Genomic DNA, 72,089 nt, shown 5'->3' on the forward strand with positions numbered 1-72,089 from the left:
GTAACGGGTATCAAAGCACAAGACATAGATTATAACTGGAGTCTCTGGTGACCCTCATTGACATCTTTGCTTTACCTAATACATCAGTACACTCTTCACTGCCAAGCGTATCATAATAACCTGTCTCTGTAGTGTTTCATTTCTCATTTCTACCAGTACAATTATTAACATCTTCTACTGTGGCCTAAATAACAGTACTCAATGTGACGGCCTGCAAAGGACGTATACCTGGCGTGGCCATGTCAGGATTGAAATTTGCGATGGGCAGATCACAGAACAGCAAGCACTAAACTCACTGGCCATTGTAGAACAATGAAGTCCCTCGTGCGGAACAGACCAATCACTCGTTTGGCATGTAACAGCCCACGTAAAGAAAAATGATTTCAGTTAATCCCTAACAACTTCAACATGAGTTTGAGACTCCAGTACTACTAGGGACTATCTGCTCATACTGTATTTACTACACTAGCAGGGCATGATTCAACACATGGAAGTCTAAATCTATTGCGATTATCGGCCTACCACTTCTACTGGTCAAATAAATCAAATGTGGCACACAACAAATTGCCAGTGCTACAGAATGTGAATGTTACACATTCAAGGCTCTAAATTAGGAGCTTCTCTTCCATAATAACTATTGTTTGGACCAATGCATATGTATGGAAGACCACATGTTTAACTCAGCATAGTGCATTTATCTAATGAAAAAAGGGTTTCATTCCAGACCCGTTCATGGATGTCGTCACCCAATGCCCACAGTAGTGGTGTTGTGTAGCGATTTTAGTTATAGCTCCATGCACTTTATTTTAGCAAACTAGGCCTGCCGCTGTGCACTTTAACCTAGATATATTTTCTTCAGCTTTGTTTATCATTTTAACAATGGCCACTTTAGTGGTCTTGTTTTATTTCTCTCTATCCAGATGTTCCTGCTTAGGCCGGCACTATGTTCTTGAACAAGACATTCTTGTTCACTCTGTGCTTCTTTCAAGGCTGCAGTAAGATAGGTTGCAGGTGAACGTGGTAAAAGTTTTGCCTCTGGTATTCATAGAAAAACGCACATACTTACGCAGGGACATTTTCTCAGAACACCAGCTGTTTTATTATATAAACACTTCCCTGTCCCCTACACGTTATAGGGAGATTCCAGCCAGAGGACCACAACTGCATGCTGATTTCTGAATGCTTTTCTACACCCGCTTATGCAGATTTCAGGTCTTTGCTCAGGTATGGGGGATGATGTCTTCCCAGGGGAACCTGAAGGGCAGAACTAGAGCTTAACATGCTGTGCTCTATTATAGCCTAGGTAGGAATTAGTTTATGGACTCTTGTGACAATATGGCAGTGTTATTTCTATGCTTCACTCTCCTTGTCACAATTCTAATTCTGGTTATTGCAGTACATGCTTTGTTATCTAGGACACAGTTGCTTTATTAAAACCTTATTGAAACATATACTGCCTCTGTTTGTCATTCTGAATGTGATACTAATGTAACTGAGAGAAAACGGATGAGACTTGAGTCCCCACAATTTCCTTGAGAAGTCAATTGTGTCATACACTCGGCTGCCCAATCATCCCTGCTCTTTGGTAGAGATGAGGCACTGCTAGTTAGCCGGAGCAAAACCTGGATTGGGGTGATAGGTGTCTGTAGTGGGTTAAGACCCAGGCCCTCATTGTGACATTGGCGGTAAATCCCGCTTACCGCCATGCTGACTGCCACCAACATAACGCCGCCGCAGAGGAAAACTGCCAAGCATATTATGACACACACATACCAATCCGTCACTATACAGCCACACACACAAGTCCGCCAGCCCAAAGGTCAGTGATGAACTGGCGGTAGCAAAACCCACACTGTTACACACACATAACTACGCCCACAGCATTATGAGCCACGAATCACTGCAGTGGACGTTCAATGGTGGTAAACCATTGGCGGTACATACCGCTGTGCTCCAAATACACACACTCAAATAAAACTGCACGACATTGGACAATTCAAACTATACACACCTGCCATCCATACACACACCACACCCACACCACTATAAAACACACACCCACAGTACCCACAACCCTTTACGACTACAAACCATTGCCAACAGAGAGAGATACAGCAAGAACACCCACACAACCAGAGCCACATAACATCATCACCTATATACCATCCAGGCACCTTACATCACACACCACAACACATCACCCCACACACCCTCACCCACATCACTCACACTACACCATGGCACCACAACAACACCCCAGATTCTCGGAGGAGGAGCTAAGGGTCATGGTACAGGAAATCATCCAGGTAGAGCCACAGCTATTTGGATCACAGGTGCAGCAGACATCCATTGCTAGGAAGATGGAGCTATGTGGAGAATCGTGGACAGGTTCAACGCCGTGGGACAGCACCCAAGAACAAGGGATGACATCAGGAAGAGGTGGAACGACCTATGGGAGAAGGTGTGTTCCACAGCAGCAAGACACCAACTAGCTGTACAGAGGACTGCCGGTGGACCCCCACCTCCTCCCCCACAACTAACAACATGGGAGGAGCAAGTCTTGGCAATCATGCATCCTGAGGGCCTGGCAGGAGAACTGGTCTCTGGTAAGTCAACTCTATACTACTACTACTACCCTCCTATACATGCATGCCATCACATACCCCCACCCCACCCTCACTCCCATCAATCCACAACCTCCCACACACCCCACCATCACAACCCTCTCATCCCAGTTCCAAGCTCAGCATGCACCGCCAATGCATGAACATCACCCACAGACCTGCATGGACACTTATCACTAAAGTATGCACACCTAGCCCACCACATACCAACTCACACAAGGAAAAGATGCCAGGGCAGTAACAACCGTAGAGAGAAACCCACCCATGCACAATATGTCACACACAGAAATGATAACACTGCATATACATCCCCATAGGCATCTCAGCGAATGTCACCAGAGAAGAGGTGCCAGCAACATCTAGTCCCCCCACAGAAGAGGCCCACAGTGATGACAGTGACTCTGCTCGCCTGGATCTGGATGACCAACCTGGCCCATCAGGGACCTCGGGAAAGTCGGTTACCCAGGCACAGTCACACACCACCACAGAGCCTCCCCCCTCAGGAAGCACCACCACAGCCCCCACCCAGCGTGCCCATACCTCTGTCCCAAGTACACGCCAATCAGCAGTGTGTCCACCACTACAGGGACCCCAGGGCAGCCCCCATACCCAAGACAATCAGGGACCTGAGGTCAGTGGCAGTGGGCACGCGGTTCAGAGGACAGAAGCACAGGACAAGGAAGCTGGGAGGACTGCTGTGCGCCAGGGGTAGGACAGGCCCAGGGAACCGACTCTCCAGAAGGCACTCACTGCGATCCTGGGAGCATACCAACATTCCCAGGATATGCTGGGCCAAATCATGGACACACTGCAGGAGAACATGCGGCTGCAGGAGGAACAGTACCAGGGGATCAGGGAGGACTTGAAGGCCATTAACACCACCCTGGTCTCCATTGAAGGGGTGCTGGCAGACATGGCCGCCATTATGAGGGAGGCAGTGTCACACCAGCGGACCCCTGCCACTAGCCAAACATCTGAACAGCCCTCCACCTTCGCTGCCGCTAGTAGACAGGAGGCCCTGCCACAGGAGCAAAAGGCCACCAACACCCCTCCCCCTGCTGAAGGAGAACCTCCATGCAAGCGTTGCTTGCGATCCAGGCATAAGCCAGATACTATTGCCAAGAACCCCGCTAGGAAATAAGACTCTCCTGAATGTCATCCTGGTGTCCCACTCTGTCACCCTGTCCACCTTGAACTGCCATTGCTCCCTTTCCTATGCCACCTTGGACAATGCACCTGTGCTACAAATAGATTGGACTCTACCCTGGACTTTCCTCCATCATCACCCCAACCTCTTTTCTTCATAGCATTTAAATAAACACCATTTGAAAAAAAACAAGTATGGAGTATGTCAAATGATTTAGGTATGTATCCGTTTACCAAGGTTTAAACATTTCATTTCAACTGTACAGTAATGTATACATAGGAAAGACCTGTAGTTGGCTGCAGTGAACACAGCAAGAGCGATAGTGGGGCACCAACATCTGCAAAAAGAGTTGCCGAAGGGTACAGTGAGTGGGCATAGAAGTGGGAATTCACAGCCTGCCAGTGACAATGTCAAACACAAAACAATCAATGAAATATGAAGTTACACTGTCTTTCTTACCTGTGTGTCATTGGAAGTATTGACGTATTATTGCAGTTCTGTTGTCCTCATCCTCATCATCTGCCTCCTCATTTCCATTGTCCACAGGGTCCACTGCTGTCACTCAGCCATCTCCAACCTCCTCCTCCTGCAGAAAAGCACATGGCGTCTCAAGGCAAGGTTGTGCAACATGCAGCATGCCATGATTATCTGGCAGACCTTCTTGGGTGAGTAGCACAGGGATCCACCTGTTCGATGGAGGCACCGAAACCTGGAGTTCAGGAGGCTAAAAGTCCATTTTATTATCCTTTTTGTTCACCCATATGCCTCATTGTAAAGTTCCTCTGCCCTTGACCTGGGATTCCTCACAGTGGCAGTAGCCATAAGAGGTTAGGGTAACCAGAGTCACCTGAAAAGTTTGAGGGACAACTGTTAGCCACACACTATGCCATATGGCCCACTCCATACCCATACACCAATAGCCACTGGGTGGGAACCAGGGCTCACCTATTACCCACACCCTGAGCCTCTGGAGTTGGGCCATCATGTTTGGGATGCTGCTATTCCTCAGGATAAAAGCATCATGCACAGAGCCTGGATACTTAGCATTGACATGGAAGATGTACTGGCCCGCCAAACATACCATCTGCACATTCATTCAGTAAAAACATTTAAGATTTCAGAAAAACTGTTCATTCTGGCAGGGGGGGACAAATGCAATATGTGTTCCATCATTCGCCCAAATTATGTTGGGGATATGTCCCATTGCATAGAAATCAGCCTTAAATGTGGGCAAATCCTCCACTTGGGGGAAAAAAATGTAGCTGCACATGTGTTTAATCAGGTCAGACAACACTCTGGTCAGCATTATTGAGAACATTGGCTGGGACATTCCTGCTGCCAAGCCCACTGTCCCTTGGATAGAACCAGTTGCCAAGAAATGGAGCACTGATAGCACTGACGGATAGCAGATATCAGGTCAGGCTCCAATTGGGCACACAGCTCTGTGATTGTGGCCCTGTCAAGTCTGTAGGTGAGTATAATGTGCCTGTCCTCTATTGTTGCCAAGTCCACCAGGGGTTTGTACTCGGGGGATGTCTCCATCTCCTATTAACCTGCAGCTGTTGCAATCTATGAGGCAAAAGAGTGAGGAGCCAGTCATGATCTGTACATTGTAGCCACTACAGTTCAATGCATGATGTGATTTATTAATGTATTAGTGGCATATGTCTTGAATGTACAAGTGTGATCTGTGATGCAGTTAGAATCCGTTGTCTACTCCCCCCTTGAAATGGCACCTGACTGTTCTGTATGGAGGGACAGGTGGAAGTGAGATATTTCCGCTGACATTGTGCGCCGTTGCAGGAGGCAGCAGGAACCGACGTGCAACTCCTCATTGGTTGTAATTGGGTCCTATGGGTTACAGTGGCCAGTGGTGATGTACGCCGGCGGTGACAGTATGCACCGCCACGGACGTGACCAACATTTTCTATCTGTTCACTCACTTGCTACCTGACCTTCAACAGGAGAGGACCTACACTGCTGTGACCTGTGTCTGGAACCTACCATGTCCTGTGTGACTGGGGAAAGGGCCCCTGCCTTCACCTCAGTGGAGCTGGAGTGACTGGGGGTTGGTGCCCAACTGTTGAGTACACTGTGAGCACGATGCGTGGGGCAGGAATGCATGGAGTGGTGTGTGTGAAGGCCTTGTGTAGGGGGTTTGGTGGATGTGTCCTGGCAAGCGTGCAGCATGTATGCTGGGCCATGTCTGTGCGTAAGGGGATGGGAGGGCTATGGTGGGCCATGAGTGTTACAGGCAGGATGGTCTGACTAATACCTTTCCCTATGTATATTTCCTCTGTAGGTCAGCGCCCATCAAAAGAAGGGTATATGGTGTGCCATCGCCAAGGACGTCTGGACCCTGGGTGTCTACGGCAGGCAGAGCACCCACTGTCAGAAATGGTGGGAGGACCTGAGACGCTGAGCACTGAAGATGGTGGAGGCCCAGCTGGGGGTAGCCTCCCAACGAGGAAGGGGTGCCCGTCGAACCCTGACTCCCCTTATTGCACACATACTGGCAGTGGCATATCCTGAGCTGGATGGGTGCTTGGGGGCATCACATGAATAAAAAGGGGGTGAGTTCAGTGACCATCATTACTACTTACGTCTGGTGGGGTGGTATCTGATGTGATATTCCTCCAACCTAGCTAGTAGGCATCCACCACTGGGCAGGGGTGTGTGGGTTCCACGTATGCTGCAGTGGGCGGTATGTGTCCCTCCCCATGCCCTGGTGACTAGCATTGTTGCTGGTAGTGCCATGCATGGTGTGTAGGGGTGTTCCCTGTGTGTGAGGGTGCTGTGCATGCCAACGGTAGTGTTGGTGCAGCTATTGACCAAGTGTATCCTTTGTCTCTGTCCCCCCTTTCTTGTTTTGTCATCCTGTCCTTATGTGCATTAGCATCATCTGGCGGAGGAGGAGCAGAGGCACCGGCGATGGAGGGAGCTGCATCCCAAAGGACCCAGGAGGCAGAGTCCAACGATGGTGAGGGTACCAGTGGGAAAGAGGGCAAGGGGAGCACCAGGCCAGAGACTGGAGGGGACAGTTCGGACACGGATACCTCCTCCAATCGAAGTTCCCTGGTGGTGGCGGGCACCTCTGTGCCCCCCCATCAACAGATACAGCCACCAACCCCCGTACCAGCACCGCCCTCCCAGCAGCCCCTCAGCGAGTAGCCCGTGCCCGCTCACCCAGGAGGGTGGGCATCTCCTTTGCCCCAGGCACTTCAGGCCCTGCCCCAGTTAGCCCTGCTACCCTGATGGCAGCCATTGTCCCTGTTTCCACCCTCCAACTTCCTCTACCCAATCCCAATCCCATTCCCCTCAAACCCAACCTATCCCAAGCACCCAGGCAGAAAAGCATGCACACAAGACAACACACAAGAGTGGCACAGGCAAACACAAGCACCACACTTCATCCCACAGGCACTCACACAAACACCATCCAGATGCAGACAAACCAACATTCATTGCCTCCATTGTGTCACCCTCCTCCTCATCCTCCACCTCCCTCCCAGTTGCATCTACACTCACACCTGCATGCACTACATCCTCATCCCTTACCCCCAACACCAGCACACATCAGAACACAAACCTCACTGTCAGTCACCACCCCAAACATCCATGCACACGTCACCTGGGTCCTCTCCCACTGTGTCTGTGCTCCCTCCTCCCAAAGTACACAAATGCAAGCACTCAGTCACCCAATAGCCATCCACCTCACAACAGCATCCAGCCCATGCACCTGCATCCAAACACAGCAGATAGCCACCTCCTACAACCACTCCCTCTTTCTCCACTCATAGACCTTCTCCCTCTTCGCACCCCAATGTCCCTAAGAAGCTTTTCCTCTCCACCATTGACCTCTTCCCTCCCCCTCCACCCGTCCTTCACATCTGGCCAGGGTATGTAAAACCCAGGCAGGCACCTCAGCCACCCAGTCCACAGGCCCAGTAGTGTCCACAGCAACTCGTGGTGGGAAGGGATCTCGGGCACCAGGCAGCCACACGGAAAGAGTGTCTGGCCAAAGTGCTGCCAGGAAGGTAAAGGTACCACCCCCAGCTGCTACCATGAAGGTAAAGGTGCGACCCCCAGCTGCTGCCAAGAGCAGCAAGGAGACATCCCCAGCTGCTGCCAAGAGGAGGAAGGAGCCATCCCCAGCTGCTGCCAAGAGGAGCAAGGAGCCATCCCCAGCTGCTGCCAAGAAGGGCAAGAGGCCTGCACCCGCAGCCAGATAGGACAAGGGGTCTGGTGCTGGGACTCAGTCAGAGCCCCCACCACCAACCATGGTGGTGCAGCCGTCCAAGGCTGTAGCGGATGGGCAGGAGTTTCCCCCCACAACCACCAGCAGCAGCAGCACTGCCACCAGCAGTGGGCAGCCGTCTGAGGCTGCAGGGGATGGGCAGGAGCGTCCTGATAAAGCATCTGCAACATCACCATCACCACCACTGAGCAGCCGTCGCCGCCAGCGGACAGTGTGTAGTCCTGCGCACATGGGCTGTTGTGAGGGCTGCACCCTACAAATCCTGTGGTATTGACACCCACCTAAGAGACTGTGACCTTGCACTCCCCAAGACCTGCATCACTGGGCACAATGCTCCCTCCATAACCAGTGGATAAGCCATCCACTCACCCCATTATCCCCAGGATCAGATGCACAGGGCACGATGCCCCCTCCAGGACCAGTGGAGAAGCCATCCACTCACCCCATCTCCCCCGGGATGAAGAGCACAGGGCACAATGTCCCCTCCAGAACCAATGGGTAAGACACCCACCTACCCCTGCCTCCCCAGGACCAAGCACATGGCATGTTGCCCACTCCAGAGCCAGTGGGCAAGTCACCCACTTGAGATACAGTGGCCTTGCACACCCCAGAACAGCGCACAGGGCATGTTGCCCCCTCCAGATCCAGTGGGCAAATCACCCACTTGAGAGACTGTGGCCTTGCACTCCCCAGGACAGCACACAGGGCATGTTGCCCCCTCTGGATCGAGTGGGCAAATCACCCACTTGAGAGACTGTGGCCCTGCACTGCCCAGGACAGCGCACGGGGCATGTTGCCCCCTCGGGATCCAGTGGGCAAATCACCCACTTGAGAGACTGTGGCCTTGCACTCCACAGGACAGCGCACAGGGAATGTTGCCCCTCCACATCCAGTGGGCAAATTACCCACTTGAGAGACTGTGGCCTTGCACTACCCAGGACAGCACATAGGGCATGCTGCCCCCTCCAGAGACAGTGGGAAAGTCACCCACTTGAGAGACTGTGGCCTTGCACTCCCCAGGACAGCGCACAGGGCATGTTGCCCCCTCCAGATCGTGTGGGCAAATCACCCACTTGAGAGACAGTGGCCTTGCACTCCCCAGAACAGCACACAGGGCATGTTGCCCCCTCCAGATCCAGTGGGGAGATCACCCACTTGAGAGACTGTGGCCTTGCACTCCCAGGACAGCTCACAGGGCATGTTGCCCCCTCCAGGACCAGTAGTGTTGTTATATCTGCTGGCTGAGGTGCCCCCCGTTCCCCATCCCCCTAAGGTGCCTTACTATTTTTGAACTGATGCCCCTGCAGTGTTCTCTCCATGTTGGTGCAGGAGACAAGTGGGTCCTTGGACTTTGTGATATGGCCCTGTGGCCCATGAACATTGAGGACTGGGCATTGTCCCTTGTTTTGTAAATATGTATTTAATTTTAGATTGGATGCACGTATAACTACTTTATTTATCTTATTACACTCATTTTTATCTATTTGTGTTGTCCTTGATTTATTCCTGAGGGATACAGGGTGTATATGTTATGTTACTGCATCTGCTTGTGTGCATGGTGTTGGGGATGGGGTGGGGGTGTTGCGTGTGTGTGTCCCTCTCTTTTCCTCCCCCCGTGTGCTAGGTGGCTGAACTCACCATGGTATTCTTCGTCGTTGTTGGTGTTTGTGGTGGAGCAGGACGTAGAACAGCATTGGGAATATATGCCATTCAGGCTCCATGGTGGCGTGGTTCTTCCCTGAGTCTCCAAAGGTGAGTCGTTTCCCTTCTGTGCAGTGTTTCCGCCATGCTTTTGATGGCCTTGGTACCACCCCGGAAAAAGTGGCAGATTGGGTTGTGTTAATACGGTGGGCAGAACATTGACTTCCGCCTGGCTGCAGGCGGCTACCGCTGTGGTGCCTGTCGATTCCACCTGGCGGTCGGTGTGTTAAAGTGGCTGTCTGTCTGAGCTCTTTCCGCCATGGTCATAATTTGGCAGTATTTACCACAAGCCTGTTGGCAGTATTATCACCACTGTATCACCGACCGTCAGGGTTGTAATGAGGGCCATAGTTTATTCAAATTAAAGTGTACTTTCCATATCCGTAAGTGTACTTGGAAAATATACTGAAAGGCATCAACAATTAAATTATAGCTGTACTATTTGAAACCAAAGAGTGTACTGATAATATTAATTGGAAAAGTACAATGCAAAAATCTCTCTCTGATGTACTCGATCACATGCCTTCCACCCTATGATCCACACATGAAAATGCTGTAGGCTGTGCCTTAACTGCTGACCTTGTGAAGACTAAGGTGGATCCAATGATCGCCCTTCTTTATATCCCCCATTACCTTTTCAACCCTGAGGCAGGGATTTGTCCTGTTCTTAGGACACTGATGAAACAAAGGTAGCTAATACCTACTATGAGTGCATGTAACACCCCACCTTACCATTCAAAATACCTATTAATGGGTACATACTGTTAAAAGTTATACATTGATTTGTTCAAGACCAGTGTGCTAGAAATGCATTTGTAATTCCTACTTTACCTGTTGTTCTGAATCCTGCTACCATTCTAGCACACCAAATGGTTCATGGTGCTGGAAGTTTGTTCAGTTTTTTCAGTCACTATACATCTTGACAGCCTCTTTATCTTTATATTCACATTTTTTAGAAATCAGCTGATGTGGATCTACATGCCCAAGGGTTAACTGAATCGACTTCCATATTTTCCCAAGCATAGAAGAAAGATCTGGATACTCTCAGCTTCCTAGGGGGGCCCATTTAAGCTGAATTTGTAGGTGATCTGTTAATTGCCTGTAACGTCTTAAACAAATAAAAGGCTGACTCCTTTTACCTTGTCACTGATTCATAAGCAATGCGTATTGGGCTTCCAAAGAGGATTACAATTCATTCTTCCCTTTGTTCGCCACATATATCAAGGCATCTGAGCAAGGAAGGTGCACATGTCCGGAGACCGAATCAAAGTACATAAGTTGCATCGAATTCACCTCCTCTCGGGTATGTACTTTATTGGATATGTCAGGTTGCTGCACACAGTGGATGGTGAGATATGGGAGCACTGTCAAAACTCTGCAAGTTTATGTAAAGAAGCACACTCTTGAACCGGTGCATTGGTCCAAAGAGAGAATAAGCCTTTGTGGCTCTATAACAGGAATTATCACCCGCCCCAGTCTGGGACTGTCAAAGTATCTCCAATAATTCATGCTATACTGTCATAAAAAGGAGATTTTGATTCAGTGGAACAGATGCAGGATAAAAAAGAAGCCCATAGCCTACAAGTCCCTTGCCGCTGATGCTATCACAAGACTTGCTTGTGTACTGTGGCAATGGGAGTCCACCTTGTGAAGGCTGCCCAGAATTAGTCTTCTTCTCCTCCCATACTGTTGCTGTACCCATGTTTTACATGCCTTGCTACTAACCACTAAAATTCAACACCTAACCATGGCTAGGCAGTTATAGTACAAAATACTTTTATTGCCTGCCTTCTATATCACCCCAACCTCGCACTGAGCCCCGTCTCTCTGCTTCCCACTGTCTAGGATAACTTCCTCCCCCTGACTTTTCACTTGTCTGAGCCCCATATTCATCTCATTGATGTGCCAATACCCAATTATTATATTGAATATTACATAGATAGTTGTTGGCTAAACAATGACCACAACTCTTTTGTGATGGGCTAATCCATCTGTACTCTGTATAAATAGTATGTTCTTTTGAAATTGCTAAATGATTGCTCTTGCATGTGCCGGTAGCCTTGCTGATGGAAAAATATTGTATGCAGAGAGTCAAAGAAGAATGCTTTCGGAGTATCCCACCATTTCGGGTTCATCTGCATGCAATGGGGTTTCTTACTTCTGAGAAAACATAAATTAGAACTGGATTGATACATATGTTAAATGATTATTTGATATGATCATTACCTCTCAAAATTGCTATTATTAAGTGTGCTGTACACCAACCCTCCTATCACAAATTACCGGTCAGAAAATCCTGAGCTGATCAAACTACTGAAAAGGATGTGTTGTCTCTAAGACCTGAAGCGACTTTATACATCTTTCAAACTGTTGATTCCCTTTTGCCTATTTGGGAAATTGTGACTGAATTGTAGGAATGTGTCTCATAAGACAAATGGTAGGTTTGGATAGACGAGAACTGTAAAAAGGATCCCAATGGTGTATGGAGGGACAGCATATGGAGGGTAGTTGACCGGAAATTTCTTCTTCCTAATCTCCCTCGGCTGTATTAAGGTAATGTGCCACATATACCCACTGGTTTACCCAATTTTTCTTTTCTGTTGCTCAACAGAATTGTCAGTTGTGTCCCACTTTCCAAGCCCACAAGACTGGCAATGGAAATAAACCCAGTCCTGTTGCAAATCAGCCTCAAACAACCCCTTGGTGCTTATCCAGATGTACTTCATCCAGATGGCCAAATGTTGTACCTGCATGTATGCCAAAAGTTTGATCAGGGATTTCGTACCTAGGTTTGGTGCCCCCCTTCTAATAGAAATTGACAAAGGCACCCACTTTGTTTCTGCTGTAGTTCAGGAGCTATGCAAAGCCTTAGGGATTGATCAACACTTTTGTGTACATACCACCTTGTATTCGTATGGAAAGGAAAGCATTTTAACTCTACATTGAAAAACAGGATAGCTAAGATTTGCACAGAAAGAGATCTCAAGTAGCCAGATTCACACCCTTTAGACCTCTGGTTAATACAAGACATTCCTTGTCAGAATGCAAAGATAAGTGCTTACTAAATAGTGATAGGGCTGTCCGTGCTGCTTCCTCTCATTGTCCGTAGAGTTTCTCAGTTTACACCTCTATAATTATATGACAGTTCACTACTGCAAATAAAGTTTTGATGTCTTTACAGTTTGTTTTCTCAGGTTTGAATTGCCTGACTAGACTGTCTAATTAAAACCTGACACAATCTACAACTCAGCAACTATATCTATGTGGAAATGCAATCATGAAAGTAAGCTCTCATCATAAACATTGCTGTAATGTGCCATAGCGTGCCAGCTTTGGTTCACACCTCTCACAGCAAATAAACCAGTCAATACCTTCAAAGCTTGCTTCTGCCATTGAGCAAATAACTCCAACACATATTGTTCCTGCTTCTTCTAGAAATCCTACTCCTTCAGCTCCAGGACAGCCTTCTGTTGCCAGCGCTCACCAGTTTTACGCCTCCGACGATGCAACTCCTCCTCCTGCCCATAGGTACAATTTTACAAACTAGGAATCCTTCTAGATACTTGATTCCCAGATGAGTCTCACCATTTCCCCATTGCAGACTTTGTTGTCTGGCTCACTGCTTCGTTCTGCTGTAAGGTCAAGATGGTAAGCAACCAATAAGGAGCAATACAATGCCTGTCACCCACCCTCAGAATCAACCATCTTTATGCTGTGAAAACACCCACATTCACTGTCTGGAACAGTACTGGCCAAGTCTTACCCTCTCCTACTGATTAATTTGTGCTCACATTCTAAATTGGTCCCTTTGAAGAACACTAACAATGAATCAACTTTTAATGTGTGGTCAGTACATCAGTGAATGTGATAATGTCTCCTCCTTCCTTTTCCCTTGTTGACTGGAAATTTATGTTTCCTAAACTAGTATATTATGCTCTCTGCCAATCTCATTGCTGAGATTGTCCTTTCTAATGGCCTGTGAAACATGAAACAACAGTATGCTTGTGGGCTAGTGACTGATTCATTCCTCAATGACAAACATTATTCTGTTTTCATTCCTATTATTTTTATTTTTGTATTAAAATAATGATAATTAAACATTTTATTAACATTAAACAAATTCCCCCCGGTGGGAGTTTCTTTTTTATTTTAAATTTCAGAAATTATATATTCTTTTAATTTAACATATTTCTGTCAATTGCAGTTTTAATTCAGAATTATTTTAATTGCACTGCAGCATTTTTTTCTGTTTGGTTCTACATTTAAGGTACATAAAATTGGTTAACATCAATACATAGCTTAAAATATTTTTGATATTTGTTTTTGAGTTTAAAACATTTTTAAACATTTTCTTCTACTTTCCCACAGAGAAAATCTGTAATCTGAGATGAAATCTCTGCAACAGAAAACTAATGGCTCCCAACCCTGTTTTTTCCTGTCCTTTGCCACCATTTTTTTCCTGGTGATGATGGACAGGAAAAGAAAGGCATTGCACCTCCATCCTAAACAACAGCCTTACCGGGTTGGGCCATCAGAGTAAGTCTTCTGTTGCTCAATACAACTGTCTTTTGGGTTAACCATAGCTCATCACAAACATTGGTTTGTAAATATTGTATGTGCCAGAAAGAAGATAAATGCAACCTTCAGTAACAACGAGGAGAGAATATCCACAGTTTTTTCCCTAGAGGATATCTGGGCGTGATATACAAGGTTTCTAACATGAGCTCCTACAGTGGCAATCCCTCTATATATACAGTCACCTAGGCACGTCCTCTGTAATATATCCTGAAAATAAGTCACTTAGGCCCTGATTTAGATTTTGGAAGATGGGTTACTCGGTCACAATAGTGGTGGATAACCTGTCTGCCGAAATCTAAATCCCATTGTCTCCTATGGGATTTAGATTTTGGCAGACAGGTTATCCGTCACCGTTGTGACCAAGTAACCCACCTGCCAATATCTAAATCAGGGTCTTAATCTTTACCCCTTATGCTCTCTGAGAAAAGAAATCCTACCTCAACTGCACTCACTGGGTTTATAAACTGCAAACAGTTGCTTAAGTTGGTTGGCAGTGGGATGCTGTCCAGTTGACGTATACATGACACAACTAAAGCTGAAAACCCCATCATGTACTTAGAAGAGAAAAACCTGTGAAAACCCTATGCCAGTGCTTTCTGAACATAGAGATATGGACTGTCCATATCCTCTAGGTTAGGACTGAACTTTATGCCATGTTCATGCTTGACAGCAAACTCAGCTTTGTTGATCTTGCTTTAGTAAAAGAGCCTAGCCATGCTAATGAGTACAGAGAAACTGCCCCAAAGTGCAAAGAAGCCCTCTTACCAGAAATCTAAGGAGGGCTACCCATGTTATAAAGTGCTCAGTCTAGAAATACATTTTTGTGAGGAACAAATGTCCCCTAACTGTCTCTGGAGAGCATTTGCCCTTGGTTGGAATTCACTCTAGCAAATTTTGTGGGCTTTTCTATATTTTGCCACAGCACACACAACAATCATACGTGTGTGCTGCGGACTCTCTGTGACATGGAATGCAACAGAGTAGGGCTGTGTGTCAGGGGCTGGGCCCTGCACACTTCTTGTTTGAGCATGATTAATGTCAGATCATCAGGCTGTCAATGATTTTCAGTCATGACAACAACAGATTATAGTAGTAGGGGAAGCATTTTTACCTGGTACCTGGTACCTATTACCTGCCAGGAAGAAATGCCTACTGTAATCTGTGTTTTTTGTAATCTTGGCCTGCCAGTCACTTGCATCTGATTCCTTTGCTCAATGCATATGGGATACAGAATATGTGTGTGTGTGTATGTGTGCGTGTGTGTGTGTGCACATGCGTGCATGCACATATGGGTGTGTACCTAATATGTGAGGTGGAAACTCATTACCTTGCACCTTCATCATACACTGTTTATTACCTCATATATTATATCACTTAAGACATGTTCTGTGACATCATTGATAACATCAATGTGGCATCTTAAATGGCATCGTTGATGAAAACACTGTGCATTGTGCGGTGTGAGTTATAGCCACTTCAGGTAACTATTGTAGGAAAGTACCATTTTGCCTGGCGTGTTACCCCCATTTTCACTGTATGTATGTTTGTTTTTGCCCTTCTGTCACTGGGATCCTGCTAGGCTTATAGTGTATGCCCTGTATGTGTTCCCTGTGTGGTGCCTAACTGTATCACTGAGGCTCTGCTAACCAGAACCTCAGGGTTTATGCTCTTTCTGCTTTCTAAAATTGTCACTTCAGGCTAGTGACTAATTTTACAATTTCTCCTTGGCACACTGGTACACCCATATAATTCCCTTGTATATGGTACTTAGGTAGCCAGGGTATTGGGGTTCCAGGAGATCCCTATGGGCTGCAGAATTTCTTTTGCCACCCATATGGAGCTCAGACAATTCTTACACAGGACTGCCACTGCAGCCTGAATGAAATAACGTCCACGTTATTTCATCAGCCATGTTTCACTGCACATAAGTAACTTATAAGTCACCTATATGTCTAACCCTCACTTGGTGAAGGTTAGGTGCCAAGTTACTTAGTGTGTGAGCACCCTGACACTAGCCAAGGTGCCCCAACATCGTTCAGGGCAAATTCCCCGAACTTTGTGAGTGCGGGGACACCATTACACGCGTGCACTGCACATAGGTCATTACCTATTTGTAACATCACCATGGTAACTCTGAACATGGCCATGTAACATGTCTAAGATCATGGAATTGACATGGAAGACAATTCCATGATCCCCCGGGTCTCTAGCACAGAACCTGGGTACTGCCAAACTGCCTTCCTGGGGTTTCCAATGCCGCTGCTGCCAACACCTCAGACAGGATTCTGGGGTCTGATCAGCCCCGGCCCAGGGAGGCAGAACAAAGGATTTCCTCTGAGAGAGGGTGTTACACCCTCTCTCTTTGGAAATAGGTGTGAAGGGCTGGGGAGGAGTAGCCTCTCCCAGCCTCTGGAAATACTTTGATGGGCACAGATGGTGCTCATCTCTGCATAAGCCAGTCTACACCAGTTCAAAGATCCCCAGCCCTGCTCTGGGGTGAAACTGGACAAAGGAAAGGGGAGTGACCACTCCCGTGACCAGTATCTCCCAGGGGAGGTGCCCAGAGTTCCTCCAGTGTGTCCCAGACCTCTGCCATCTTGGATTCAGAGGTGTTGGATGCACACTGGACCGCTCTGAGTGGCCACTGCCAGCAGGTGACGTCAGAGACCCCTCCTGATAGGTTCTTACCTCTCTTGGTAGCCAAACCTCCTTTCTTGGTAGCCAAACCTCCTTTTCTGGCTATTTAGGGTCTCTCCTCTGGGCTATTCCTCAAGAGCTCACCAGAGTTCCTCTGCACTTCCCTCTTCGACTTCTGCGAAGGATCGACTATTGTCTGCTCCAGGATGCCTGCAAAACCGTAACAAAGTAGCAAGACGACTACCAGCAACATTGTAGCACCTCATCCTGCCGGCTTTCTCGACTGCTTCCTTGTGTGCATGCTCTGAGGGCTGTCTGCCTTCACCGTGCACTGGAAGAAAAGAAGAAATCTCCCGTGGGTTGACGGAATCTTCCCCCTGCTAACGCAGGCACCAAAAGACTGAATCACCAGTCCTCTGGGTCCCCTCTCATCCTGACGAGCGTGGTCCCTGGAACACAGGAGCTGGGTCCAAATGTCTCCCACAGTCCAGTGGTCCTTCTGTCCAAATTTGGTGGAGGTAAGTCCTTGCCTCCCCACGCAAGACAGCAAACCTGTGTACTGCATGATTTGCAGCTGCTCCGGCTTCTGCACACTCCTCCAAGGATTCCTTTGTGCACAGCCTAGCCTGGGTCCCCAGCACTCAGTCCTGCAGTGCTCACCCCACTGAGTTGGACTCCGATGTTGTGGTACCCTCTTTTTGTGAATCTGAGTTCACAGAACTTCCAAGTGCCTGCTCCGGTACTTCTGCGGGTATTACCTGCTTCTGCAGGGGCTCTCTGAGTTGCTGAGTGCACCCTCTGTCTCCTCCTCCAAGAGGCAACATCCTGGTCCTTCCTGGTCCCCAGCAGCATCTAAAAACCTCTACTTGCGACTCTTGCAGCTAGCAAGGCTTGTTTGCAGTATTTCTGCGTGGAAACACTTCTGCAACATCCAGCACGCTGTGGGACATCTTCCATCTAAATTAGAAGTTCCTAGCTCTTTTCGTTGTTGCAGAATCTTCAGCTTCTTCCACCAGGAGGCAGCCCTTTTGCACCTTCATCCGGGGTTTCCTGGGCTCTTGCACCCCCAGACACTATTGCGACTCTTGGACTTGGTCCCCTTCCTTTTCAGGTCCTCCGGTACAGGAATCCGTCTTCAGTGTTTTGCTGGTGCTTGTGGTTCTTGCAGAATCCCCCTATCACAACTATTGTGTCTTTCTGGGGCAGTAGGGTAAATTTATTCCTACTTTTCAGGGTCTTCGGGTGGGGTATTTTGGACACCCTTACCGTTTTCTCACAGACCCTGCAACCCTCTACAATCTCCCATAGGTCTGGGGTCCATTCGTGATTTGCATTCCACTTTTGGAGTATATGGTTTGTGTTGCCCCTAGACCTATGTTTACCTATTGCATCCTATTGTGATTCTACATTGCTTGCACTACTTTTCTTACTGTTACTTACCTGTTTTGGGTTTGTGTACATATAACTTGTGTATATTACTTACCTCCTAAGTGAGGGTATTCTCTGAGATACTTTTGGCATATTGTCACTAAAATAAAGTACCTTTATTTTTAGTAACTCTGAGTATTGTGTTTTCTTATGATATTGTGCTATATGATATAAGTGGTATAGTAGGAGCTTTGCATGTCTCCTAGTTCAGCCTAAGCTGCTTTGCCATAGCTACCTCCTATTAGCCTCAGCTGATAGAAACACCTCTATTCTACTAATAAGGGATAACTGGACCTGGCACAGGGTGTAAGTACCACAAGGTACCCACTATAAGCCAGGCCAGCCTCCTACAACTATAACTAGTGAATTTCAGTGGTTTTTTTTTTTCGTTTAAATTATAACGTTTCAAAGACAATTTCACCTAAGTATGATCTTCACTTTAGCCTTTGATTTTTTCAGTGAATTTTACAGGTTCTTTTTAATGTAAATTAAGATATTATAATCCATTCCGTAATCACTTGCTTTTATAGCACAATGGTAATAATGCAAAATTACATAGGGTGCGGCTCTGAACCCTGCAGTAGAACCTCAGAACTATAAAAAATAAAAAGCAATTACTTCAGGGTGTGTCCACAATGGCCATGGTACCTCTACCCTACACCTGCATTCATTTTTTTTGTTTGTTTTCTACATCATGGGGACAGAGTCCCTGAATCCTAAAATTGTGACGACCACTTGAATCTTAATTTCATAAACAGTACTGAACAGATTTACACTAAATCATAAAGGATACGCTGTCTATGTTAAGACCTAGCTTTCTGCCAAATTTGGTGTAATTTCATTTAGCCGTTTTGGTTAAAGCACTGTTCAGACTTCCTTTGGGAAAACATGTTTTGAGACACACCATTATTCTTAGTCCACACTTAACAGATCACCCTAAAACATTTCATAAAGGAGCTTAGTTGGCCTAAACTTTTGTGTGGAAAGTTTCATAAAGATTCATCAAATAGCTCCAAAGTTATTGCCAAATGAGAAAATCCATTTCCTATGTAAACCTGGTCCAGACTATAACTACACTTTATATATTCATCTCTCTCATATATGTATTTGTATATATATATATATATATATATATATATATATATATATATAAACCAAAGCCCTTTCAGGATTAGATTGATGCATAAATTATGCAAAAAAGAAGAGAGAACTCTGGGTAGTTCCCAAGTTTAAGTGGAGAGCAGCTCCATTAAGGAGCACCCTGCAACACCAGCGACATTCTAGATTTGCTCACCTCAAATGTCAGTTTATTTAGCACAGTTTTGAAGCATAGGATCAGCATAGTGCTATCCACGCCGAGCATGATAGTGCAAAGTATTTTACCATTTGTACAGCAAAACCTTGAAGCATAGGGTTGACACAGTCTCATCTTCACTGAGCTGTAAAATGACAAAAACAATTCACCCTTCCAGTCACAGTATTACAGCTTTGGACTGGGAAAATGCAAATTAAATCTAACTTTGAATGAGTAAAGACAACCCCTGACACCTGTTTTTCTCTCATTAGAGCCCTTTAGAGGGATTTAACTTTGTCCAGACACAAGGGAGCACCCATTATAACTAAAAACAAAGCCTTTTCAGTGTTAGAGTGATGCAGTACCACTTTTTTGGTGAATTTCTATGTTTTTTTTAGCACACACACATGTAAATATAACCAGCACCTTGTGCGTGGTGGGGTTCGCCCGCTGAGCCTGACCTATAGCCAGGCCCAGTGGCTACTCCTCCAGCATTCACTCAATCCCAAACTTGAGGTTAAATGTAGTGGGAGTTTTTTTTCAGTTTTTCTCTGGATCTGTGGATAAACCGATAGATTCGCCAAAAAACAATTGGGCAATTGTTTTGCCTACGAGTGGTCCCAAACGGACCCTTCTATGAGTCCTGTGGCTAAGTGATCCCTCTATCCTGACCCCCTATGTGTTTTTGCACTCTTCTTTTCCCACCCGAGCCTATGGGACAAACAAAATGGCAGCTGCAACTTTTGTGTCAGGTTGTGGCCAGCCAATCAGGGCCTTGCTTTTCCTCTGAATCCAAATACAGGTCTACGAATCTGAATCCGCGGCCCTATACATCTATAGTTTTTAAACTCGAAAATCTCAGAAACTATTGAAAAGATTTACACCAAGTACCAAAAAGCATGCTTTCTGGATCAAGTGCTAGCTTTCTGTCAAAAATGGGGAAAAGGTGTTTTGGGAACCTCCTTTTACTTGCTCTTGCTTGACGGATCACTTAAAAACTTTCAAAACAGCAGCTGAACTGACTAAAATTATGTTCTGAAAATTTTGTGAAGATTTATCAAACTGCACCAACTAACTAACTACAACTATTGTGTGACGACTGCCTCTAGGTTACACATATATCTGTTACATAGTGGCATTCGCCACTAGGTAGTTATAATTAGGACCTAGTTTCTATATAAAAAGCATTTTTTTTACTTGCCTATCTCTTTGGCGCTGCTTGATGAATCTTCACAAAACTTTCCCAAAAAATTTGCCAGTCATGTCAGCTGCTGTCTAGAAAGTTTTGGGGTCATTCATTTTTCATAGGGATATTAAGCAGTGATAGTGCTGAAACTACTGGATGGAATTACACCAAATTTGGCAGAAAAGTAGGTCCTGGTCTAGAAAGCAACCTTTTTTTCTGGTGTAAGTCTGTTCAGTCGCTTTTGAATAATTAAGGGGAAAAACAATTTGTATCTCTTGGGACCTAAAGGATTTGCAACCCCTCCCGATCTCATGCTAAGATCTGATTGGTTGATAACACTTCAACAACATAAGCTGTTGAAGTGTTGTCAGTCATCTTGGGACTCGGCTGAAGCACCTTGGAGGGGGGCCGTGCATCCCTCCTCGTGGAGCCATTAATGGCCATGGGGACCGCCACCTTCCAGGGCCAGCTCCTGCTATGTCTGGGTGTGCCCACTCCAAGGCATAGCTGTTTGCTGTGTGTTTTGGCTGCAGCTTTGCATATGCAGCCAAGCCACAGCAATCACTTTGGGTTTTGACAGTGGGATCTGTCAAGCAGGTCCCACTGTCAAAGCCCGAAGCTTTCATCTCTGTCCCCTGCACGCATACAGGGAACAGCGATGAAAGGCTTCTCCCATGGTGTCAGAGAGCCCTTAAAGGGTATTTTGTATCTTAAACAGAAAATTAATTAATTGATATGTAGGGAACCCTCAAGGACTTCCCCATAGTCCCTGAAAGCCTGTAATGGGCTAAAACAAATAATTTAAAAAATTAAACCTATGACTAAATGTGAAGGTCGCAGACCTTCACTCTGAGCCTTCAGGGTTTGATTCCAGCTGGGCTCGCTTCCCTCCTTTTGTTTTTCAAAGTACAAGTTATTCATCCACTCAGATACTTACGCAGCCACTCACAGACACTCACACACTCACTCACAGATCCACTCAGAGCCTCATGCACCCACTCACAGCCCCATTCAAACCCTCAAGCACTCACTCACAGACCTACTTAGACAGTTATGCACCGACTCACAAACCCACTCAGACTCTTCCACTCCCACTCCCACTCCCACTCCCACTCACAGACCCACTGACAAAGTCATGCACCCACTCACAGACCCGCACACACACTGATGTATCCAATAAAAAATATTGATGCACTCTCTCTCACACCCTGACGGGAAATCTCACAGACACTATCGCACCAAGATACACCCTCTCACACCAATTCTGACACTGTCACTGTCTGCATGTCTCTTACCACCATTGGCTGTAGAACCTGAAGGAACACCCGGTCTTCTACTGGTTCTGGACTGGCCAAGATAGGGGCACCCTTTCTAGTAGCCATGGTGCTGCTGACTGGAAAAGACGCCAAAGCAGACCGTACCGTCCAGAAAGAGTCTCAGAGATAAAACCCCAAAAGTTGGGAAAAAACCTCTATCACAGGAGCACCTGAAAAACAGGAAAAAGAAACAATGGAAAAAAGGAAAAATAGAATAAATCTTGCAGAAAACAACAGGAAGGGGGACAACACAGAAAAAACAAGAGTGAGGATCACCACCAAAGCGGAAGTGTTTGCAACGCAAGGAAGAAAAGAACTGAAGTGCTTATCTGCCAGAAAACAGGAAGTGACACAACAGGAAAAAAGTGCAACACCATCTTGGATTGGGAAAGACCATATAGAAAAGAATAGGAAAAAAGATCAAGTAGAAAAGGAAAAGCCAAAAGGCATGCTGGGAAGGTGCAAGGTTCGGTGTCTATAGGGGGTTGGCCTCAGGGCCGTGCCTGTGGCCAACCGCTGCTGTGCACGGCCAAAGGTTGGATTAACACATAGTAATAAGCATTAATATATGTTGAAAAAAACAAAGGTTACAGGGACGTTATAGTTATGAACTAGAATTTTTAAAAAAACTTTCTGACAGCAAAAAAATCAGTCCCTTAGTCTTTTAAATACCAGTCAACCACAGGAGTACACATCTAATGCCTCCCCAGGACTTCAAGGGAGGCAGTCAGAGATTCAAAGGGTATCAGGCAGATGTCAATAACAAGGTCATGTCCAAATTCTTTTGCAACTGGTCAAATGGGTACTTTCAGGAAAAGGCCTCTTTCAGTTTGCTGTCTCTCTGTAGTTACACAGGTGGTCAATCAACTGACCCTTGAAGCCCACTTCCTTAGCCTGGGTACAAGAGGGAGCAGGTACAGTCTTTCAGGGCTCCTCTCAGGTCACAGGTGGTACATCCAGTCTTCTTCTTATCTTACGCAGATCCAGAAAGTATTCAAAAGTGTGTGCCTGGAGGTGCCACATGAGGTGCCATATTTATGCCTGCCACCAGCTAATCGTTGTGGGTAACTCTTATCTCCTCCCTAACCAATGTGCTAAAAGTTCCATTGGTTTCAACCTAACCGCTTTTGCAGCAGTTCCTGATTGACTTACTGCAAACGCGGAAAAAAATGTAGTGTGTTATGGCATTTTCAAGATGGTGAACATCTTCGGCCACATTAAACTTGGGTTTTGAGGAAAGGTGTGTGAAGGTACTATGGTAATACTAGTGCTATCCCACATCTAACAATAAAATCTAGTTTGAAGCGGGCATTGTACCCAGAACAAACCCAGAGGCAGATATCGGGTAGCAGAAAAGCAGTGTCCTTCACCACGAGACATAGGATGCATATACATTGTCCTGGCATCCATCTTTTTTTTCCTTTTACGTGTGCCCCAAGATTTACATTTGGCTCATCTCACCTGTCAAGCAAACTGTGTGGTATCACAGGATGCCCGCAGCCTCCCACTCCTAATATTCTGTGAAGTTCAGAGGAGTCATTTCTGACAATTCATGTCAGCATATTGTTTGCCCCGGAAGAGATTTCTGACCTATTACACATCTGTTTAGGGGTAATCGCTAGCTGGAAGCTGGCAGAGGCTTATGTTAATTAGCCTTCTGTCAGTTTAGGTAGGTAAACGGTAGATTTCTAAACGTTACTTTCCTTAACATTTAATAAACATCAATCGCCAGTGAATTGTACTTTTGAAAACTATTAAAAATAGTTGTTTAATTATTTTTCCATCTGGTCCTATTACCTAGATACATAAGTATTAGTATTTTAATCTGTATTGTAATTTTATTTAGGTAGAAGAGCTAGATCTGCCACAGTAAAAATAGTTTTCAGAACCTTGTCCCTGTAGGGACATGGCAACATTAATATTCTACATGTCCAACTCTTAAACTCCATGGACCCAACCTTGTTTGCTACAGGGCTTAGAAAGTGTGAATTACTGAAATGTAAAAGGCTGGTTTAAAAAATGTCAAAAGGGTTATTTTAACAGGTCACATTGTAGGGTTTACACTCCAGCAGTCAGGCTACAAAGAGAACTCTTGAAGTCATGTATGCACTTCAACTATAGCGGAGGGCCCAATTGATGCTGCAGTCCCCTAAAAGCATTCAACTTCCAGGCCCCGGGTGCGCTTTCTACACCATACACTAGGGACTTACAAGCAATTTAAATGCACCAGTAAGGAATATGGCAATTCAACCATTTTTTAAATGGGAAGTAAAAGCAACCTGCTCTTGGTTAACTGGGGTAAAGAGTTCTAAAGCCATCAAAGCAGAAAGGGCAAACATCTGGGGGACATCAAGCAAAAGATGGCATTTTAATACATTAATGTTTCAGAAGCAGCAAATTAAACTGATTATTGCTGATGCACTTTAGCAGTTAAAGAGTGTGGTATCTTAGGCTGATCTGTGGTACAGCCTTGTAAGATACTAAGGGGGTTATTCCAACTTTGGAGGAGGTGGTAATCCATCCCAAATGTGACGGATTTACCACCAGCTGTATTACGAGTTCCATAGGATATAATGGACTCGTAATACGGCTGGTGGTATATCCGTCACTTTACCGTCACTTTTGGGACGGATTACCACTTCCTCCAAAGTTGGAATAACCCCCTAATTGTCTAACAATTCACAATTAGTGTCTGGGGTTCCCCTTGGTGGGATTCAGGAAATGTTTCGAGAGTGACCTTCACAGTCAAGGATCATTACTTTCAATTCATCTCTCATCATTAGGTGGGCATCATTCTCTTTACCCTTTGGGTGCCATTGGGTTGCACAGTACCTGTTGCTGTCAGTGCTATCACTGAATAGGGCATGAAGTGCATGTGTTTTGCGAACATTTTAGGGGCCCGCACTGCCAGACTTGGCGTGTGAGGCAGCTCCACAGCATACAGGGAGCAGCAAACTCTCCACTCATCAGACTGGTGTGGAAACAACATCTAGGGCTCGATTATGGTATTTTAGGTGTGCTTAAGCAGCACCAACACCAGTGAGGGAGGCTGCAGTGGTGGTCACAGTGCTCACATATCTGTAGATCTTGCTGCTTGCAATCTTTCTTGAGCCCAGACACAAAACCCAGCACCCATAATCATCTCTGCTGAATACATTTATCCTGATTGAGGCCTTTCATCCATGTGGTTGTCCTCCGGCAGTCAAGTTTATCTTTTGGAGTGACTGCAGTCTGGATTCTTTCAGCACCTAGAGGCTTTGCAGAGCTCAGTTGCCTCAATGGAACTCTGGCAGGCATGGGATTATCGGTATCCACAGGCAGAACACAGTCTCTTCAAGTTGGAAAGACACTTTGAGGACCCCTGGGGCTTCCCTTCCACAGAATAGTGCAGGCGCTGCTGTTGTGCCACAAAGACATCCGAGGTTTGTCCTTGCTGACTTCTTCACAGCCCTTACTCTTCTGGCACCAGTACCCTCCTCCACCCCCTCGCCCCAACCCCATACAGTTGGCATCTATTTCCATCACAGCAGGGTTCAGGCAGACTCTGGTCAGTCATAAAAAAACACGGGTTTCTAGTCCTGAACATGGCAAGGGGAGCTGGCAGTGAATACCCTAAAACTGGATCAAGCTCAGTTTGTTATTGCCAATAGTGTGGAAACCCAGGTTTCCTGTAGAGAAATCTAGGCCCATTTACTTTAAGTTTCTGTCCCAGTTTTGTATGAAAATTGCAGGAACCGGTTGTGTAATTTAAAAGTCGCATCTAAGATCAGTTCTGGGCAGCTCTGCCCTTATTCTTTATTCCAATCAGACAGGTTCAGTCTTTGATACATGGTGCTAGTAGAAAGGTGGGAGTCCCCGGTTATGAAAGACTGTAAACAATAGTAGAATCACAAAGGAGGATGTCCAATTAAACTACCACTTGGACTGTGACTCCTACCAACAGAAAATTGGAAGAGCCAAAAACGACCTCAAACCAAACTCTTTGTAAAGTGAATTTTTCAACTACAGTGGCTTTATCCTCATGGCATCCCTCCTTACACTGGCATTTGGAATAAGGAAAACCATCCTTTCTCACTCATGTCAGAAACACTGGAGTTATCACGGTCACGGACCTTTCTTTACCTGGCTCTGTAGATTGAGTCAGTAGGTAAATCATCACTGAGCATGCAGAAGCTCCTAAGAAGGAGTTTTCATTTCTTTGGATTATATGCAGTAAGTAGAGGCAGGCATTGTGCACAAATTATCAGTGACTATAGACCAGCTATGCAGATAGAGAAAAAAAATTCTGGAGATTGCCTTCGTCCTGAAAATTGTCTCAAATCAACAGTCCATTGGAAGACAGATAAAGGCTATGATGCCACATTCGTCGGAAATACAAGAACAGCTGAGGACAGGTGCACATGCAACTCAGGATTCCATTTAATTCCATTACATGACTCGTTTCGTCTGCAAGTTGCATCTGTCTACCACAGAATTGGATATGACGGCCACAGAACTCCCACCACCACTAACTTCTACAGAGGATCATAGCATCCTCCCAAATTCTTCTGGCAAAATATTACTGTTCCTACATAGGAACTTTGGAAAGCACCTATACTTCTGGGTCAGGATTTACACTATTTCTCTTTGCCTGATTCGCTCTGGCTCGGAATCCGTTGATCTGTCTAGTCTCACCTTTACTGTAATCAATGGGGTCCTCCTCACTATTAGAGATCACACACAGCCTTCCTTTTTGCTCAACCTGTCTTTACTATACAGAGCCTTATCCCAGACACCCGTCTGTGAGTGACATAATTTAACTCAACTAGCGAACACGAGAAACATCCTTATGTAACTCATCTGTCCTAATATGGGCACGAGTTACCTGCAGTAATGCACTGAATGAAAATATGGAGAAATGTGCGACTTCGTCTCACATTTCAGCTCGCGACAAAGACAACTAAACAATCACTGCATTTGTAAAGCGCGCTACATACCCGCGAGTGTCAGTACAATTCACTGCATCACCCCGAACCTCACACAAGCAGCCTCTTTTTCCCCCGCAAAAGATACCCTGCATTAGCTCGCTCTTTCCAAACTTCCTGCAAATCCGGACCATCAATATGGAAGACATAGTTGAGCGCTACAAAGCCACACGCGTAGTAGCAAGGCTCCATACATGTAGTTTGAAACAATAACATTTGGACAACTTCACACATAATTCTCTGCCCCAATGCTCTGACTCGTAGATAATCTTCGATTTCATTCAGACAACACTGCAGACAGCTAGCAAATAACTCGGAGAACGACATCTGTTACTGGATAAAAGTTCCCTGCCTCCTGACAAAGACCCAAATGCCGGAGGACAAAACTCCATGCCTCAAGCCGCAAACTCTTTACCCTCTATTTGAGGGCAGGATGGACCCTGGCCCCTCTGTCTAGGGAAAACCTTTGTAGCGATACAAGAAGCGCACTAACACTTTTACACTAATTTTTTCCAGAGCCTGCTCCTCGGAAGATACAGTGCGCTGGATAGCTCGCGCCAGATGAGGCCACGTCTCTCCTGTGTGTGTGTGTCGCGAAACCTACGCCTTCAGTAGACATCAAAAGCAGATTAGAGGCTTCAACCTTCAGCTAAAGAAATGGGCCAGCGTGTTCTGCCTTATTGCGCAATTCGGATGTTCCTGTGCTTTAATATCTGCGGATATTGAGTTTGTACCCCACACTTTTATTATCTGCCATTTTTCATCTCCATCACCTCTCCCCCTCCCTTCCCAATCTGTTCCAAAATGAGTCTCGCTTGAAATAATGGATCATACGGATTTATTGTCGTGTGATTACCTGGGCTATTTTCTATGTAATAAAGGGTGGATGAGTCAGCTGGGAGATGCTTCTGCCTGGATCTTTCTAGATAAAAGAATAATATTATAATTGTTAATTTTGGTGCTGGTCAGTGAGTGATAGATTGAAAGCCCTGGAAAAGAAGCTTTGCATTTAGCCTGAGAGCAGTGTTCATGACAGCAGTGGAAGGGCAATTATTAACCAGTGCCTGTTGCTGTGCAAACTATCACTTGAAATTAAAAGGTGGTCTCACACAGTTGAAGGCACCCTTCCAAATGTGATCAATGTTTCACGTGGCTGGTTGTTGTTGGGACAACATGGGTTCTATTCTGACGTTAGAGTCCTGGGACTCTTTGAAAAGAAATCCTGTAGGAGAATTTGATGATCTTTTCTAGACTGAGTTCTTTCTTTAGGAAGACTTTGAGAGATGGATGAAGCATGTGCTGGAAGGAGCTGTCGGAGGCTCAGTGACTATGCTTACTCACTTATTGGTGTATATATATATATATATATATATATATATATATATATATATATATATATATATATATATATATATATGTGGTCAGGTGTCTCTGTCAGAGAATGACCTGGTTGCCGCTGCCTGGGACATTCTTGTTCCTTCCTACCGACTGTTGCTTATGGAGGTCCACTGAAGTGTAAAAGGACACCAGGTAGCCTCTTTACCTGCAGTGGGCCAGAGTGCAGTTAAGAGCATCATGGAGCAGTGCATCCTAACATTTCAGAAGCTATCTTCTTTGGCGAGGTGCATATGCAAGACAATTGTGTCTCAGCTCTGTGCATGCTTGACATCAAATAATCATCACTGTGCATGTCCACGAAGTAGGCTTGCAACATCTGTCAACACTTACTTTCCTTCTCCATAGAACAGGAGTCAGGCCCAAAGGAAAAAATGATTCACAACCGTTTGAGTTCAAAGCTGCGTGGACCAGTGTTTCTTACTTTAACTATTCCATCTCACCTGCCTATCTCCTTGTCTCTTGACCCTCCCCTTCACTTCTTTTATCCTTCAGTTCCCTGCCTCTTGGTTGTATTTTTCTCCCTTACTCTAATTGGAGAGCATTCGGTCATATCACCTTCCAACAGTCATAGTCCCACATCCCTCTGCTGCTTGCTGTGATTCCACTGAAATACCTAGTCCTGCATATTGTCTATAGATTATTTCAACCTTATATGAATACTGGTCCGTTTAGATTCACCGACATCAAGACTTCTTCATCTGCACTTACTAATTGAAGGGCGTAATGCGAGTATGGAAAAAGGCTGTTGCTTACACTGGAGTACCTGACATTATGTATCAAACCATACATGTGGTAGAAGAGTTATAGGGGCACAATCACTCAATCCTCGGTTCATCACTTTTTTTTAAACGAGGAGTGGAGAGTAGTCGACCCAGTGTCTTCAATCTATCACCTCAAGCTGCACGGATCATCACTGATATGAAAGGCAGGAATTTATGTCCTTCACTAATATGAATATGGCCTGTGGTTGGACAGGTCACTTCTTAAATAGAAGACCGATGCACTCTGCATCTCCAGAATGGTTTTTTTTTATTTCAGGAGAAATCATTTCTACTGTTATGCGAGTGGAAAGTGGTTGCTGTTCCCCTTCAAAAGGCAACATATCCTCTTGAACCTAAGTGGAGATGGAAATCATTGCTTCGTAAGTCACATTGCAGTTGTTCCTCCGGTCATGCACTTGAATTCCAGTGTGCGTAAAGACAATATCTGAGCTCCTATTGCAGCGTGAAGCTGTGCTGGCTGTTTCAGACCGTACTGCACAGTCCAGAGGGGCTACAAATTGATATCACGCTTTTGACAGTGACATGTGGAAAGGAACTGTCCTTCTGGTGAACTCCACCTTTTTACTACCCCCTCCCAATGAGAAATGATGAATATTTTGAATATGAGGACACATTTTTATCTCCCACTTTAAGTCTTGTAAAAGAAAGACCTTAACAGATTCATGGGTTTTCTAAGAAATTGTTTAAAGCCCCCACACTAAAGGGACTACTCTTCTCTTCGAGTTCCTGGTCAGATTGCCTTTTAGAGAGAGCCCTGTTTTCGTTTTCTCATGGTCTCTCGGTTTCTTTTCCCCTCTACAGGTTTGTTTGGTACAGCCTCGAACATATGGCATAGCTGCAGCTTCCACCACGACCAGCCTCCCTCAGAACAACAGGCAAGCATTAGTAAAGACAAACATCAGAATTTTACTGGTTATTTCCCTTACCTCTCGTCCCTCATTCGCCTCTTCTTGTCTTATTTATCTTGTTTACCTGAAATCCTCTCCTCATCATAACCACCCTTGAGGTTACAGGTCCGCATGCAAGGATAGCTCAGTTTACCTGTGTTCTTTCCTGCTACCTCTTCTTCCGGGGATGCAGGGCTGGGTGGTCTTTTTGTTGAGACTCTCATCTCCTTTTTCATCCAGTTACAAGTCTCTCCATTTTATACAGAAACACAGCAAATATCAGTCTGAATGAGGCTCATGGGTCCCGTTCAGAGTGGTATTTGGAAGTTGTCCCCAAAAAGCAATCAACAGGAATGACACTGCATCAACCATCTTCCTGGTTTCCCCTCACTCTTTCACCCTCCTGCTTTTAACAAGCTGGCCCCTCTTTTTCCCACCTCCTTCCCAAAGGCTGGACAAGTAGTCCAGTAAACCAAAAAGTCACAATGGGAAACAGAAATAGAAAATAGAGAAAGGAGGAAAATAGATAATAAGAAAAACATTCCCTCAAGCTCTCTGGGTCACTCACCTGGTGAGGCACTGTTCTCTGCCTGAACGATGGCGGGAGTCAGAGCAAAGTGTGAAGAGCCAGCACCCATGATTTGGTTTCTTTTTGGTGTTATTGCAGGTGGGTCTCTTTTTTAAATATTGTTTGTCAGAAGAGAAGGTTGCCCTTTCTTGTATGGGGAGCATGTGAGGATATTTCTCTGTGTTTACTAAATTGCAAAAATAAAATCCAAATTCCCCAAGAAAGGCACAGATCTGTTTGATATCATCTACTATAGAGGATAGCCAGGCTGTGATTCACAGGAGTTCTAGTGGATCTTGCTAAATAAACATTTCCTACAGGATGAGAGCCATGAGCAAAACAAACTTTGAAAGACACATGGAGGGGGCAGAGCCAACTGCTGAAGCTGGCGGCCACATAGTTATGGAGCTCCAGTCCGGCCTGCAGCAATCCTCCTTCACAGACGCCCTAGCCAGAGGCTGGGGGCTGGGAGACCAGCCCTCCAGCTGCAAGAAAGGTGGAGGGCCTGGGGGGAGCAAGCGATGCCTCGCTGTTGCTGCCGATCGGTGCATAATCGGAGGGCAGAAACAAAACCCACACCGGCTAGAAAACAAGTTGGTGGCTGCTCAGCGGTTAAGATGCAGAGAAGACTAAAGAGGATGAGCCAGTTGGACCTGTGGTACTGGGGTCCCCCTTCTGGCAGCGGCCAAGGATGGGGGTGACCTGTGGCAGGAGGGCGGAAGAGCACAAAAAGCCAGTGCTGGCAGGAACACGAGATGGTGGCCGCTCGGCGGTGAGGACTCTGAGCAGAGACCACTCATCCCTGACAGTGAAAAGGGTGGGGGGGAGCCGTTCCTAAACCAACCTGCGCAGCCCCCTGAATGCAAGCTACTCTCCAGTAAATACTGGAAGAGATTGAGGACTTAAAAAACACCCTTAGACAAGAGATCAGGAAATTGTCGACCGAACTGGGCCACCGGTGGGCAGGCCACTGAAAGCATGTAGACAGAGTGAAGACTACGGAGGAAGAGGTGACAAGCCTTGGCACCCTGCAGCAGTCGCAGGAGACACAGATAGCTCACCTCATTGACAGAATGCAGAGACTAGAGCACCAAGCGTAGGATGCCGAGGGCCGCAGTTGCTGAAACAACGTCAGCATAGTAGGGCCACCTGAGGGGTCTGAGGGTGCCGATATGGTGGCTTTCCTGGAATCCTGGATGAAATCTATCCTTAGTGAGCAACAGTTCACCTCCTTTTTCGCACTGGAAAGAACACACAGGGTGCCCACTAGACCCACAGCGCCGGGTTGGCCTCCCAGACCAGTAGTGCCAAAACTGCTGCATTACAGGGACCGGGACATATTGTTACAGAGAGCACAGGAGGTGGACCCTTTTACTGTAGGGAACACCAAAGTCAATATGTTTCCCGACTATACAGCTGCAGTAAAGGCAAATCGAGATTCCTATTTATCGGTGAAGACATTGCAAGATGAATGGGTCCAGTGCACGTTGCTCTTCCCCTCGAAGCTGAAGATAATGGGGGATGGTAAAACACACTATTTCCAGACACCAGTAGAAGCATGGGACTGGGTTGAATCCTGCAATGGTTGCAAACTTGATTGTTCGGGGATGTGCCCAGTGGCTGTAGGAGGCTGGCCTGGCTTGTAGTGGGTACCAGAGGTACTTACACCTTGTGCCAGGTCCAGTTATCCCTTATTAGTGTAGAAGAGGTGTTTCTAGCAGCTTAGGCTGATAGAAGGTAGCTATGGCAAAGCAGCTTAGGATGAATTAGGAGACATGTAAAGCTCCTACTATACCACTGGTGTCATATGCACAATATCATAAGAAAACACAATACACAGAAGTACTAAAAATAAAGGTACTTTCTTTTTATGACAATATGCCAAAAGTATCTCAGTGAGTACCCTCAGTATGAGGATAAGTTATATACACAAGATATATGTACACAAACCAAAATTATGCAGATAATAGCAAAAGGAAGTAATGCAAGCAATGTAAAATTACAGTAGATTGCACTAGGAGCACATAGTTATAGGGGCAACACAAACCATATACTCCAAAAGTGGAATGCGAACAACGAATAGATCCCAAACCTATGTGAGCTTGTAGAGGGTCGCTGGGACTGTAAGAAAACAGTGAGGGTTAGAAAAATAGCCCACCCCAAGACCCTGAAAGGTAGGTGTAAAGTGCACCTACTACCCCCAGAGAGCCAGAAGTCGTGATAGGGGGATTCTGCAGGAAGAACAAACACCAGCAATGCAACAACAGTGGATTTCCAGACCTGAGTACCTGTAAGACAAGGGGACCAAGTCCAATAGTCGCGACAGTGTCGAGAGTGGGCAGGAGCCCAGGAAATGCCAGCTGAGGGTGCAAGGAAGCTGCCACCTGTTGGAAGAAGCTTGGAGTTCTGCAAGAACAAAGAGGACTAGGAACTTCCCCTTTGGAGGATGGATGTTCCACGTCGTAAAGAAGTTTGCAGTGATGTTCCCACGCAGAAAGACCACAAACAAGCCTTGCTAGCTGCAAGGATTGCAGTGAGGATTTTTGGATGCTGCTGTGGCCCAGGAGGGACCAGGATGTCGCCACTTGGATGAGGAGACAGAGGGGACGCCCAGAAAGTCAGGGAGCACCCACAGAAGCAGGCAGCACACGCAGAAGTACCTGAACAGGCACTTTGAAGAAGAGTGAAATGGAGTCCATGCGAAGTCACAAAAGGGAGTCCCACGACACCGGAGGACAACTCAGAAGGTTGTGCACTGCAGGTTAGAGTGTCGGGGACCCAGGCTTGTCTGTGCACAAAGGAAATCCTGGAAGAGTGCGCAGGAGCCGGAGCAGCTGCAAATCACGCGGTACCCAGAAATGCAGTCTAGTGTGGGGAGGCAAGGACTTACCTCCACCAAACTTGGACTGAAGAGTTACTGGACTGTGGGAGTCACTTGGACAGAGTTGCTGAGTTCCAGGGACCACACTCGTTGTGCTGAGAGGGGACCCAGAGGACCAGTGATGCAGTCTTTTGGTGCCTGCGGTTGCAGGGGGAAGATTCCGTCGACCCACAGGAGTTTTCTTCAGAGCTCCTGGTGCAGAAAGGAGGCAGGCTGCCCCCAGAGCATGCACCACCTGGAAAAAGTTGAGAAAGCCGGCAGGATGAAGCGATACAAGATTGCTAGTAATCGTCTTGCTACTTTGTTGCAGTTTTGCAGGCGTCCTGAGCAGTCAGCGGTCGACCCTTTGGCAGAAGGTGAAGAGGGAGATGCAGAGGAACTCTGGTGAGCTCTTGTATTTGTTATCTGGTGAGATCCCCAAAGCAGAGACCCTAAATAGCCAGAAAAGGAGGTTTGGCTACCTAGGAAGGGGGATTGGCTACCAAGAGAGATGAGAGCCTATCAGAAGGACCCTCTGACATCACCTGCTGGCACTGGCCACTCAGAGCAGTCCAGAGTGCCACAAACACCTCTGTTTCCAAGATGGCAGAGGTCCGGGACACACTGGAGGAGCTCTGGGCACCTCCCCTGGGAGGTGCAGGTCAGGGGAGTGGTCACTCCCCTTTCCTTTGTCCAGTTTTGTGCCAGAGCAGGGCTGGGGGATCCCTGAACCGGTGTAGATTGGCTTATGCAGAGATGGGCACCATCTGTGCCCATCAAAGCATTTCCAGAGGCTGGGGGAGGCTACTCCTCCCCAGCCTTCACACCTATTTCCAAAGGGAGAGGAAGTCCTTTGTTCTGCCTTCCTGGGCCATGGCTGCCTGTACCCCAGGGGGGCAGAAACCTGTCTGAGGGGTTGGCAACAGCAGCAGCTGCAGTGCAGACCCTGAAAAGGCAGTTTGGCAGTACCCAGGTTTTGTGCTAGAGACCCGGGGGATCATGGAATTGTCCCCCCCCCCCAATGCCAGAATGGCATTGGGGTGACAATTCCATGACCTTAGACATGTTACATGGCCATGTTCGGAGTTACCATTGTGACGCTGTACATAGGTAGTGACCTATGTACAGTGCACGCGTGTAATGGTGTCCCCGCACTCACAAAGTCCGGGGAATTTGCCCTGAATGATGTGGGGGCACCTTGGCTAGTGCCAGGGTGCCCACCCACTAAGTAACTCTGCACCCAACCTTCACCAGGTGAAGGTTAGACAGATAGGTGACTTACAAGTTACTTAAGTGCAGTGGTAATTGGCTGTGAAATAACGTGGATGTTATTTCACTCAGGCTGCACTGGCAGGCCTGTGTAAGAATTGTCAGAGCTCCCTATGGGTGGCAAAAGAAATGCTGCAGCCCATAGGGATCTCCTGGAACCCCAATACCCTGGGTACCTCAGTACCATATTCTAGGGAATTATATGGGTGTACCAGTATGCCAATGTGAATTAGTAAATTTAGTCACTAGCCTGTTAGTGACAAATTTGGAAAGCAGAGAGAGCATAACCACTGAGGTTCTGGTTAGCAGAGCCTCAGTGAGACAGTTAGGCATCACACAGGGAACACATACATATAGGCCACAAACTTATGAGCACTGGGCTCCTGGCTAGCAGGGTCCCAGTGACACATAACAAACATACTGACAACATAGGTTTTTCACTATGAGCACTGGGCCCTGGCTAGCAGGATCCCAGTGAGACAGTGAAAACACCCTGACATATACTCACAAACAGGCCAAAAGTGGGGGTAACAAGGCTAGAAAGAGGCTAATTTCTCACACTGGCCATCGGCGGAAGAGGTGCTGCTTTAAGGATAGACCTGTAACTGACTGCCTGAGGCGACCTACACAAGTTCAAGTAACCCAGGAACAACGCATGGCAATCCAGACTACAGCATCACTGACGAAGTCGCCTGTCTCAGATAAAATAGGATCTATTCAACCGATATCCATGAAACAGAAGACACGTCTGATCTTGAATCTGTAGTCAGTGTGAATGAGGAGCTCCCTCAATGTCTCCCCAGATGGTGGAAGACATAATCTGATGCTTCCTGGGGAGCCTACCCTCGGTCTGCTAATGGCCTTCTGCTGGAGAGGCGGCTTGCAACTAGATTATGTCGGCCAGGTCAAGCTTGATGGACCATAAAAGGCTTCCGGACATCTTACCCCTTATTCGACCTTGGACTGCCCCAGAAGTGTGACGATGAGAGAACGTAGAAGTTTGGTTCTACCGGTTTGGGTGGTTGGCCGTTGCTGGACTGCTCTTGGGTTGGGGAGTTGGGTGTTGCATTTGGTTCCTTTTTTCCTTTCTTGTTGTGGCCCAGATATGCAATAGGTGTGGGGCTTGCTGTGTGGGAGGGGTGGTACCAGGAGGGGCGGAGCAGAGGACATTGCAATTCACAAAGCAAAATGCTGAATAATAGTACTCCTATTAAATTGATGTCCTGGAACATTCGAGGGATGCGGACCACATAAAAGTGACACAATATATTGACCTACAGAGAGAGGAGGGGGTCCAGGTGACACTCTTACAGGAGTCCCACCTCACGCAGTCGGAGGCTTATAGTCTGTGCGGGTGCAGATGGGGGAGGCACTTGGGCACTACTTACTTGCCCATGCACGAGGCACTCTGATACGGGTGCGGGCAGGGGTGTCCTTTGAGCCCAACACACTAGATGTGGACAAAGAGGTGCGGTATGTCCTAGTGGAGGGACACCTTAATGGCAGACCAATAGTCCTGGGGAGCGTTTATGGCCCTAACCAGGACCAGAATCTTTTCTGTCAGACTCTATCAGCCTAACTGGCGCGATTTCCTGATGGGCCCTACTTGCTGGGCAGGGATTACAACAGTTTTGTTGATCCGGACTGGGACTGCTCTTCTTCCCCACTACCGGGAGCTGCAACACTCAGAGTAGCAAGAGCCCCGGTGCAATGGCTAGACCACTGAGATATAGCAGATTCCTCGCAGACCCAATACCCTCATAGTAAGGAATACTCACACTACTCCTCCCTCCACCAAGTCCACACGAAGACAGATCATATGTTCTGTTCCACAACACTTATGAGTGACGTTCTACATACCCGATACCAGTGTAGGACGTTCTCTGACCCTAGCCCATTGCTGCTGACACTTCACACACTGGGGGGGCACCCCCCAATTTCAACAAGGAGATTGTACCCTACGGCCCTTGAAGACGAGGTCATCCGCACTGCACTGGCCTCTAAGCTGAAGGACTATTTCTCCCTAAACAAGGGGACCGCTTCCTCTAGAGGAACGGAATAGGAAGCCCTGAAAGTGGTTATAAAGTGGCACTGCATTGGACATACAGTGGGGATCAAGAAGGATTTAGAGTTAGAATTTACCCGCTTAAAGACAGAACTGGGTAGGTGGGAGTCAAGGTTGGGGAGAGACCCAGGGGCTATTCGACATCTAGCGGAGGTGCGCAATGCCCACACTAAAGTCTTAGAGCACCTTCGTTGTCACCAACTACAAGGCATACTTGGGTAAGCTGCATGCAGAAGAAGGCAGGGCACGGAGATTACTAGCCTGGCTGATCAGACCAGAGAGCAGGGGCACGCCAGTTACCCGCTTGACATCTAGATCCAGGTCTCTGCTTTAGTCACCGACAGACATCAACAATTAGTTTAAATCTTACTATACAGGTCTGTATAGCGCGCCGGAGGGGGATGACCTGGACTCTCTACAGACCTACCTGGCGGGTCTGCAATTCATGATGGTTCCGGAGCAGGAAGGGGCAGAGTTGGGGGCACAGGTGTGCAACCAGTAAGTGGGACTTGCCATCAAAGCACAGGCGACGGAAAAAACTCTGGGAACTGACAAACTCCCCCCAGAACTCTATCAGAGGTTTACCGGAACACTGGCACCACAGCTAGTAGAGATGTACACAGAGGCTTATGAGATGGGCAAATTGCCGCAATCGACTAGAGAGGCCTTGGTGATCCCTCTTCCCAAGGTTAGACAAAATTATATGACAGTGGCTAATTACCACCCACTATCCATGCTGAACACCGACATCAAAGTGTTAAGCAAAATCCTCGTAACTAGGTTGCTCCCACACATGCAAACCCTTATACATACAGACCAGAATGGGTTTATACCCACGCATAGTACATCAAATAATCTACGGAGACTCTACTCTCTCCTTTATGATGACCCACGCCCCCCAGGGTTGGCGGTTATGATACTGTCGGTGGATCTGGAAAATGCCTTCGACACTGTGCGCAGGGAATACCTGGAGATGGTGATGCTGCGGATGGGGCAGCAATAGGTACGATGAGTTAATCTGCTTTGTACTCGGCCCATGGCGAAAGTGAAGACAGGGCATACAATTTCGAGCAGCTATGATATTTGCAGGGGAACCAGGCAGGGCTGCCTCCTCTTGCCTCTATTGTTCGCCCATGCGATTGAGCCTAGCGGCAAGCTTCTGATTGAGGGCTGGAGAATGGGGAGTGAATAAACAGGGAACATCGCACATTATCTCCCTCTCTGCTGACGACCTCCTAATTTATTCACGTGATGGGAATACGTTACTTCCGCGGGTGCGGACTTTGGCAACCTCTCGAGCCTGCGCCTTAATCGACGCAAGACATGTGTCTTCCGGGTGATGGTGGGGGTGCCACGTCCACTCAGCTGCACCAATGACGTCCAGTGGGCTCCACATACTTTTAATTATCTGGGAATTCAGATCTATCATGACTTTAAAGACCTGCGTGAAGGCAACCTGCGAGGTGCACACAGCACACTGAAATCAGCGGTAGCCTTTTGGCGATCGTTAAAAGTCCCCATTATGGCTCAGATCTCCTTGTCCAAAATGGTAATGCTCCCCAGGCTCCTTTACTACTTTGCCAACCTGCTGTTGCTCATCCCAGTGGCATGGTTTCATACCCTGGACGGGCTGCTGCGGGAGCTGGTGTGGGATGTGGGGTGCCAACGAGTGGCACTGGCGATGCTCCATTTGCTGCCGAAGGGAGGGATAGGAGTGCCTGATTTTGAACTGTACCGTGTGGTGGCTCAACTCCAATGGCTGGGGAGATGGCTCCATGAACTGGACTCCTCGATGGTCCACCTAGATGAGGGACCTGCCCAACAGGCAGGTCAACTGTCCTGCCTACTATGGGGGAGACGGACCTCCTGGATCGAACCTATTGGTGACTGCGGCACTGGCAGCCTGGCACCAGTCTACTTGTGGTTTGTGGTGGAAACAGGTGAGAAAACCCATGGGCCAAACTAGACAGCTATATATTTCTAAAAATCTGATAACATAAAAAATTTAGTGATCATACTTTCGTGTAGCTCACTCACGGTTTTCCTAAATATATGAATCGTTGTAGTAAAAAACAATGAAAATTATTATTAAAAATAGAGATAGTAACATTCCCTTCTGTAATATTTTGCCCCAATAGGCAATTTACAAAAGTGATATACCACTACGCTCCTCAGACTAGTTACACAGATATATATTGTTTGTTAGTTGATAATACTCCTTGAGCTGCAGTTTGCAATGATATTTCATTGTGTACTAACCATGAAGCAACTCAAATGCCTACAATTAATGAATGAAAAATTGTATTTCTCCAATAAAAACAGATCCCCGCTTGTATGGCTTGGCCTATAGCCAGGGAAAGGAAAGGCCCCAAATATGCAGGCGGGACACAACGTTTTTACCATTAAACCTCACACAGTTGGCTTTTTGGGTAGCTGCTGTATTTGGGCCTAGGCTCGGTAGCCACACAGGATACCTATTGACTTAGACATTTCTGAAAACTAGACCCCCAGGGGACCCAGAATCCAGTGAAAATCTTAACCATTGGCTTAAGTCTTACAGTTTCCTCATAGTACTGGGGAAAACCTTTCAAGAATCTGCAGGGATTCACAAACTTCCTACCATCTAGCCCCCCACGTTTCTCAACCTGTGTGCAGTGCCTGTCCTGGAGGGTTGCTCCTCCCTTCCTGGTGTGTAGTGGGTGGATCTCTGTTTGGAGATTGCATTCCTGCAGCACTTCACAAGCAAGAATCCATGAAAGAGAAGTATCACTGGAAAGGGTACATTGTCCCCCCACCAGGTGTAAATTTACCACATACATTGCAGCTTGAAGGGCTGAGATTTGCCCCCTGAGCACTGATAAAACTGAATCCAGTATGTGCTGTTGTCGCAGACTGGTTTCATTTTCAATCAGTGTGAAACACGCTTGGTGACTGTCACACTGGCCCAAAAAAAAAAAAAAACTTGTTGCATGATGGAAGCTCTCCTTCACATTCTGGCAATTTTGCAGAAGAAGATACTGCTGGTGCTAACACTAGAAGTATTTTTTCCCACACTGTGGAGGAGAACCATTCATATCCACCTCATTATGGATGGATAGTGTGAGCGAGGTGAACAGTTCATCCACTGCTTATAAGAGATTAAAGACTAAGGAAAATTAAATGGATCAGATGAGGTCTACCCAGGAGCAACAGATGAGCAACATATTGGCGGTACTGGTAAACCACCAAGGATTATCATGTCCATTCTACCTAGTTACACCTATCAAGGTGTGCAACCTAATGGAAAGCCTGTTAAACCACCAGTGTTATTAGATATGGTCTACTGAAAGCAGTAGGTAGAGGTTCTTGGAGGCACTGTTAAATGATGAATGTTTATTTAATATATGATGTGCTGTTGCACGTATTGGTGGCTCAGGCATGACACAGGAGTAAAGGTGTTTGTGACATAGGTTTATGTAGTGATGATGACTATGAATCAGATGTATTTGGTGTTGATGCAGTGAATTTAAGTACATATCCGTTTTGGCAGCACACTATACCATGTTGGTGTGTGGTGGAAAGTGTGTTGACTCTGCCTTGTTTCCAATTTGTGCATAATGATCACCAAAGTGTGGTTATTATGTTATGGGATGCACCACTTAGTGTGATGGATGAGGAAGTGAGAGAGACAGATGCACTTTTATATATAGAATCCAAACTATTCTGGAATCTCTGATTAGCTCTGCAGGTCACTTGTTTGTGTTGATAGTTTTTTGGTTTATATTTTCAATTGAATTTCTTATGTCAACAGTGGCAGGAGGTTGAATGTCATCTTATAAATCCAGGGGAGGAGAAGTGTGACAGGGAAATAGAGAACTGTTGGAACAGACTGTGTTACAGTCCTTCTTTATATGTTTGCCATTTCATTTGGTGACACCAAGTGAAGAGATTTGAGAAGATGCACTACATTATCATTATCTTTTTCTTTCACTGTGGGATGTTATTGCTCAGGGTATATGACAATTTGGGATGTGCAGGTTTGTCTATTTTAGGGACTTACATTGACCAGTAAATTATGGCATGCTTGTCAAATTCATATTAGTAGTTAGTTAAGTAAATTATCATGAATCTGTGCCATGTACTGAGAAAACGGAGTCTCAAATGTAATTCTTATTGTAATACAGTATAGCGATCTGTGGTGCTAGCTGGTATCACAGTGTCCTGTTTTGCTTGTATCACTTATTTGTATTTTGTAGGTATAGTGGTCTTTTTCCTTGAGAGCCTCAGTGAATGTACAACTAGGAATAGATTACCAGTGGAGTGCTTGAAGAACTGACATCATGTTTTATCTGGGATAAAAGTGGAGGGGAAGTATTTCTGTACCAGTTTGGATTCACGACACATTTTGCATGATGAAACTCACCATATTTTAAAGGTGCATGCAGTGTTAATGGTACAGGTGTATGCAATGTTATGGTAAGATATGCAGGAGGAAAGCAAGAGAGCAAGGCAGCCACCATCTGTTCCAATTTGGGATAGGAGTGTTAAGGAGAAGACAAGTGGCTCAGGCAACTAAGAAAATAACAGAAAAAGCTCCTCTCATCAAATATTGTGTGTTTTGTGTGTTTAAGCTGCCAAGACTATGCCCAAAAGTAGGTCTCCTGCTCACTGTGCCGCTAAAACCAAGCTGCACCCAAACAGCAGGAAACGGGTCATGAGTTGCTTGTGTTTCAGTCGAAGGAGGATTTGGCTTGGTAGTGCAGGGTAGACTGTTCAGAATGGAGCAAGGTAAAGAATGATTTGTTTAAGGCTGGGTCCAAAATGAGGTGGCATGGTGGGCAAAAAAACGATGTGTTGGAATGCCATACTCAGCATTTGCCAGTGGTTAGACTTATTGGAAGCATTACTCCCATCACTTTTTTATGTACAACGTCACACCCCGTTTGTCAAGGGTATGCCCAGACATGGTTCCTGTGCTTCCTGTGCCACTGGAATTAAGCTACACCTGACTGAAGAGCCCTAATCAGGGTGAGAACAGTCTTGGGTTACTTGTGGTGCTGGAATGTTGTGACTGGAGCAGAGACCAGACTGATTTCCAAATTGCTGTGTCCAAACTGAGGTGGCATGGTGCATAAAAGAGTGATGGGTTGGAATGCTACCCCAAGTGATTGTCAGTTGTTAGACTTATTGCAAGTATTCCTTTCATCACATTTTGTGTGATTGAAGAAAAGCTCCACTGCCTGTTAATGGAGTAACACTGGACACAAGATCCAGTGAAGTGTGATCAATAGGACTGAAACATAGTGAAATGAAGCAACATCATGGACAAAAGGAAGGGCTTCTGCCTAACTCCGCCATTCCCTTCTACTCCAACTGGCTACTTGAACTATAATCATGCCCCTAGCCTTGTCTCTCAGCTAATCACAGGGTACAGCATTAATCAGTAAAAAGAAGGGCCTGTGTGCTTGCTCACATCAATATTTAGATTTCTTGATGCACTATCTGAATGTTTACAATGCCTGAATTTGAAAGCTGCATGTTTGCCCAAGACCGCACAACTTTTTAACCAGTGCAATATTCCTCCATGTAGACACACCCCAATATGCAGTTACAAAAAATGACAGTTATGGAAGTTTTGATTACACTTATTTGCAGCAAAAAATAATTAAGACTCAGCCATATCAAATCTGCGCTTTACAATTTAGAATAAACATCTAAGAATATCACAATAATGGCAGATTTGCCTAATATTTTAACATCAAAACATTATTTTAGGGCAACTAAAGCAATTTTTAAATAGAGCAAAATGACAAACAATGTTAATATTCACAGAAATGGTAGAAATTTTGCGTATGGTGAAAAGTAAGTTTTAAGATTATGACATACAGACTCTGTAATTTAGCAGATCATTTACTTTTTCAATTTAATTTGCAGCAGATCTGCCATTTAGTAGTATAACTTATATTTTGAAGATAACTGGCATTGCCAAAACTATGTTGTGGATTAGCACTGCTACCATAGGTGTGTCATGTAGGTAAGGTGCCGGTCTAGTGATATAACAAGGCCACTGCAGGAAGCTGCATTACACAGCTACCACAAAAGAAAATAAGAATGCCCAGGATTGCAACAAATATGCTACAAAAACATTAGCAGAGTTCGTAGCTCACTTATGAGACCTGTTGTCTTTGCCAATATTTCTACCTATACTGAACAACTTTGTGGCTACTGTGCAGCATGATTAAAAATAACAAAACAGCTCAATGACATGACTGTCATATCATTGTGTACAATTGTGCATGAGTTCAACATGCATGCGTGGGCCTAAAAAGGATACAGGCTTTGTTTGTTCTCCTTTTTACTGATCTGAGATGGATTAGTAAATTAAATAAAAAGCAGTCAAAAGTTTTTGAAAATGTAACAGAAAGCACTTTAAAAATAATTTTAAACTGAGGAAAGGGTTGAGGAGGGTGTGAAGCAACATAGCAAGCAAGGGGTGAAGAAGCACAATGGAAAGAACAGAGAGCTGCAAAGGGACAATCACTTGGGCAAATGAGCAACGTGGAGCATGGGGTAGGGCCATGCAGGCAAGAGAGAACAACACAAGTGAGGGTGAGAGGAGAGAAGCACATGGTAAGATATCATCATGGGGGGAGGGAGAAACACTTCAGGGAGGTAGCTTGAAAATGCATGCACTCTCAAGGACTGCTCAAACAAAATTAAACAAGTAGTTCCCTAAAGACCAGCAGAGGAAGCATAGAAGCCAGCCATATAAAGAGATGGTAAAGGGTCCCCGCTCCATGGTAGATGTGGGAAAACAGGGCTGATTGCAGAGGCCCCCTAACTTTTTGCCCCCAGTTTCCACTTTATGCTGGTGTTTTCCTGACTCTGATGCTGCCCTGGGTACTGCTAACCAGTCCCAGGGCCTGTGCTCTGTGTAAAATGGATATGCAAATTAGGCTAATTATAATTGGCTAAGTTAACCTACCTATAAGTCCCTAGTATATGGTAGGGCATGTAGGTTTAGGGACCACAGCATAGGTGGTGCACACCTAGGTGCATTGCTGAGGTGCCCAGTGTCATTTTAAAAGCAAGCCTGCCTTGCTGGCTGCTTTTAAATTAAAGTTATATGCAAATTCGACTTTGGAATTAAAGGTACTTCCAAAGTCTTAAACTACCTTATTTTTACATATAAGTCACCCCTAAGGTGTGCCCTATGTGCCCCTAGGGCTGGGTGCCATGTAACTATAAGCAGGGACTTTATAAAAATAGATTTATAAGCCCTGGTGAGGTAAAAACAGCCAAATTCGTTTTTCCCTCATGGAAGTAAATGGCCTTCATAGGCTAGAATGGGCAGACTTTATTTTAAATTTTAAAGTCTCCTTAAATGTTACATACCAAGAATTTGGTATCAAATTGATTGTTGTAATAAATCCCACAACTTCCAGTTGTTGGATTTAATATAACTAGTTCAGGTAAAAAGTTTAGACTTTACCTAAAAAGTTGCCAATTTCAGCTCTGCATTGTTTTTGCTGCTGTGCTCTGATTGGCCAGCCTGCAGCAGCTTCTGCCAGGCTACCTTGATGAGGTGTGAAGTGGCCTGACTTCACACAAAGGAATGTGCTTGGGGGAGAGAATCTCCCCTCAGCAGATGGTGAGGCAGGAAGGGGGAGGGCTGCCAAACTGGTCTTCAAAGGCAGAGAAGGACATTTGCAGCACCCAGCAACACCCCCACATCCTGCAACCCCAGACAGCTAGGTGCCCCCTTGATTAGATTAGGAGAGGGCAGGAGAGGGGTGTGTTTATGATTTTTAGCCACACCAGTTGGTGGGCTCAGCCAGATGTAACCCCCAAAAATCAGATTCATCCATGTTGGATTTTTAGAGACTGTTGCCTTCGGGATGGATTTTTGCCACACTTCCCAGGAAGTGGTCATCACAGGGGGACGACCCTGTCCCTGATTGGAGAACCAGGGCCCCCCTGCTTTTCACCCAGGAGCAAGGATAAAACTGGCAGACCTGCACCCACACCTCAGATCCCCGCCAACTTTCAAGAAGAAGGAACTTAAGGAGAAGAAGGACTGCCCTGCTGGACCCCTGGCCTGCAACTGGACCCTGCACTCAGAAGGACTGCACCAGCTGCACACTTGGGCTTCACCACAAGAAGGACTTTGCCTGGCTTCAACTGGTTCAAGGAGGGACTCCCTGTTTGCTACAGGTGAAAAATTGCTATCCAGAGTCCCCTGCACCAACTCCTAAAAAAGAGACCAGTTGACCACTGCCCAGTGGCCAAAAAGGAGTTTGCGCCAGGTGCATTCTGGGAGTTGAAGTCTGCATCCCCCAAGGACCATCACAGAACTTCTGGACCCTTGGGGTGAGCTGTGGACCCCAAAAGAACCTTAAAAGAACATCTGGGTGAAGCCCCAGAAGTTTGGAGAAGATTTGACAAATTTTGTAAAAAAGCTCCAGAGAGTGACCGACCCGCCGCGGAAATTCTAGCCGGCTTGCCTCAACCGCGACCCGGCCTGACTTCTGGGTTCATCCCGGTAAAGAAAAACATCCGAAAAAGAGACTAAGTCCGAACGTAAAAAGTTGACCGGGACCTCTCAGCCATCGTATCCGAGAAGGGCTCCACGGACGTCGGATCAAGATCCAGGTTTACCCCGGTCGAAGGATTTTCATCTAGAAAAAACGACTAAGTCCGAAGGTAGAAATCACCACCGAGGAAACCCACATCGCGTATCCGGACAAGGGCTCCAGGAGGTCGGATTCAACTGGCAGGTTCGTCCCGGTGAAGAAAAAACTTCAAAATAAAGACTAAGTCAGAAGGTAACTTTTCAACCGAGGCCTCCCGCGACTTGTAGCCGAGCAGGGCTCCATCGCGGTCGGCCTGAAACTTTGACTTTGTCCCGGTCCTGGTGCAACCAGATGACCCGATTGGCGCTTTTTGTTTCTAAGCGCTAGAAAAATAATAATACTTTAAAAATTCATATCTCCGGTTCCCCTGAACCGATTTTAATCGTTTTTGTGTCATTTTTAAGATAAAAATATAAACTATTTTTATAAATTGGTTTTGGATTTTTAAACTGTTTCCTGTGTTTTATTTAATTACTGTTTTGTGATATTTGAATGCTTTACACACTGTCTCCTAAGTTAAGCCTTGACGCTCGTTGCCAAGCTACCAAGGGTTGAGCTGGGATTAATTTACTGAGACCTAACTGTACCTAGGTGGAGGTTAGTGGCTTGTTGCTAGGTGTAGGTACCTACCTGCCCTTACCAATAACCCATTTTCCAACATTTTTGGAAGCAGCGACGGGATCCTGTACTTGTGTTCAATATCACGTTACAGTTTTGGGTAAAACAAATTAAAAATCCTTTAAATTGTCCTAGTGCAAAAATTGTTTTTAATTTCTAATTTGGATTAATTTCAATTATTGAATTTTTGTAATTTTTCTAAATTCTTGTTTCCAATTTTTGCAAAACGTTTTTGTTGACACAAAACTAGGGAACCATGGAGCTTGATCTGGCTAGCCTACCCACACTGACAGTAGTCCAGCTTAGGGGGTTGTGTATTGAAAGAGGGTTGCCTGCAACCACTGATCTCAGGAAGCAAATCCTGATCACATCCCTGACAGCATGGGCTGAGGCCCAAGAGGTAGAGTCAGAAGAAGCTCCAGAGGAGGGAGAAAGAAGGGAGGATGCAAGCTCTAACCACTCAGGGGAGGGAAGGCATCTGAGCCCAAGTGAGGATGAGGAAGAACGGTCCTCAGTAAACACAGTCACTAGGGGCAGATCCAAAGCTAGTGGTGGGAAGGGGGTCCTTTCAGGAGGAGAGAACCCATCCATCAGAGAAAGAGAGCTGGAGGCCCAGCTAGCATACATAGCTTTGGAAGCAGAGAAGCTGGCCCTAGAAAAGAAAAAGTGGGCATACAAAGAGAAAAGAGATGGAAGCAGCGATAAAGAAGCTGAGGTGTCCATGGGTGGGGGAGTTTGCCCCAGATTACCCAAGGGGGTAGTTCCTACTTATGTAGAGGGGGATGACATAGATAAGTGGCTAGGGGCCTTTGAGAGGGCACTCCAAATGAGAAGGGTTAGGCCTCAATACTGGGGTTCCCTTTTGTGGGAGTTGGTCCCCAACTCAGGGAGGGATAGGCTTCTGACCTTAAGGGGGGAGGAGGCAGATTCATACCCTAGTATGAAGAGGTGCTTAGCCAAGAAGTTTGGTCTGACCCCAGAACAATATAGAATGAAGTTCAGGGACACCCAGAAGGTCAGTACCCAGTCTTGGGTTGACTTTGTGGACATTTCACTAAAGGCACTAGAGGGCTGGATTATTGGTAACAAAGTAGATACTTATGAGGGGTTATACAATCTGATCATGAGAGAGCACATCTTGACCAATTGTACCCAAGAAAGGTTACGCCAGCATCTAGTGGACTCTAAGCAGACCAACCCTAGAGAGCTAGGGGAGGCAGCTGATGAGTGGTTGAGAACCAGGGTGGTTGTCAAGTCCCAGGGGGGAGACTCCAAGAAGGGGGGGGCAGGTCCCCAAAAACCTAAGGAGGGAGGTGGTAAGCCCACCACAGAGACTCCCTCTGTACCCCAGAACCCTAAGAAGGAGGAGAGTAAATCCCACTCCCACTCTGACATGCAGAGACAGGGAGACCCAGGGTTAAAAAAGCTCTTGGACAGTAGGGCTTGCTTTGACTGTCAGCAGACAGGTCACTTCAGAGGAGATGCAGCCTGTCCAAAGAAGGTGGTTAGCACTGGGCTGTCCAGTGTAGCCATAGAGGAGGATTCCTCAGATGATGAAGTCCTCCTAGCATTGTGCTGGGAGACAGGACCAGATGGTAAGCTGGTGATCCCTGAGGGTGGGAGTAGGCACTTCCACCACATTCAAGTGAATGGGATCCCTACCACTGGCCTGAGAGACACCTGTGCCAGTCACACTATAGTGAGTGACCGGTTAGTGACCCCAGACATGTATGTCCCAGGAAAGACAAAGAAAGTCAGGATAGCCACAGGGGAGGTCACCTCCAAACCTGTAGCCATAGTGCCCCTAGAGAGGGAGGGTATCCTTGAGTGGATTAGGGTGGTAGTCAGTGCTGACCTTCCCCTAGATTGTATCCTGGGCAATGACCTCCCAGAGGTGAGTGTGGTCACAGATGGGGTTGTCGCCCAGGGCGCCCCCCCAAACCAAAGTCCTGGGGAGTCAGTCCCTACAGTTAGGAGACAGGGGTCCCCAAGAAAAGGAAAGAAGAAAAGGAAGGGTAGGCCACTCTTAAAGAGAGTTCCAGGGAGCCAAAGGCCTTCTGCCCCAGTAGGGGGGGAGCCCAGAATTGGCACTGGTGAGGCCTCACCTGACCCCAAGGAAGTCCTGAGTAGTCAGGCAGCTGTCCAGATGCAAGGTGTTGCCCCTGCACTGACAGAAGGGAGAGTGGAAGGAGGGTATCTGCCACAGGAGGTGGTAGCCCCCCACTCTAGACAGCAAGAGGGGTGCCAGGACCCCAAAGTTGCCCCTAAAGCAGCTCAGCCACCTGTCAGTGGAGAGCTTAGGGTGTGGTTCTGGGTACTGACAGCTGTCAGTAGCCTCTGCTGGGTGCTAGCCTTCCTGGCAGCACTGTACTTGGCCTGGGAGGCAGACCCCAGCGCCAATAGCAAAGTAGGCCCCCTGACCCTATTGGTCATGGTGGGGTTGCTCAAGTGTTGGGTGACCTCTTTGGGTAAGCTAGGTGTTGCCCTAGCAAAGTTTGGAGTAGGGGAGGTGGGCACCTCACTACCCAAGTTGGCAGAGAGAGAGGAGGAAGACCCCCCTAGAGGGAAGTTTCAGTTTGAATTGGGTCCTTTTACTGTTGGGATGGCTTCACTACCCAGAGGGAGTGACCCTGACAGGAGGATGTAAGGCAGAGTAGGCCCTGCAAAGGGACAGCCAGTTTTCTTCACTGTCTTCCTCGCCTAACAAGCCAGGAAAACTCTCCCAGGGTTGGGCTGAGTCTCCTGGGTGTGTGGGCTGGGGGGGGGGGGTTGTGTGGGAAAACAGGGCTGATTGCAGAGGCCCCCTAACTTTTTGCCCCCAGTTTCCACTTTATGCTGGTGTTTTCCTGACTCTGATGGTGCCCTGGGTACTGCTAACCAGTCCCAGGGCCTGTGCTCTGTGTAAAATGGATATGCAAATTAGGCTAATTATAATTGGCTAAGTTAACCTACCTATAAGTCCCTAGTATATGGTAGGGCATGTAGGTTTAGGGACCACAGCATAGGTGGTGCACACCTAGGTGCATTGCTGAGGTGCCCAGTGTCATTTTAAAAGCAAGCCTGCCTTGCTGGCTGCTTTTAAATTAAAGTTATATGCAAATTCGACTTTGGAATTAAAGGTACTTCCAAAGTCTTAAACTACCTTATTTTTACATATAAGTCACCCCTAAGGTGTGCCCTATGTGCCCCTAGGGCTGGGTGCCATGTAACTATAAGCAGGAACTTTATAAAAATAGATTTATAAGCCCTGGTGAGGTAAAAACAGCCAAATTCGTTTTTCCCTCATGGAAGTAAATGGCCTTCATAGGCTAGAATGGGCAGACTTTGTTTTAAATTTTAAAGTCTCCTTAAATGTTACATACCAAGAATTTGGTATCAAATTGATTGTTGTAATAAATCCCACAACTTCCAGTTGTTGGATTTAATATAACTAGTTCAGGTAAAAAGTTTAGACTTTACCTAAAAAGTTGCCAATTTCAGCTCTGCATTGTTTTTGCTGCTGTGCTCTGATTGGCCAGCCTGCAGCAGCTTCTGCCAGGCTACCTTGATGAGGTGTGAAGTGGCCTGACTTCACACAAAGGAATGTGCTTGGGGGAGAGAATCTCCCCTCAGCAGATGGTGAGGCAGGAAGGGGGAGGACTGCCAAACTGGTCTTCAAAGGCAGAGAAGGACATTTGCAGCACCCAGCAACACCCCCACATCCTGCAACCCCAGACAGCTAGGTGCCCCCTTGATTAGATTAGGAGAGGGCAGGAGAGGGGTGTGTTTATGATTTTTAGCCACACCAGTTGGTGGGCTCAGCCAGATGTAACCCCCAAAAATCAGATTCATCCATGTTGGATTTTTAGAGACTGTTGCCTTCTGGGATGGATTTTTGCCACACTTCCCAGGAAGTGGTCATCACAGGGGGACGACCCTGTCCCTGATTGGAGAACCAGGGACCCCTGCTTTTCACCCAGGAGCAAGGATAAAACTGGCAGACCTGCACCCACACCTCAGATCCCCGCCAACTTTCAAGAAGAAGGAACTTAAGGAGAAGAAGGACTGCCCTGCTGGACCCCTGGCCTGCACCTGGACCCTGCACTCAGAAGGACTGCACCAGCTGCACACTTGGCTTCACCACAAGAAGGACTTTGCCTGGCTTCAACTGGTTCAAGGAGGGACTCCCTGTTTGCTACAGGTGAAAAATTGCTATCCAGAGTCCCCTGCACCAACTCCTAAAAAAGAGACCAGTTGACCACTGCCCAGTGGCCAAAAAGGAGTTTGCGCCAGGTGCATTCTGGGAGTTGAAGTCCGCACCCCCCAAGGACCATCACAGAACTTCTGGACCCTTGGGGTGAGCTGTGGACCCCAAAAGAACCTTAAAAGAACATCTGGGTGAAGCCCCAGAAGTTTGGAGAAGATTTGACAAATTTTGTAAAAAAGCTCCAGAGAGTGACCGACCCGCCGCGGAAATTCTAGCCGGCTTGCCTCAACCGCGACCCGGCCTGACTTCGTGGTTCGTCCCGGTAAAGAAAAACATCCGAAAAAAAGCCTAAGTCCGAACGTAAAAAGTTGACCGGGACCTCCCAGCCATCGTATCCGAGAAGGGCTCCACGGACGTCGGATCAAGATCCAGGTTTACCCCGGTCGAAGGATTTTCATCTAGAAAAAACGACTAAGTCCGAAGGTAGAAATCACCACCGAGGAAACCCACATCGCGTATCCGGACAAGGGCTCCAGGAGGTCGGATTCAACTGGCAGGTTCGTCCCGGTGAAGAAAAAACTTCAAAATAAAGACTAAGTCAGAAGGTAACTTTTCAACCGAGGCCTCCCGCGACTTGTAGCCGAGCAGGGCTCCATCGCGGTCGGCCTGAAACTTTGACTTTGTCCCGGTCCTGGTGCAACCAGATGACCCGATTGGCGCTTTTTGTTTCTAAGCGCTAGAAAAATAATAATACTTTAAAAATTCATATCTCCGGTTCCCCTGAACCGATTTTAATCGTTTTTGTGTCATTTTTAAGATAAAAATATAAACTATTTTTATAAATTGGTTTTGGATTTTTAAACTGTTTCCTGTGTTTTATTTAATTACTGTTTTGTGATATTTGAATGCTTTACACACTGTCTCCTAAGTTAAGCCTTGACGCTCGTTGCCAAGCTACCAAGGGTTGAGCTGGGATTAATTTACTGAGACCTAACTGTACCTAGGTGGAGGTTAGTGGCTTGTTGCTAGGTGTAGGTACCTACCTGCCCTTACCAATAACCCATTTTCCAACATACAAACACAAGATGGGCAGGTTGAAGCAGAGGAAGAAAGCAAGCACATAATACGAGTGACAGTAAAGCTAGCCATTGGTACGCAAGGAGTATGCTACATGCTCCTGTATGTTCTTTGTAATCCCACAATATGTCTTTCATAACCAGATAGCTTACGCTGTTTGGTAGGTTTGAGCTAAAGAGGCTTTGTTTCTGAAGGGAAAGGTGCACCCACACAATAAGGTATAAGTTTGTGTATGGGTCTGAAAATGCATTTAGTCTGTGCTCAATTCATGTGCCACTACAATGAATGATTTGTGATTTGAACTGAGTCCTTTGTGAAGCACTGCAACAATGTATATGGTTTTTCAGAGACTCACTTTAGCATAATGGGTTATCTTTTTTGTAAAATAATATGGCTTTTAGTATTACAGTGCAGTTATTCTTTGTTAGCGGTATTTGTAGAGCGCTACTTATCACTTGTTAGGGTATCCAGTTACTGAAGCAAGTGTGTGGTGTGGGTCTGTGGGGAGAGTGAGTAGTCATGAGGTAGTTAGTTGAAGATCTAGGTCCTCAGCTTTGTGCAGGATTCAAGTAGTGAGAAGGAGGCCCTAGTGAGTAGAGGGAGGGCATTCCATGTTTTGGCTGTGCTGTGGGAGAAGGCTAGGCCTCCTGTTCTGCTTTTGTGGATGCAGAGGGCGGGAGTATGCAAGTGAGAGTTAAGCAGAGAGCAGGTTTCTGATGGGTTGATGAAAGTGAAGATGGCTACTGAGGTAACCAGGTCCTGTGTTGTGCAGTGCCCTGTACGTATGTTAGCGGAGTTTGAATTGGCAGCGTTTGTGTATCAGTAGCCATTGAAGCTCTCTGAGATGTGGAGTGATGTGGGTACAGCGAGGGAGGTCTAGGATGAGTCTTGCTGCGGCGTTCTGGATGGTCTGAAGTTGGTGGAACAGGTGTTTAGAGATTCCGGCACATAGTGTGTTGCTGTAGTCTAGTCTGCTTGTGACAAGGGCTTGAGTGATGGTGCATCTGTGTTCCTGGGAATGCATTTGAACATTCTTCTGCGCATGTGGAGTATGTGAAAGCAAGACAAGCTGACTGTGTTACCTATGCTGCCATGTTGAGTTTGTTGTCTAAGTTAATTCTCAGGTTTCTTACTTGGTTTTTAGGAGTTAGTGTGTTGCCAAGCTCTGACAGCCACCAGAATGGGACCCAGAAGAAGTTACTGGTGCCGGAGATTGACACTTCTGTGTTGTCGGAGTTGAGTTTTAGATAGCTGATTTTCATCTACTCTGTTACGTTGAACATGCATTCATTGAGTTGGTTCTGGTGGTGGTGGATTTGCCAGACATTGGTAAGATGAGCTGGTTGTCGTAGGAGATGATGGACACAACATCTGTTATGGTGATGTCAGCGAGTGGTGTCATGTAAAAGTTAAACAGGGTTGGGCTGAGTGATGAGCCCTGTGGAACTCCGTAGATCAAGGTCTTGGGCTGTGATGTGTAAGGTGGGAGTCTCACTCTCTGTGTTCTTCTTGTGAGTAGGGAGTATTTGAGGGCCTGTCCTTGAATGCCTTTTTTCTGTAGTCTTTTGATGAGCCTGGAGTGTGACACAATATTGAGTACAGCTGAGAGGTCAAGCAGTATGAGGATGGTGGTTTCTCCTTGGTCAGAAGGGTATGGATCTCATCGGTGGCAGCGACGAGTGCAGTCTTTGTGCTGTGGTTCCTTCGAAAGCTGGACTGGAAGTAGTTGAGTAGGTTGTGGAGTTCCAGGTGGTTGGTGAATTATTGGTTGAAAGTCTTCCCTATCACTTTACTTGGGTACCAAAGTATAGAGATGGGACAGAAGTTGCTCTTCTTGCTGAGGTCGGATGAAGGTTTCTTGAGGAGGGCAGTGATTGGAGGTGTGTGAGAATGATTCTGATCAGAGGTCCTCCCATGTTAAAGATATGATAGGGGCATGTGTCTGTTGGGCCCCAGAGTGGGCAGCTTTCATGAATGCAATGGTGTGTTCCTTGGTGAGTGTTCTTCAGTTGGTTAGATTGGTGCCCTGGTTGGTAGTGGGCAGGTTGGTGATGAAGATCCTAGGGGTTTGGTTGTGTTTTTTTTAAGTTGGTGTAGAACTTTCCGATTTTGCTGTGAAAGAGGTTGAAGAGGTTGTTGCAGAGTATCCGTGAGGGAGTGATTGAGTTGGCTGTGGCCTCAGCGGTGGTGAACTCCTTGATGATGGAGAAGATCTCTTCGCAGTTATAGGAGCTGGCCTCAGTCTGCTCAGTAAGGCTTCTTCTCACGGTGTCTCTCAGGAGATGATGGTAGTGTCTTAGTGCAAGCTTGTAGGTGGCTCTGGCATTGGCTTCTTGGCTGAACCTCTGTTTCCTTTCCAGCTGCTTGCAGTATCTTTTGGATTCTCAGAGTTCGTCTGTGTACTAGGTGGCATGTCTTTTTATTCTTTAAGGTTTATGAATTTTGATGAATTCAAGTGTGTTGTCACAATTTTTGGTCCACTGCTTGAAGTTGGTGATGCCCTTGTCTACTTTGCAGGTGGTGTTGGATTGGTTTGTTTCAAGAGTGCTGAGCCACTTAACTTCTTTTATTTTGTTCTAGTTCCAGCTGGTAAGGTTGATGTTGGTGGGCGCTTTGGCTTGCAGTGTGAACATTTAGATTTGTATGATGGCGTGGCAGGGCCAGGTGAACGGCAAGGCAAAGTTGTATTTAATGTCCCCCGCCTTGAACATAGAATCTAGTCTCCGATGTTGTTCAGGCTCTTGAGGAGATCAGTGGAGGAGAAGTCGGTGGGGGTCTTCCAAGAGGAGATTAAAGTCGCTCTTTAGAGTAGAATTAGTGCTGTTTTTTCTAGCCTGATTGCTTTCAGTTTGGGAGTCATTTTCGTCTGAACTTGATAGTTCATTTGAATGGGCTGAACTGACAGTCAAAATCAAGGACGTTAGGTAGAAACCAGTAGAGAGGAAGGTTGAAATTGAAGAAATAGTTAAAGAGGAGGAAAATATTAAAGAACATGAAGAGGAAGCCTGCGGCAAATTCAGAACAGGAGGAAGAAATATAGGGGCAGATTTTTGAGAAGTGGTGCTGCACCTAGTGCAGCGTCATTTTTTATGCGCCCCTAACATCACCATGTGTTAGAAATGATGATGCTATACCCCTGCCTACCGCCATGGTGCGCTGTATTTTAGATAATTTTTTACACTAGTCTGCCGCTTTGCAGGATTAGCGTAAAAATATTGATGCTAATCCTGCAAAGCATCCAGAGGCCCATTGAAAACAATGGGAGCCTCCCTTTAACGCTTGCATTCACCAGCTGTTAAAAATGCTGAGAAAAATGACGCAAGCATTTTGCCATTTTGTAACACCACATTAGCGTTAAACAAATGACGCTAATGTGGTGTTGGAATGGCGCTAGGCCTTCTTAAATCTGGGCCATAGAATGGTAAAATAGAGAATTCACACAAGAGCGGAAACAGAGCAAGAGAGGAGAGTGAATAGAAAACACAGAAGGGAAACAAAGAAAATGTATGAGAATTGGTGATAGATTGGAAAGGCAACGTTGGTGAGCAGAAAAGAAAGCAAAAAAATAGACGAAAGGAAGAAGAGCTGAAGGAGGAGTGAAGTCGAAGAGGAAATGGAAACAGGAAAGTCGATGAGAGCAAGGAGTATTTTCCAGGAAAAGGTCAATCAAATGAATGGTAAGAGAGACAGAAGAACTCAAACGAAAGCAAGTAATAACTGCTGGAACTCATGCGCGTTTACTACTGAGAAAAAAAACCCGATGCGTGTGACACATTAAGGAGAGACTTGGAGTGAAGGAAAGGTAGAGATCGTACGACCGATAATGTTAATGACCGAAATAGAGGGTGAAATGAGTCGGAGTAGAGCGAGACGAGAGCAAGCAAATGGAGGGCGGGCGAGTGGAGAGCAAAATCAGAGCGAGAGGTCACTGGTTTGAAAAAGAGAAATTGTGTGAACTCCGTCAAGCATCAATCACAGCTGGATAAAGGAGAAGTAACAAGCTCACTTAAAGTGTCAGCTCGCAGAGAACGGTGTGATTTATCCCTTGCAAAGCAGATTACTTATTCATAAATAAAGCAGTAGGGAAAAAGAAGGCTACCTTTGAAAGGATTCGTTCTGTTGAGAATGAAGCTGAAGGGGGGACCCGAGAAAGCTCACTCACGCCTGTGCAGGATTTAGTAACATCAAAGCATTTGCTGGAGGCCAAATCTACTGAAGAAAAAACACAGTTCAGTGTCGCTCTCCCTTAGATCATAAGCTATATTATTTTTTTCCAATTTGGAAATAAACCCCATGATAGTAAAATTATCAGGTTGACAGTTAAACGATTTCTACACATTAGTTTGTTAAAGTGTCTGCATGTGTTCGCAAATCATTCCGATAAGGGTTTAATTCGACCATCTACCACATTTATGTTTGTATATATTAGGTCTTAATAACTACAAGTTAAAAAATACATATAAAAAGATAAGAAAACTGAAATCTAGTGTAAATATGAACATTTTGTAAGATAGTTTAGGACTCAATATGCCACATGAAATCATTTAGGAATAGAGAAGACAACATCTGCATTAGCACCGGGGACATTTTAAGGCATGGACAAAGGGGGTAATTGCCCAGGCACCCACCTCCCAAGGGAGTCCCGGATAAAGTGAATGGGACAGTGAAACAACTGATATTATTACGTTGCTCATAAAAAAAGCTTAATTTTCGCATTTGACAGTCAAGTATGCTTAACATAAAATTTAGGGCCATATTTATACTTTTTGACGCAAAGCTGTGCCGGCGCAGCTTTGCGCCAAAAATCTTAACGCCGGCTAACGCCATTTCGATGCGCCGTGCGGGCGTCAAATGTATACTTTGACGCACGGCGGCGCAACCAACAGGTGAGAGTCATTATTTTGTGACGCACACAGCGGCGTCAAGTCGTAAAGAAAACCAACGTTAACGCGACGCACATCACTGTGGGTCGATTTACGACAGCGCAACCCGGAAAGCGCTGTTTATTTTTACGCAATAGCGTCAAATTTACCCGCGAACACTGCCCTTTCAGCAGAGGAGACCCAAAATGGATCCCAGATGCCACAACAGACCCCAGGAAGATGACAGCAGACCAGGAACCAGCCAGGAGGACCCATACAGGAACCAGGACATTTTCAGGAAAAAAAGAAAGTGTTCGGAACACCAACACCAATTGTTCATCACCTCTAAATTGCCAATCAGTAGGAGAGAGGCCATATGGCAAAAAATTGTGGACAAGATCAACAGTGTGGCTGAAGAACGCAGAACAGTCACCGAGTGTAAGAAACGCTGGCATGACTGCAAACGTAGGACAAAAGAAAAAATGGCCAGGAACAGGAAGGCAGCACTGCAGACTGGAGGGGGGAGTCCAGCACACCAGGAGGCCCTGGACCACATGGAGGAGATGGTCGCAGCCGTCATCCCTGAGGAGATCGTCACAGGGATTCAAGGACAGGACAGTGCAGACTACCATGACACAACGCACATGCAGGGTAAGTTGCATGGGGAATTACAATGCAATAATGATACATGCAACCGGGGGGGGGGGGAATACCTACTACACAATGCATGTAACTCAGCATATATATGAAGTGGCATGGGTAAAGGGGCACGGCAGGGGGGCATGGCCAGCACAGACTGAAGCTGGAGCACGACAAAATACAGCACCAACAACAGTCCCATGGGGCCATACTGTAATTACAACAATAGAGCCAAGGGCAAGCAGCGACAGGTGGGAAGGCCATTACGTCAAATTCACATCCAGGCACTCGTCAGTCAAAATGTATCCTACATCAACTAGGTCCCTATCAGTAATCCAGTAGCCAAAACAACAACTGCAATGTAACTGCGACAACAGTTGACAATAACACCTCTGATCTCTGTGCAGCTATAGTAGCAAATGGCAGGAACCTCCCCATGGAACAAACATACCTAAATTAGGGGGTGAGGATGACATCTGCAACTATTTGTAGAAATAAGACAAAGGCACCAGTACACTCAAATGCCAATGCCTATACTTGACACATACATCAGCCAAAGTAAACAGCAATAGGAGCCACACAGCACTAAGGACATACACATGCTGCATACGTCAGGGTCCCTCACGTGCCTGGCTAACAAGGCTACATCACTAATGTCCTACTGCTCAGACAACAACATTGAGGAGGGGACACATGCAACTGGTCACTGAAACACACCTGCAAAGTCTGACAACCAAATAGGACTTTGATACGATAAACAGGGCAATCCAATTAAACACACATTACCCAACATCATCTCGAAACATCAACAATGTTTACATCCATACCACATCCTAACATTGCCATGCATAGGATATGCCACATTACATGTACATTTAGGTCAATGTGAATAAAAAGTGTTTGGGGCAGGTCCTGAGAGGCAAGTGTGCTGCCAGGGCATTCACAACACCCACAGCCAGTCAAAGTGTAGTGTGGTAAGTTTTACGTATACTTTGCGCATTAGCTTCAGGCTTTAGGCCTTTGTGCACCTTGCCCTGAATGTATCTTTACTCATTTGCTAACATCTAAGAGCCTCTGTGCACTTTGCACTAAATGCTTTTTATTAGGCTTCGTATCAGTTAATTTTGCAAATAGCCAGTTCTACGGTGTTGTTTTTTAGTCAAATCACACTGTTTTGCCTACTTCAGCACTGGAGTTCGCCAGAACATATTCACTCTGTGCTCCAGTCAAGGATACAGTCTGGTATATTGCCGATAGATGTGGTAGGAGTTAAGATTTGGCATTCATGCGTAGGGACACTTTGTCATCACGATGACATGTTACTTATAAAATCACTTCCTTGTCCCAAGACACGCAAGAGGGAGTTTCCGAACAGAGAACCACAACTAGACGCTGCCTGCCTTGCTACAGATGCTGAACCAGATCACAGGCCATTGCTCAGATATGAGGGCTGATGTCTCCCCAGTGATTCAGACAGGCAAGCTCGAAGCTTAACATGCTGTGCTCTACATAGAACAAGCAGAGGGAGAGTAGAAACTGTTAGGCACCATGATAGCTTTGTTCAAATGTTTTACTCTCCTGGTGACTATTTCAATTCTACCATGTTGTATTGTTTTGGTTATTGTGGCTCACACCTAATTATCTAAAAGTCAGTTGTTTTATGAAATCATCATATAAAACAAATACTGTCTTTGTCATTTGTGTATGAGATAATACTGGAAAAGAGAGAATTGGTTTGGATCTGAGTGACCACGACTTCCCTGAGAAGTTCCAAAGATGTCATGCGCTCAGCTGTCTAATCATTTCTTTGCCGTGGGAGACATGAGGCACTGCTAGTTAGCCAGAGCAAAAAGAAAGAATTAGGGTGACAGAGTTATTTACAAGTGGGTCAGACTCAGTCCCCCACACCATTAGCTATCCTGCTGCCTAGAAAGCCAGTAATCTCATGTAGGATAATGAGAGCCCACGTGACAAAATGTCTCTCCATAAGAATAGATATACACAGAGGGACGAGTAGGACAAAAAGATGGCTATTCCCAAATTGGTACAAAGCAACACCTAGAGGCAATTAGGCAGACAAGTCTGATAACTCTATACCATACATGTGACACACAGGTGGGCCATAGGCCTATAACAATGCCCATATGAAGGACAGCAGATACCAAGACCAAACCAGAGCACAAAGTTAAGTCATCCAAAGGCTTGCATCTTATGGCAAAATTGTCACAACACAGACACACTAATTGTACCCTGTTTCATTGCAGAGGAACATGGATCTCCTGCCGATATGCCTGTCCCTAATTTCCCTGATGACATGGATGACAAGCCGATAAATATTTCCCAGGAGACCATCCAAAAGGTCCTTGAAACCCTCCAGACCCCACCTTCAGTCACAAGGAGGAGCACAGAAGAAGCAGCCATCACAGAAGAACCACCCACCACCCCAATTCTAAGACCTGCCAGCTCCACCACAGCTGAGGACTCAGACGACACTGGCACCAGCTTTGAAAGAACTGTAGTTGGGGTACAGCGGGAGCTGGCCAAGGAGGTGCGGGTGGGGATGCAAAACATGGCAGCCAGCCTTGAGGGGGTGCGTTCGTGCATGACGTCATTTGCAGATCATGCAGCTGCTACGCAAGCCCGAACATCTCTCTTGCAGGAACTTGCCAAAACACTGAAGGAAATCCGCACAGCTGTCATCCAGTTGACACAACACCTACAACTGCAATCCAGTCAACGTGTGCACGAATGCAACATTGAACCCCTCAGGGCCGACCTGGCTGCCTACCATCGTGATGTGGCTGCCATTCTCAAAAACCAGCAGGCCCTCCTTGCTGCAGTACTGCCCTTAATAACTCCACTGGGAGCAGCCCCCGGGATGTCTGCCTCCACGTCTTCTAACACTGAGGTGTGTGTTGCCCCTTCACAACCAACAACAATAAGGACAAACCAGGCAACGCACACATCAGAAGAAGACGACATGGAACAGATCACATTCTCACGGAAGAGTACCTGGAAGCACTAGTCCCTGCACCATGGCCTACTTTGACCAAGGTCCTACGTTTTGTCAAATGCCAGTCTCACTACAACTACACTCAATGACTGTTCTGCAATCCACTGTATGACTTGTCACCATTGGCAGTGAATGTCTCTCTCCTACTATTTGCCAATTCCTGTCCCTCTGCACTGTCTGTGACATCACCCCAGCATGTCAGGAGCATCATCCACACCCCTTCTGTAGGATCACCATGTAAGAATGCACCAGAACGGACCCAGCAAACATGGACAATGGACATTTTGCACTACAACATCTATAAATAAATAGCACTTACACACCTAATATGTCTCTGTGTTATTTCACACTTCAACTGTGCAGTACATAACTCCAAAGTGCCTGTGTGGCAACCATGTAGATTGTCAATACAACTGTCCTGACATCATGTAGTCTGATACATCTGTGCAGTGGCCAGGATTGCATCATAGCCTTACCATACTGAGGAGAATAACTGATGAAGGGACTAACCACACACAATCATGCTGTGTTGGACAGAATGATGCACCATCTATAGCAATTCTAGTCAACTAATGGTGGCTGAGATATGTAGGCACCATGCAATACTAAAACATGAAATTATGCTGCAAAATGTAAGCAAACATAAACAAATAACACTGCATCAATCACCCTTTCTGAGTATACTTCCATGAAGGAAAGTCATGCAGAATTAGTACACACATGATGTAGGTCAGCAATGAAGGCAACAAGACAAGAGTGTTAACAACACCTCATCTACAAAGATCTCCCTGAACATCACACTGCAGTCTGACCTATGAAATTACCCACAATAACAAGTCTGTAAGCACACTTTGTGAAGTAGAATACATACTCACCAAAACAAAACCTTGGTGATCAATGCAAACTACCAATGGTGGGTCTCCCAAATGGTGGATACTTACCAAGTTATCACACGGGTAGCTGGCATGTTAAACCTCCATTTCATGGGGATGGCTAGCATAGGACACTAATGTCATACAAAAACATTCACCTACACTGATGTCAAGGCCATGATAAAGTAGCACCTAACGCATCATGTAAAGGGTTAACTATATATTTATTACTATTTATTCACACAAGAGGCAACTAAGGGAAAAGTAATACCTACACTAATCTAACCTGACTACTACTAACCCACAACTGTCCCTAACTAACCTAAGCTAAACTTTCTCTACACATATAACAAAACGATCTAAACATCAACCCCCCACCCACCATTATGAGTCAGGACACATGCAGGACAACACTTACTAACCTACACACATACTATACTATCCTAAACAATCATATATATATATTTTTTTTTTGTGTTTTTTTTTTTTTTAAGCAAACATGAATCCCAACACTGACCCCCACCCACCCACCCACACAAAAAATAAAGATAGAAAGAATAAGGACCCCCCACCCTCTTCCCTAACACTAACTAAGCTAATTACTTATACTAACCTAATACTAATCCCCAAAACCCAACTATCAGTACAAAATAGGAAAGAGGAGAGAGGGGAGGGGTAAAAGTTAAACAAGGCAAATGTCCTAGAGGTTGGCCCTCCGTAGCGTCCGCCTGATGGAGCGAACCCTTTTTTTTATATACGCCACATCCTGGCTAAGCTTGTCCACCTTATTAAACACCTTGTCCAATTTACGGCTCAATGCCAGGAATGCGGCTGGGTCCACAGGAGGGGCTGATGCTGTCTGTGTGCCGGCCGAGGTGGACCTTGTGCCAGCATTTGAATGCCCACTGGACTGTCCTGGTTGTTGAACATGGCTGGGTCCAGGTCTTGATGAGGAGCCAGGGTCAACTGTTGCTGGGGCCACTTGGGGAGACCTGGTGTATGTGGTGTTGGTGGCTGTTGTGGGCAATGTAGGCCCACCCTGTGGTGAGGCCCACCATGCCCCGGAGGCCTGATCTGATTGATATTTTCGGGCCATCCTCCGGTACCCCGACTGCACCTGCAGGATGTGCCTGTATCGCATGGCACGCCTCTCAAATTGGTGTCTATCTGCAGCACTCATGTTTGCAGCTGTGAAGAGAAATGGTAAATATTTACCTTTGGAATTGCATTGGGTGGAATAGCACAATGGGTTATTTGTACATTACTTGTACTGTATTTGTTGCAGCAATTGTCACAACATAGTTCACTTAAAGTCTCAGAGGAAGTACATGTGAAGCATGCATACATAATGGCATCTCACACCTAGCATATCCATGTCTCTACATGATGGATGACATCAGCCTAAACTACTCATCCAAATAATGCCTAATGCATCTGACATTATGGCTGAACCTCTTCCGCATACTGACTTCACTACATATGTCACTCTATGTGCTAACTATCACAACCCTCACTCAATGCCATTTGTAATTTGTTGTTTGCTAATATTGAACCCATGGGCCATAACCGAATCTGTACACTAGGGGCCAGATGTAGGAAGACGGAAAATTGCAACTTGCAATTTGCTATGCAGAACGGTGTCTCCGACACCGTCTGCGAGTCGCTATGGGGTCGCAAAGACCCACCTCATTAATATCAATGAGGTGGGTCCCAATTTGCGCCCCCTTAGCGACTATGGGCACTCACAGGGATGGAGGCCTGCTGGGAACAGCAGACCTCCATGTCCGTGACTGCTTTTAAATAAAGTAGGTTTATTTTTCCCAAGTGTAGCCCGTTTTCCTTAAAGGAAAACGAGCTGCACTTAGACAAAAAACCAAAACCTTTAGTTTCGGAGTTTTTCAGGGCAGGTAGTGGTCCCTTGGACCACTGCCTGCTCTAAAAAATATTTTTGGGTCCACTCACAAAGGGGAAAGGTTCCTATGGGGACCCCTTCCAGTTTGCGAGTGGGTTACCATCCACTTCAAGTGCATACCACTGCGAGTCGTAAATAGGAAGGGAACACCCCTTCCTATTTGCGAGTCGGAAATGCATTTTGCGAGTCGGTTCCAACTCACAAAATGCATTTCTGCATAGCAAACAGATGTTTGCGACTCACAAAGGGCGATTTTTGCCGTTTGCAACTTGAAAACTGTTTGCTACATCTGGCCCTAGGTTCTAAACAAATTTGCAAAAGGTCACAAGTACGTGTAACATACTGGTTGCTACAGTCCTAGGTACCCTATTCCCAATCACATGGCAGTCTTTGAGGGTGGGGTGGGAAGAACAACCAACAATCCCAGGTTCAATGCACACCCAGGAGTGTATAGAAAGGTCAACAAGTATGTGCCTTCACACACAACACCAATGAAGGGCTAGCAACACGTTGGAGTCAGCCAAACATTGTCATATCCAAGGTCCACACATGTCAAAATGCTCTGAATCAGGCCAACATCACATACTATCAGTGAGGCATGTTTTACAACACACACAGAGGAGCAAGAACAACCATGATCATGAGTCGACTGAACACCTAGGCCATTGCACTCAAAAAATATGATATGAAAATTATAATTTCATGGCAAAATATGAGAAACATTTTTGAAAATGTATATTTGACTCTGTATTCTGTGCACTCCTGTACATGGAAAAATTATGACGCCCATGCTGTATGCGTGGAAATGTGACGCAACATGGATAATATGGTGGACATGTCATGTACCTTATTAATTTATTAATTTTCATATCATATTTTTTGACTCTGCATTCTGTGCACTCCTGTACGTGGAAAAATTATGACGCCCATGCTGTATGCGTGGAAATGTGACGCAACATGGACAATATGGTGGACATGTCATGTATGCGTGGAAATTTGACGCATTTTTAAATTATGTCTTCATTTTTTAAAGTTGGGGAAGGAAATTTGTCATGGCCAAACGGTGCTATGTGATACACATATGTGGTTAGCTATGACACATGTCCCTTATTGGATGTATAGAAGGCATTCACACTGTAATATTTATGATACCTTAAAAAAATGTATTAACCATATTTGTACACATATTTTGGGTAATTGCTGATGGCTATTTTGAAATGATGGATGGGATACCATGATGTATTCCTTCTCAAAAATGTGTCCACAATTATCATGGTAATGCATTTATCTATAGTCCAAACAGGGAGTGCAATAGTCACTTACAGTTTTTATGGGGCTAACCATGTCCTATTATGATTTTGTGTATCTGATTTGTGTTTGACTTTTGACATGTAGGCCACACATGTGCCTTATCCATGTGTTTAGTTCACAAGTACATGATTCTTGTATATTTGGGGGGCGTAGAGGTGGACTTAGGCCCCCAGCACCCTAGGGTTTGCCCTTCCAGATTTGCTAATTTATCCATGGCTTTCATTTATTCTGTTATGCAAAACCTGCCGCAGCAGGCTAATGTAAGGCCATAGGGTATGAATCACTGTTAGCCATTCATTCATCTCATTTGCCCATTTGACGTTTGCACTATTGATGATTTGGAGCAATCTGACATACCATTTTGCAATGACTATGTTTGCAAAATCTCAGCGTTCCTCATGTGCTGATGACAAATAGATTGTTGATGTATGTGGCCCTTTATGCATTACCTGGTTTAGTGGCATGTTACATTTTGCCTGCTAGGTTCGAACTGGGACACTACTGTGATGGGCAGCTTGCAAATATTTGGTTGATTGGATGACATATGTTTATATGTGTGTGCCAATGTGGATCCACTATCACCTGTCTGGGTGTATGTTGTCACTGTAACTTCAAGGTTTCCTCATGAGTTAGTGGCAGCTAATGTTGTTCCAATTGGGTATTGTTTATATCAAAAACTTGAGAGAAGCATTGAGGACATGGTCACGTACACATGGATGGTCCCACCCTGTCACTGAACACGTGTAATGAGACTTTCAAATGATCTACATTTTTGGTCTGAGTGAGAGACTGTCTCAGGTGTCTGGATCAGGCATGTGTAAATGCCACATTTGTACTCCTGTTGGCCTCGGTGGATGGTAATGTATCATGTAACATCCTACCCTCTGTGCAGACATTTGTGATGTTTTTTTTTTGTGTGATGAGTGTTATGTCATTATTGCTCAATGAGACAACATTCTTCTTCAGCAATTTCGAACTAAAGGTGGGCAGAAATGAATAGGCCAAAGCATGATGTGGTGTTTGTTATCTGTGTTTATTTACAATTGTGCAATAAGTGTTGATATAAGAAATTATGAAAATTTTTTATTTACAAGCTGTTGGCACCTACGCACTCCTGCTGCCGTGTTTGGTTGTTCCCCCTCCTGTTGCAGGCCAGCATCCTCCTCTTCGTCATCTTCAGGCATGTCTGGGTTTGGTTCAAGGAGGGGAATGTTCCTTTTTACACAAATGTTGTGCAAAATGGCACAAGTGAGTATGATCTTACAGACCATGTCTGGGGAATAGAGTAGGCTACCGCCAGTGATGTCAAGGCAGCGGAACCTTGACTTTAGGATCCCAAAGGTCCGCTCAACAATGCTGTGTGTCCTCTTATGGGCGTCGTTGTATGCCCGCTCTGCAGCAGTAGTGGGGTTCCCAAATGGTGTCATTAACCAAGGCTGGATGCCATACCCCTGATCAGCTGAAATAGAAACACAGAATGGGATCAATTAGATGTAGAAAGCACTCTTGTACAGACCTTTGATTGCAGTAGTTGTCTTGTGTTGTCTGTGACTCTTTTGTGTACTAATGTGACAACCTATACTTGTAGGGTAAAAGTTTTGCATTGAGTTTTTTCCTTGGCTGAGCAAGTGTTTGTTAGCTAGCCGTCTGTCAGCAGTCTGTATTTTCATTTTCATAACAGTGTGCCCTCCCTTGCATTGTGACTTGTGATACAGGTGTCCGTGTGTCTTCACTGGGGGTGAGATGATAGTTCCATGCAGAGTTAAAACATGAAAGTGTAGTTAAGACGTTCATATGAAAGTACCCTGGACATCCCATACCTTAAGACTTATGCAATGTGTTAATGTACAGCTTATTGTGACATTTCCAATTTGCAAGGTGACATTTAGGCAACCACACTCATTAATGTCTTCACATTAAGCTGTGGAGTACATTCCAATGTGCGACAGGTTCAATGGTGACTTATGACACATGGCTAGTGATGTGAGCACCTCAGTGTGTTCCTGGCCAGGTGTTGCTAATGTGGTGTATGTGTTGTTTGTCCTAGAGGGTTGCTGTGCAGTGTGTATATGAGTTTGATTTTTGTCCTTACCAACAAGTAGTCCATTGCCATACCGTCCATCCTGGAAGTGTTGGTTGATGGTGCTGTGACGGAAGATGAATGCGTCATGTACACTCCCAGGATATTTAGCCACGATGTTGGTGATCAATCCCTGGTGATCGACTATGGCCTGCACGTTGATTGAATGTGTGTGCTTCCTGTTGCGCTAGAGGTGTTCAGTCGCAGCAGGTGGCACAAGGCATACGTGTGTGCCGTCGATTACACCAAAGACGTGTGGGAAGCCACTGATGGCGTAGAACCCCTGTTTAGTTTCCTGCTGCTTCTGCAGTGTGTTAGGGAAGCAGATGTGGCGGGGTGTCAGGCGAATGATGGCATCCAGTACTTTTGGCAGGAATGCAGAGAATGATGGTTGTGATATTCCACCAACCAGGGCACCAGTTGTCTGAAACGAGCCACTTGCCAGCAGGTGAAGTACGGCAAGCAGCTTTGTTTCTGTTGGTATGATGCGGGGTGTCACCAAAGTGGGGGCCAACTGCTGTTCGATATTTCTCAGCAGCTGCTGAATGGCCTGCCAGTTCAACCGGTACCTCTGGATGATGTTGTGTTCCCTGAGGTCATGCAGGGTTGTTCTTGGGCAGAATATCCTCTCCTGCCTTCTGCGCTGTCTTTGGGGTCCCTGCTGTTGTTGTTGTGGCTGCTGTTGTTGCTGCAGGGCTCTGCTTCTACGTGCACGCTGAAGAAAAATCACCTCCATGTCTCCCTGTTGCTGCTCTGCTGCTCTGCTGTTTGTTCTGTGTGTTCTGATTAAATACAGGTGTGTTTGCCCCATTTTAACGCCTGCCCTGACCCAGGCGTTAAATTTTGATGCACATCGGGCTTTGCGTCATTTTTTTGCTCCGCCTACCGGCCGGGAGTCCTTTTTACCCAGAAGCATAAATACGACGTGCGGCCGTGTGCGTCGTTTTTTGGACGGAAACGCCTACCCTGCATATCATTAACGCAGGGCGGGTTGCCGCTTCCAGAAAACGGCGCACACTGCGGATTTTTCGCGTGCGCGGCCTCGGGCGTCAGGGTTTAAATATGGGGCAACGTTTGCGCTGATTGTGCGTCAAAAAAATTTACGCACATTCAGCGCAAACGGAGTATAAATATGCCCCTTAGTGTCAGATTTACTAAGGATATGCATCAAGTCAACGCTCATAATGTGATGCAAGCAACATGGACTCCTTCAAGAGTGTTTACTTTCTAGATCAAAACGTGCTTTGCACTAGAAATGTGCCTTTTTCTCAGTGCTAATAGCTCTTTGAACTGCTACGGGCTACTTTGTGTCAAGAGGGCATTACTTGGGTGTAACATGGGTCCGGGTAGCGCAAACACCCACAGGTTTTGATGCAAAGACTGATGTACTAAGATTGAAAGATTGGGCTTTGTGTCAAAAATAACACATCTTTGAAGCATGCGCTAAAATTAATTGTTTTAATTTCTCCAAGATTCCACACATTTCATGTGGTCTGCACTATACAAGAAACTTACAATCTGTGGAATGTTAAAGAATTTGTCTAAGTTTAGGATTTTGTACTGAAGGTGTAGGCTTCCAGGACAAATCCTATGCTAGAAAACACCCACACACATCTGCACCCACCTTGGTGAATGGTTGTGCTTTGCACTAGGTAGCCTGTTTGTGCACCAGTGCATATGTGAGCAGCAGTAGGCCATTTCAATAAAAATACATCTATGCTTAAGACTTATGATCAGATGTCCCTACCTCACAACTCTCTGTACCTGATCCCTCTCTGTACCTCACTGCTCTTTTCTGTTTTACATCTGGCCTCCCTGTAGCTCTAGTCCATCAACTTCACTTCTCACACAATCTCATCTATATCTTTACCTCAGTTCTGTACTTGTCTACCAATGTCCCTACTACCTTTCCTATCTCTACCTCTCTCACAGCGCATTCTCTACACCACTCCCCCTCACTGCTCTTTCCACCTTATATCTCGCTCACTGCTGTCAGTTGTTGTCCATTGTTGTTAGAAACTGGGATTCTGGTTGGCAAATGTACCCTCTGCAAGCAATAACTACAATCCTAATCAGAGTAAGACACACATAAACCCTAAATCAACCTGTGCTCACCCCTTGGTATCTTAGCACAGCCAGGCTTAACTTAAGTGACAATATGTTAAGTATTTGTGCAGCACTTCAAAGAGTAAAATAGTGAAAACACTAAATAAAAATATACCTCACGCGGTTAAAATAGAGCTTACTTTAATTTTAAAAAAACAAGACCAAAGCAACCAAAGTCCAACAAGTAGAACCAGAGTTATGAATGTTTAAATCATATGCTTAAGAGCATAAAGTGCCAGCCAGGGCTATCGTGTCATGCTAGACCAGCTTGAGTCTGAAAGTTCGGTTCAATAGCGATAGAGCAGGGGGTGAATACAGGGACCAGCCCTTGATTTTGAGGGAGATGTGAGGAGCAGAGGAGGCAATGCATTGTCGTCAATTCATAGGATGGAGGAAATGCGTTGGTTCTAAGATACAGAAAGTCAGAGATGCATCAGAAATGGAGGCGATTCACAGTGGTGGCAGCTGTGCGATGCACTTGATCCTTGCAGCAGTGGCGATGCATTGGCTTCAATGAAGATGCACCAGTTCCGAGTGGCACAATGACATCAATGCAGTGATTCTGGTTGAAGAAGCACTTTATACCCACTTCCAACAACCCAGGACTGGATTGGTAGCACTCAGCAGGGCAAGACCCCCAGATGGCAGAGTCCAGGTGCTGTAGCAGATTGATTGGAAGTCTTTTATGTCCCTGAGACTTCAGAAAACAGGAGAAGGGTCAACTGGCCCTTGGAGTCACTCTGAGTGTTGGGTTCAAGTGATGTGGGCCCAGTCCTTCTTATCTAGACAAGGAGGGCAGCAGGCAGCAGGTCAGCACATCAAAAAAGCAGGTTTTCCAGAGCAGCAGTCAAGCAGAGTGGGAGTCCTTGTAGCAGCACATGAGTCCTTCTTCCTGGCAGAGTATCCACAGGTCCAGAAGTGTACTGACTTGGTAGGGTCAGAGGTCCAGTTCTTATATCCAGTGGTGCCTTTGCAGTTGTAAAAAATTCAAAGAAGGGCTTTGAAGTGCACAGAGGTCCTTCCTTCCTGCCCTGACTCTAGACACACTAGAGGGGGTTAAGTAATCCTTTGTGTGGGGACAGGACACAGCCTATTCAGTCACACCTAAGGTCCTTTTGCGTGTGGCTGTCTAGAGCAAATGCACAAGGCCCAGCTGTCACCTACCCCAGATGTGTATTGGAGACAATCTACAGGCACACAGGGCTAAGAGCAGGAAAATATCAACTTTCTAAAAGTGGTATTTTCAAAACTATAACTATAAATCTGATTTTACCAATAAAGATGATCTATCATGACAATTTCATAGCTACTAAACAGGCCAGATCTGCCTCCTCTCAATCAGGAATTACAGCTTAGTAGATGTAATAAGGAATCCCCAATGTTATCCTATGAAAGGGGTAGGCCTCACAGTAGGGACAATTATTTTGGGAGGTTTTCACTACCAGGACAAGTAAACCTTAAAAACGACATGTCCTTCCTTTGAATTACACAGCACTCTGCTCTATGAGCTACCTATGGTGTACCTTAGGGGTGACTTATATATAACAAAAGGGGAGGTTAAGGCTTTGCAAGGGGTCACTGAACTAATGGAACCAAGCTATGCATGGCTGAAGAGGCCATAACAAGAGCAAACCTAGTCTTGGGTTGCTTGTTTTCTGGATCAGAGCATACCTGGCTATGTAGTTCAGCTGGACTGCCCACACGAAGAACAGGTTCAAGACTGATTAGCATATATCTGGGTCCAAACTAAGATGGCACGGTGAGCGAAAAATGATGGACTGAAATGCGGCCCGAGCGATTGCTAGTGGCTGAGATTAATTCAAGCATTTCATCAATCACCTTGTTTTTGCATTTGATGCCCTAGGTGTGCCGGGTATTTCCAGACATGGGTCCCAGGCTCCCCGTGCCACTGAAACCAAGCTATACTTGGCTGAAAAGACTATAACAAAGACAAACCCAGTCCTAGGTAGTTTGTGTTCCGGTTCAGGGAGGACCTGGCTTGGCAGCTCAGGTTTGACTGTTCCCATGAGGGACAGGGTCAAGACTGGTTTGCATATGGTTGGGTCCAAACTGAGATGGCTCAGTGTGCAAAAAATGATGGATTGGATGGGGCCCACGAATTGCTAGTGGCTGAGATTCATTCAAGCATTCCATCTACCACCTTCTTGTTTTCGTATTTGATGCTCTAAGTGTGCTGGGTGTGCCTAGACGTGGGTCCCTGACTCCCTATGCCACTGGAACCAAGCTATATCCATCTGAAGAGCCCATAACAAGGGTGAAACCGGTTCTGGGTTGCTTGTGCTCCGATTCAGGGAGGACCTGGTGTGGTAGTTCAAGCTGGACTGTTCTCATGAGGAACAGGGTCAAGACTGATTTGCATAAGGCTGGGTCCAAAGTGAGGTGGCATGGAGGGTGAAAAAATATGGATTGAGATGTGGCCCCAAGCCATTGCCGGTCTCTGAGAATAATTTAAGTATTCCATCTATCACCTTGTTGTTTTTGGATTTGACGCCATAAGGGTGCTGGTCATGCCGAGGTGTGAGTCCTGGGCTTACTGTGCCACTGGAACCAAGCTATACCCAGCTTAAGAGCACAAAACAAGGGTGAAACAGGACCTGGGTTGCTTGTGTTCTGGTTCAGGGAGGACCTGGCTTGGCAATTCTGGCTGGACGTGTCCTATGAGGAACAGGATCAAGACTGATTGCATATGGCTGGGTCCAAATGGAGGTGGGTGAAAAATAATAGATTAGGATGAGGCCCCAACTGATTTGCCAGTGGCTGAGATTAATTAAGCATTCCATCTATCACTTTGTTGTTTTAACTTTCTTGAAGTGGCATTTTCAGAAATGTAATAATACATCTGACTTTACCATTAAAGAGGATTTATTATTACAGACAGCATTATTGCTTATTTACCAAGAACAAGCATGAAACAGTGCAAATCTGGCTCAATGATGATTCAATTGATTTATTTCATGATTTGGAATGCCAAAGAGGTCTACATAAACAATGTAATACATACAACTCAATGCATACTCATTTAATAAAATCAACATCAAAGTCCATGTTATCTACAAAGTATATTGCATCCAAAAAACAGACCATCATATTTATGTTATAGTGCCTTTGCAATACAGTATATCAATATATAAAATAAATAAATCCATTTGAATAAATACCTTCTATAAAGTGCATCCAAAACACAGCCTCACTAACTTGTGTTACAGTACATTTCCTAGAAAGTGCATCATAGTTTAAAGTACTGTTAGAAATGGGGTCTCTAGTTGGCAGTCCGTTGTCACCCTGTCCAGGCACCCGGTCCAAGAAGGGACCTCGCTCTAGTCAGGATAAGGGAGATACCCGCTCAGATAACCCCTGCTCAACCCCTTGGTAGCTTGGCATGAGCAGTCAGGCTTATCTCAGAAGCAATGTGTAAAGCATTTGCACATAACACATAGTAATACGGGAAAACACTACAAAAGGACACCAAAAATAGAAAATATTTATCTATATAAACTAAGACCAAATATGATAAGAATCAACCATACAGTAATACATTTATGAATTCTACAAGATTTACTCAAAAATACAGTTCCATAAAGTCGATAGCTCCACCTAGGGCTATCATAGCATCATGATCAACAAAACCAACAGTTCAGGACGGCCAATGCATCGCAGGCCAGCTACGGTGTTGGGAAGACCTGCAAACAGTACCTTTGGAATTGGAGGGTGTTGTGATCCTCGAAGAGGGCTCCGGAGAGCGATGTCGCTGGTGTCGTGGTGTCGGTTCCGGAGTTGGTGCAGGAGTTGAGGGGCCCTTGAATTCACACGCATTGCAG

Source organism: Pleurodeles waltl, chromosome 11, assembly GCF_031143425.1.
Source record: "Pleurodeles waltl isolate 20211129_DDA chromosome 11, aPleWal1.hap1.20221129, whole genome shotgun sequence".
NCBI classification, from domain to species: domain Eukaryota; kingdom Metazoa; phylum Chordata; class Amphibia; order Caudata; family Salamandridae; genus Pleurodeles; species Pleurodeles waltl.